This window comes from Anguilla anguilla, chromosome 3 (genome assembly GCF_013347855.1).
Source record: "Anguilla anguilla isolate fAngAng1 chromosome 3, fAngAng1.pri, whole genome shotgun sequence".
NCBI classification, from domain to species: Eukaryota; Metazoa; Chordata; class Actinopteri; order Anguilliformes; family Anguillidae; genus Anguilla; species Anguilla anguilla.
The window spans coordinates 41,137,626-41,197,993 of NC_049203.1; the positions used below are offsets into that span (position 1 = coordinate 41,137,626).

General features: G+C 38.5%; 4 protein-coding genes and 1 long non-coding RNA gene across 5 annotated transcripts; 1 reads left to right on the forward strand and 4 right to left on the reverse strand.

Annotated features, from left to right (window-relative positions):
- The first annotated feature begins 11,291 nt into the window (after positions 1-11,291).
- LOC118222713 (cyclin-dependent kinase 5 activator 1-like) lies at positions 11,292-13,972 on the forward strand. The gene has a single exon (XM_035408493.1). The coding sequence runs from the start codon at positions 11,590-11,592 to the stop codon at positions 12,541-12,543; it is 954 nt and encodes a 317-aa protein (XP_035264384.1). The 5' UTR covers positions 11,292-11,589; the 3' UTR covers positions 12,544-13,972.
- Positions 13,973-25,245: 11,273 nt separating this feature from the next.
- LOC118222859 (protein FEV) lies at positions 25,246-29,771 on the reverse strand. The gene is made up of 3 exons (XM_035408758.1): positions 29,661-29,771; positions 29,071-29,142; positions 25,246-27,682 (listed from the first exon to the last, which is right to left on the reverse strand). Exons 1-3 carry the CDS (start codon positions 29,707-29,709, stop codon positions 27,144-27,146), a joined length of 660 nt encoding a protein of 219 aa, XP_035264649.1. The 5' UTR covers positions 29,710-29,771; the 3' UTR covers positions 25,246-27,143.
- An 8,104-nt stretch (positions 29,772-37,875) lies between these two features.
- Positions 37,876-40,953, reverse strand: LOC118223973 (beta-crystallin A2-like). The gene is made up of 4 exons (XM_035411100.1): positions 40,796-40,953; positions 39,799-39,940; positions 39,217-39,359; positions 37,876-38,480 (listed from the first exon to the last, which is right to left on the reverse strand). Exons 1-4 carry the CDS (start codon positions 40,951-40,953, stop codon positions 38,333-38,335), a joined length of 591 nt encoding a protein of 196 aa, XP_035266991.1. The 3' UTR covers positions 37,876-38,332.
- A 7,081-nt stretch (positions 40,954-48,034) lies between these two features.
- On the reverse strand, positions 48,035-48,745 carry LOC118224051. The gene is made up of 2 exons (XR_004764559.1): positions 48,660-48,745; positions 48,035-48,528 (listed from the first exon to the last, which is right to left on the reverse strand). It is a non-coding gene; the product is annotated as an uncharacterized LOC118224051 (long non-coding RNA).
- A 4,517-nt stretch (positions 48,746-53,262) lies between these two features.
- On the reverse strand, positions 53,263-58,289 carry umps (uridine monophosphate synthetase). The gene is made up of 6 exons (XM_035408019.1): positions 58,039-58,289; positions 57,572-57,725; positions 56,613-57,284; positions 55,115-55,290; positions 54,221-54,335; positions 53,263-53,698 (listed from the first exon to the last, which is right to left on the reverse strand). Exons 1-6 carry the CDS (start codon positions 58,180-58,182, stop codon positions 53,520-53,522), a joined length of 1,440 nt encoding a protein of 479 aa, XP_035263910.1. The 5' UTR covers positions 58,183-58,289; the 3' UTR covers positions 53,263-53,519.
- Between the last annotated feature and the right edge of the window lie 2,079 nt (positions 58,290-60,368).

A 60,368-nucleotide genomic window follows, 5' to 3' on the forward strand; every position in this document is an offset into this window, starting at 1 on the left:
CCTTGGACAGCAGCGTTCTGACGTGCAGACATGCTCATTCTGATCAGCCAGCTCAGAAATTGCTAATTGCCATCATTTAGGCTGTTATAAAGTATAAGAAACCACTCAGATACACAAAACAGTGGCGAAAGTACCTGAGTGGCAAAGGAACGCATGTAATGCTACTGGAACGGGATTCATTTAGTCTTATCTCAGTTATCTGACTCCAAAATAATGTTTTAACTTTTCTTCTTTATATATAAGGAGACTGCAAGTGATCTGCCAGTAGAGTGGTTCTATACGAATTGCTATCAAATTGTGGTAGGTGCGGACGTGCCTCTGGTGTGTGTAGCCTGCATAGATGAAATTTTGCATCTTGCTGTGGCACTAGTATATAGGCGAGTGACTATGGGGTGTAGATATCCTATGTAGTTCTATGTTTATGTTAGTACTCTGAAACTGCTAGGTGTACAGGGGTAACCATCAAAAAGGAATGGCAGGTTAAAGTGAATGCAATTTATTTGACAGTATGCTCAATGATTATAATATGCAGATGCATAGGTGTGTCTATAGTGAGATGGCTATACACAAATGGCACGTAGGTCATACTGACAAGTCTCCCAAAACCATTGCACCTTTTTTCTTATGTACTCAAAGATCAAAGCAAAACACACAATCATAAGAAGACAGTACTTTAATGATCCTGCTTGCGCTTTCTCTGTAAACATACCACACCACACGGTTACAAAGGTTAAGAAGGTTAACCTTTGTAACCGTACCTGGTTGGGCACTGATCAATACTTATCAAGACCTTTAGTCAGCATCCCACCAACAAACATACCAACTTGTTCCAAATGACATTGGCTTTCCAATAATAATAAAAAAGATTATAGAGTATTATGGTCAACCCACTGTTTACATAATGCTGATCCAGAAGGATCCATAGGATAAACAGTCTAGGGCTTTTATATTCCTTTCTGTTTTGGTGTGCTCTTGCTCAATCATTGCCATTCAAGGTGGTTTTATATAACACCGTGTCACCAGTGATCAAACTGGCTCTAGGCAGGATCTCATTCAGCCTACGAAAAGATGCAGCATTATTATAATCTCTCAATAGATCTAGTTGGCAACTGTTGCCTCTCTTGTTTTCTGGAACAAAAACCTTTTCTGTACGTTAATGTCATAAATGATGTTTCCTTAGTTTGTCTATTTTTGAGGAACTGACAGCTATCGATCAAGAAATGTAGTAGAAGGATGCGCAGGGTTTGTAGGAAGTTCAAATCAAGATAGGAATGGTTCTTGCCTTGGCATTAGGCAATGTATCAGTGAGGGAACATAGGAAAGGGACAGAAGTCCACAGATGTTCACCTGGCTTCTGACTACCCAGTTCAACTTAAAGTGCTTTTACTTATATTACTTAATGTATGGATTACTCACATGAGTGGAATAAATGGGTTAGTTTTCATTTTCTTGATGATTCATCAAATTAATTTATTTATTAATGTTTATGTTATAATCAGTGACATGAGTTATGTAGTGGATACCCCTTTTGTCAAAAATACAAAGATAATGCCATATCAAGATGCTTAAGGCGTATTTTCATTGTGATTTCCCAAGACGTTTTTGTAATTTCCCCAGATTTAACTGGTTCATCCGAGGTTGAACACTCAAAACTGCCTCGAGTTTATGTTGGTGTAAATGACCTTGATGTTACTTTAGATAATTTGTCTGATGTTCAGAAAGCTGTTTCACTTCAGTTTTGTGGTTTGTTTGAGGATAAATTGTAACTGACTGGCTGTTCATAATGAAACTATGGGGAAATGCGAACCTTGTCCAGTAATATCCTCCTTATTGATTCAATTTAGAAAAGGTGGATGGTGTCTGGAAAGAGGTCAAATACATGCTGGTTTTATCCTTACACATTTTTAGAGTCATACTTTGAATGTGACCAAAGATCTGAAAATGCACATTACATTGAGCTTGACCATTCTATTCCTCAGCTAATGAACTATACTGATCTTGCTAGCAATGGTAAAGTAAAAACCACTAGTTCAAAAAATGATTATTTAAAAAAAAATGGAGCCTACACTAAACACATTGCTTGATTATATGAAATTGTTCCAAGAGTGAATTGCTTATGCATGTCCACTGGCGTACAAAAGTTTCATATGACTTCGCAAATAGGGTTCAGAGAGTTTGTCATGAACTTCTGATCCTTAGTGGGATTGTTTTTTGTTTTTTTTTGGTGTATCTTATTACATCCTCATGTAATGTGGTTGGATTATTTAACCACTGTTAAAATTAAAGTAATGTGGCTCAGATATAAATTACTGATAATCAATGTTGGAGAGCAACGTGGTTTTGATGTAAATGGTAATCTTGGTTGGAGTGAGGGTAATTTGGTTCTGATACAGATGATAGATAATCTCTGTCAGAGTGGAAGTCATTTTGTTGTGATATGAAAGAAAAATGATTTCAGAGTAAAAGTGATGTGACTTGAGTATAAATGAGCAATTTTATTCTCATATGAATTACATTAATTTCTGTCAGCTTGAAAATAATGTAATGTATAGATGGGCCTAATGTTGGTTTGAAATGAATTACAGATACACAGTTGGAATAAAAGTGATGTAGCTCAGATAAAAAATATTATATATATTTTGCTTAACAACATTGTTTGAAATTACATTAGAAGTAGAAACCACCTGAGCCTGGGAACCACAAGAGCCTGTACTCCATATTTATTTTCAGCAAACAGCAAATGTAATTAATATGTAAATGTTAGAAACAGAAACAACGGTCTAATACTGATGGAAGTGTTCTGGCATTGACTCCCTTTCCCTTGACTGTGTCTCAATCTCAGGCTCTTGGCTTCTCCTGTTGTTATATAGTAACCTTTTGTTCTGGCTGCTTTCCTAGTAGCGCCTCCTCCACCCCAAAGTGGCCCCTGTTCTCGCTGACTGACCCCCGCTTACCCCTGCCGCCTGCTGTTGTCCGCGGTGCCTCTCACTGCCTGTTCTCACACAGGCACTTTCAGAAGACCGTGCTCCTCCACAGCGGTCCATGTTGCACAATCTGTCATCCAACAATTCAGCCTGCATATTATTCTCTCCTGTTACAGGTCCAAATGGGATTGTTCTGGGAGTTGTGAAGTCACTCCAGGAGCATTAATTTTATAATTAACGATGCAGGTGTACCTTTCTGTAATGCAATAGCGTAACTGGCTGTGATCTTGCAGAAATGTCAGTGCCTGTGCTATTGCCAAAAGTCCTTGGACAATTCTAGGACAAGTCATATTTAACTGTCTGAATGAAACAAGTAATGCTGTGAAGGTCTATTTCACTCTTTAACTCTGAGCCTCAGATATATGATGGTGTACTTTCAGCTGGTAAAATTTGTACAATCAGTTATAAAGGCAGCCTCAGAAGGTGAGTAATCCTTGTCTCTGCTAAGGTGTGTACACTTTTTGCGAAACTGTACTTCAACTATATTTGTTTTCACATGAGCGCGTCCACAGATGGAAGTTGATTGCCACCGGCTGAGGCCAGGTGTGGTTGCTAAGACATCATACTATCCTCTGTCATCGCCTGATTACTCCACCCCCTGCCACCCACACTATTTGGAACTTTTTTGTTTTTTTTTGGAAACGTTTTGTCACAGATTATGTGAATTTACTCATGGTATGAGGTGAATGTGTAACCGGCACTGTGAAAACAGGGGATGTCTGGGGCAGATCATTTCCTTCATTAATTGCTAGAAATAGTTTTTAGATGATCCTTTCTGGCTGATCACCTTTGGACCGAGCTCTCATCATGTCTTTTAAAAAGCATGTCAAGGACATGAATCACTATTTCGATATTACTGGAACTGCAGCGATGGGTGTGGGGTCTATTGTTGAATAAAGAGATACTATACAGAGAAAAACAGATCCTTCAACAACCGCATATTTTGGGTTTGCAATGTGCATATGTTTCTGTGAGAATTTCAAACTAGGAGTTTATGTATATTAACCTTGGGTAGGGCTATTTATGTGACAATTTGTGTTTCCAACTGAACATTCCTTGTGTTTCCAACTAAACATTGCTTGGTGCTTTCAAATACTTTTATTACATATCAAATGACTATTCACCAAAACATTGTGTTTAACGTGCTGCATTCTGTTATCACTGTGGAAAAAAAGATGGATTCATCTTTGTTTGTTTGTTTTATGTTTTATTCAATAACGATATTATTGTGGCTTGTTTGCGCTCCAGAAGCAGCTTGCATGTTTCGTTAAGTGCAGACACTGATGGTTCCTGGTGATTGAATGACTGTAAGTGGTGCATTTAAAGTTGACATTCAGTCAGGTACTGCCCTCTGCTGGACAACAGCATAAGGGCACCAACACACTATACACTGGGTATTGCAGCCAATGTCTGATAAATAAATGCACATATCTATAAATCTATATATGTGAAATCTATATTTCACATTATATACTGAAATATGAAACAAAAAGCCCATTTTATATAATTTATTAAATATATTTTACTATTATTTTACTTTATTTTAATATGCTGATGAAATGCAGCTGAAAGTTGGAAGGCTGTCCAAAACAAGTAGTCTCAATGAAAAATTCCTTTGTTGAATTGACCAAAGTGATGATATTCTTGAATTGCTTTAAATAGGTGGTTGAGTCTGTGTCCAAATAAAAAAAGACTACATTACATTTATTTGGCAGATGCTTTGATCCAATACAATGTACAATATGCGTATACCGAATGTTATTGGAATAAATACAAAACCCAGTTCCGATAAGGTACAACACTCATTTTGTACAGTTATTCATAGCCGTGAACACATTAAGTCCAGTTCACACAGTGAACATTACTCTGACCTAACCTATGCTGTCAAAGTAGGAGGCATGATAAACTACAACATAACAATAATGATACAAGGTACAATAAGTGCTGGATGGAGGTAAATGTAACATGATACTGGCACAGGGGGTACATGGGTAGCATGAAAGAGGGGAATTTAAATGATATAAATGATCCCAGATTGGTAGTGCCCCGCAGAGTGGTGATAGTTAGTCCAGGCATAGTCTGAAGGGAGTCTAACATGAAAGAGGGGAATTTAAGTGATGAAATGATCCCAGATTGGGAGTGCCCCGCAGAGTGGTGGTAGTTAGTTAGTCCAGGTATAGTGATGAGTCTTCAGACCACGGTGGTAGATGGGCAATGAGGGAGTGGTTCATAGAGGGACAGGGAGTTTGTTCCACCACTGGGGAGCTGGGGTGAAGAAGCTTCATGTTAGGGACGAGCAAGAACCCTTTACCCGGATGGCAGAGGCCTCAGAGTGGTGTGGTCGAGCTGGCTTATAGGATTGAATCATGTCCTGTAAATTGGCAGGACTAGATTAATTATAGGAATTATTTGTCCCAGGCGATCAATGTACTCACTGCTACTGACGCAACAAACAAGAGTGCTGTATGCACAGGCATGTCTTTTGATGTGGGCCTGTTTAAAATAAATTTGATCACTGTGCATATGTGAAAACCAGTCAACCCCTGACACAAAATTACAGGACACCAAGTTTAAATTAAGTAGGAATATAGTTTAGCCAGTCAGAAGGTCAGAGAGGCCTGTGTAGAGTTAAGCATCTAGCAAATGTACTGAAATGGTTTGCTTTCTCTACAGAATCAGTTGAAAGTTCTGTTTATGGAAGTCATTCTAATACCAGGGTGTATAACACTTTTTCTCCTTCCATTCTCATCTTTATACAAGGTTATATTTTTCATATTTCAGCTTGTTTACAAAATGTGTTGTCTTTATGTTTAATGTTTCAGGCTTCAAGATAATTGAAAAATCTAATCATCTCTCTCTCTCTCTCTATCACACACTCACACGCACATACTCACACACACACATGCATGCACACATACACACACACACACACACACACAGACACACACAGGAACACAGCATAAAATGGGGTTGGTTTTTGCACACTCAGATCTGGGGCTGACAGAGCTTTCTGTAACCCATACAAACCGATCTGGTTTTTTAACACAGTGGCATGTGAACACTTCCTGAGCAGCCCTCAAATGCAAAGGAAGAGAAATGTGAGAGAGTGTGGGGAAAGTGTGGGAAATACTGTGGTCACATGACACATGGTGTGAAACATAGCTGTTCACACCTGTAGTAGCTTTTTCCACACTCACCCATTCATTTTGTTTCTGGCACAATGGATAACTTGTGTGCAAAAGGTTGTGTGCATTACAGAAACTTACAAGCTAATTACAGGCAGCAAGTTACTGTAAATTTTACAGTATTCATATTATAGTGTGCCTTAAAAACCTCTACTCAGTTTTTATTCATTTAAATTGTTTTTTTTTAATACTGCCTTGGTTCTTACAGTATCTACTGCAGGTCTCCTCTACAATGTATCACATTCCACAGGCTGAATTAACAGCACTTTACACCGAACACTGAGTTACAACTCCAGTAAATCTCTTTATTCTGCCATAATAAAACTATATGCATATATATATGCATCATTCATGTGCTGTCTGGAGTGAACTTGAAACCATTCAAGCAGAAATATATAGTCCACACTTAGGGCATGAAGGTCATCTAAATGTGCCTACATATAGCCTTGTGACAAGACCTTGGACTTATGACCTTGCTTGTTAGTCACAGATGACCATTAAAGTCTGTATTTTATGATAAGCTAAGTTAGATAATATTGCTATTGAAAATGGCCACACCCCTTCACCTGCCTGGCCCAATGAGGAGCGAAGGGAGGTGATGAGGGCCAGAAACATGGGGTGTAATGTTATGGACTGACCTGCAGGTGGTGCAGCAGTATTAGTGTAGAAATGCACTGTAAACACCTGTATGACAATGAAAATGGTGATAATACAGGCACAGCTTATTAAAATGGGGCTTAAAAAAAAAAAACAAGACAAAATGACAGTTCTCCCATTAACATGTGTAAACAGAACCAAATGTTTCTTTTTTTCAAGTGCAACAAAGGCTCAAACACATTTATGAGCCCTGATAATGGACCAGGAAATCAGGAAAACACAGATTCTGAACCGTGACCATGTTTATTAGATACACTATTGTATATTGAGACAGTTCTGAAGAAACTGTGTTTGTGTGTCATCAGGCTTTGATATTTTGTTTGTGCTTTAGTGAACCATAAAATGATTTTTAAAAATTAAAAAATTTTTGCTGGCTTTTGTCAATAATTATTGCAGCTAATCTTAAAATATCAACAGTGAAAGTGTTCAATGGAATGGGTATACAAAAATCTATTTAATATATCAGATAAGCATTGTTTCATTACATCATTAATGTAATGCATTAAAAATGCATTACATTAATTTGAACATATTGTATAATGTTAAGTGTAAAGTTTGCTGCCTTGAGTATGTGCATAGGTATTTAACAGACAAATGTTTTAATTTTAATCATTATCAATATCAACTGGTCTGTGACCACAATATGCTAATATGCTTATATAATAATAATTCACAGTCCATGTTACAGTAAGTTATAATATACAGTATAGTCAACACTGCAAAATGAACATATTTGCTGTGACACACATGTTGTGATATACATTAGAATATATTCTGATGTATATCAAAATTTATATCTTACTGCAACATGCAGTAAATAATGTGTTTTATTAAACTCTAGAAATCAATTCTGTGTAAGTTTGTCGAGTTATTCTTTCAGAACATTGCACCTCAGTAAGAATAGAAACTCCCAGAAGCTTGAAGCGCAGGTGTGGTGTGAAATCCCTTTCTGCCGTTTTATCCATGAAGCTGTCATCTCGTGTGCAGGCGAGACTTCGCACCAATTATCAGCTCCAGATCATCGTGTTGGGCACAGTCTGGTCCTGCTGAAATTAAAGAAGTTTAATAAAATGTGATTTTTACATTAATTATTGTGTGCAATGCATGCAGCACTTGTATACCCTGCCAAACATGTGTGCATGTTCAAAGAGCAGAAGGACGCTCCAATATTTCACTGCAAATGTGCATGTTGCTTCTTACTATTCTGAAGTGTTAGCAATAAGCTCTTCCATGAAGCTGTGCGCAATGCTTCCATACAGTTGAGATAATGGCGAGCTCCTCCTGTTGGCAGTAAGCACGATGGCGAGCATAGTGGTAAACCTGGCAGCAGTCCCAGTGGCAGGCTTACTGGCAACAGTGTCTTGTGAGGGTTGGCGAGTGCGACAGATGGGGATGCTGCAGAAATTTGGACTCAGGTATGTCTGGAAATTATGACAAAACATACAAAATTAATTAATATTATATGTGTTTGTTTGTTTGTTTGTTTGTTCTCTAATTTATTCTCTAGGAAGTAGGCCTACTGGCAAATTCTTAGCCTTTCACAGCATATCAACTTTCCCTGGGTCAGGTATTTATTGCACTTAGAGGCACAGACTTTTATTGTCTAGAGACCAGGTTTGCTAATATTCCCTGAGACCGAATGGGAATAAGGAAACATTTCACTCTCACCTGGTCACATCACATTATTACATCATTATTGAATAGATGTGAATAGATTTACTCCTGCCTCTAGTTTCTGGGCACAGTACAATATTCTCTCCCCTTTCTCTCCACTAAGGTCCATTATGAATTGGCCAACTTTAATGGTGAAATAAAAATAATTACGATCACTTACTGAGGTTGAGTCTGCATTCAGAAAATAAATTTATATATTTCTGTTTTTTAGGGTGGGCCCAAAATCATAATAAATATATTAATCTGCTGTATTTTTCATATAAGTTTCATTGTTGTCAACCCTCAGAGTCATGTAGTCTTCTGGAATTCCTGTTACGGCTTTTTGCTGAGAAAATATTGACTAGAATGACGAGAATCTCAGGTGAAACCTGACTTTGTCAGTGACAGATGCCTTGTTTTTGCTTTATTTATTTTGATTATTTCAGAATAAAAGCTCCTCCTAGAGGATTTCACTGCATGGCAGTGCAATTCAAAGCAAAGAATTCACTATGGGCAGAAAGATGCTGTCAAAAGAACTCCAAGATAAACCTGTTGAAAGGCACAATTCAGGAGACGAGTACAAAAATATTTCAAAGACTTTAATTATCCCATACAGTATAGGCACCGTAAAATGTATCTATGGTTGTAACAATATGAAAAAACACTGCATGCATTTCTTCACCCCCCTCATGAGATCACCACTGCCACATTATCCCCCCCCCAGATCACCACTGCCACATTATCCCCCCCTAGATCACCACTGTCACATTACCCCCCCCAGATCACCACTCCCACATTATCCCCCCCTAGATCACCACTGTCACATTACCCCCCCCCCCCCCAGATCACCACTGCCCCATAATCCCCCCCTAGATCACCACTGCCACATAATCCCCCCCTAGATCACCACTGCCACATTATCCCCCCCTAGATCACCACTGTCACATTACCCCCCCCCCCCCCCCAGATCACCACTGCCCCATAATCCCCCCCTAGATCACCACTGCCACATTATCCCCCCCCAGATCACCACTGTCACATTACCCCCCCCCCCCCCCCCCCCCCCCAGATCACCACTGCCCCATAATCCCCCCCTAGATCACCACTGCCACATTATCCCCCCCCAGATCACCACTGCCACATTATCCCCCCTAGGTCACCACTGCCACATAATCCCCCCCTGGATCACCACTGCCCTATCAGGCCCCCTAGATTACCACTGCCCTATCAGACACCCTAGATCACCACTGCCCCATTATACCCCCTAGATCACCACTGCCCCATTATACCCCCTAGATCACCACTGCCCCATTATACCCCCTAGATCACCACTTCCCTGTCAGACCCCCTAGATCACCACTTCCCTGCCACATAATCCCCCCCGGATCACCACTGCCCTATCAGACCCCCTAGATCACCACTGCCCCATTATACCCCCTAGATCACCACTTCCCTGTCAGACCCCCTAGATCACCACTGTCCCATCATACCCCCTAGATCACCACTGCCACATTATACCCCCTAGATCACCACTGTCCTATCATACCCCCTAGATTAACTCTGCCCTATCATACCCCCTAGATCACCACTGCCACATTACCCCCTAGATCACCACTGCCCCATTATATAGTGCTTTTATCCAAATATTACTTTTTTGATTTTTTTTTTGATATATAATTATATATCAACAATATTAACAATATCATGATTAAATGGTCCAGGTTCTATGTCATAATGTGGAGAGTGTCCATTTTAAACTTAGCAATGAAAATATTTAGTGCAAGTCATGTAACTGAGAGGATTGCTCCAGAGGTGAACAGGCCATGTCCACTGATTGGATTATTCTGTTATGGAAGAACAGGGCCACCTTGCTAAGTTGTACTGTAAGATAATGGATCCATTTGAGACTCACACCGTTCTGCAATGTCAGAGGGTACACATTATTCTATTACAGTTGGATTTCTTTCCTAAACATTTGGTGCATTGGAGAGTCAGAGGCAATTAATCCTAAAGATACATTTACGATACTGTTGTTTGTTCATATCAGATAGTTTACATTGAAATGTAGGCCTATACTGTTTGGCAATGTTTTTAACAGCCATAGTTGTCGTTGAAGATTGGGTCTTAGTTTGGAGAGTAGCATAATTTCATAAATAACAATGGTTTTATTTTTCATCACTTTTGCTTTTGGCACTGAGACAAAATTAAGATATGTATTCTATAATTTATGAAAACAGGGATGTCTGTCTGTGCTTTATACACAAACACACGTTCAGATGCATGTAGCCTAGCATTATTCGTGTTCATAGGCCTTAACATCACTATGACAAAGAAACCTGCTACTGCACTCTGCACTTTGGTTGGTGTAATGTTTACGATTTTTGATTCATTATGATTACATAGTTTCAATGCAACTAACACTCTGTTTATGCCTATTAGAAACGAATCAGGGATAAAAGGCAAACTTATTTGCTGCCCTGGGCACATATCAAGGCGACTGATATATTTGCACGCGTCTTTTTGATCTTAGAGGGCTGGAAAATCGGTCGTTTTAAACGTCCAAGTCTATAAAAAATCTGTTCCCGATTATTGACAATGGCTTGCCTTTGGAGGTAGGCTATCCTCTGTAAATATCCCCTGTCTATATTGGGATACAAAATAGGCCTACTTAAAATTGACTATCTGGTAAATGAAAACGGTCACTGTAGTCATCTACGATTGGTTCAGCCAGCTGTCAGTTCTAGCGTTTAGCCTTTGCGTTGGCTGACTCGAACGGCTAATCCTGCCTTTGCAGGTTTATCCTTTTTTTGTCTCGCTTCGAATCCGTCTGCCCTGCCCATTGCTCTCACTGTCTGAAGCAGTGGGAGGACGGGGCTGCTGCAGGGAGCAGCAGTGCAAGGGCTTCATACCCTTTACTGGAATTTTAAACAGGCGACTTCTGTCCGATTCCACGCAGCTTCTCCCCACTGCCAGCCCAGTGGTATGCTCACATCATCAATGGAACTGAATCTGCGGCTCTGATTGAAACCTCCATTTCAGCGCAGTCTTCGGGGGCAGGGAAAGAGACAGCATTCCTCAAGGCCACTGGGTGTTGGTCGTGCGCGGCAGAGATGGGTACAGCACTGTCTATATCTCCAACATCAAGAAAGACGGCCATCCTCGATGATAAAACCGAGGGAGGACACGCGGCTAATGGCAAGCCAGAGAAAAGCCTTAAACGAAATTCAGTAATATTATCAGCCCTCACATGGAAGCGACTGGTTGCCGCCTCGGCCAAGAAAAAGAGTACCAAGAAGATTAACCCGAACCCCCCGCCGCCGCATACGAACAAGAACCAGGTAGAACGGCTAAATAATGAAAATATAAAGAAATCACAGCAATCGAATTCCGACTGGAAAGGATCACACCGGGATCCGAAGCAAGGACCGCTCGCTGTACCAGTGCCGACCGTTCCAAACCAGAACCTCAATTCAAATCAAAGCCAGAGGGTCCCAGCTTGTAAACAGCTTGTAACAGTAAAAAAACAACCTAGCAACCGATCTCTCATCTCTCCAAGACGGGTTATCGTTCAAGCATCAACTGGGGAGCTGTTGCGTTGTTTGAGTGAATTTATGTGCCGGCGGTGCTTTAAACTCAAAGAGCTTAGCCCCAGCGAGATCATCCTGTGGTTCCGAAACGTGGACCGGTCCCTCCTTATCCAGGGCTGGCAAGACCAAGGATTCATTACACCCGCTAACCTGGTGTTTGTCTACTTGCTGTGCAGAGAGGCGGTGACCGATGATATCGAAAGCGAATATGAACTTCAGGCCACCTTCCTGACCTGTCTCTATCTGGCTTATTCGTATATGGGTAATGAGATTTCTTACCCTCTCAAACCCTTTCTTGTGGAAACCAACAAGGAACTCTTTTGGGAGCGATCCCTGAAAGTCATTGATAAAATGAGTGCCAAAATGCTGCAGATAAATTCGGATCCGCATTTCTTCACCGAGGTGTTCCAGGACCTCAAAAACGAGGGAGAATCAAAGGAGACGAACGGAAAATGGACAAATAATATAGACCGCTAGGCAAAATAATGTAGACGGATATCTCTCCTTACCTATTGTTTAAGGGTGGTTGAATGTAGGCTCTAAGTATGAATTTACGATGCTAACATGCACTATAGTCGGTGAATCAAACCAGACCTGTCCCTTTTTCGATAAAAGATGTCTCGTGTTGTTACAGTGTAAAAAAATACCTCGTGCTACTGTGAATCACAGTACATTAGGATTCCAGTCATGGGCAGTCGGTTAGCCTAAATGCATGCCTAAAGTATTATAATTGTTCTTTCATGGTAGCGTTAAAAAAGGGTTGGGCGATGCAGAATTACAGTGATTACAGCTGATTTGCCAATTTTTGGATCATTTGTGTCGATATCTATTTTAATTTTGAGGAACAAGAGCCCGAGAACAACATTATTATGTAACTGACGGGAGCTATCCAAGGTCCTGGCCTTCAACAAAATTTGCACATACTTGTTGAACCTCATGCTATCTCTTTGATCATTGAATGTAGAAATTCACTGCGACATAAAAAGTAGATATTGTCATATGTGCCAATTGTTTTATTATAAAACATATTGTTTTATATCATGTATTTAAAACGGAATATGTCAACAGAAATGTTATCTGAATCCCTGAAATTACATTTGAATATTTTTCAAAACAAAACAAAAGCAATGTAACTCGTATTTGTGAAGCTGCTTCCATCCCCACATCGGAGTAAATGTTATAGTGTTCTGGTATTCCTGAAATGCCAGAACAATATAACCTTCAACTTAGTTGACGTGTGTTTATTCTAGATCTGTGTTACTATGTATTCCTTTTTGTTACACACCAGTATTGGGAGGACATTTTATCACTTGCTTTACTTCTCAATTAAGGCAGTCCACACAGTGGACTTTATGTGTAACGTAAGCTATTTTATGGAATCTTCCATATGTTGGTAATATGTTTAAGATGTAAAATAACAAATGTAAACACTCATGATGTTCAGCTAAGTTAATATGATGTGTTTCTGTTCTTTTAAGAAACAATCAGGCAGAGGGTTATGTCAGTCAATAAGCAATTGCTTAAAATGACAAAGGTCATGGTCTTTTAACTCTAATCCTAATTAGCAGATTTCATATGTGTTTCCTTTTACTTTTGTTGAATCGCCAAATGTACAGCAGAAACTATCTATTTTTTATCGTGACACTTTTTCTTCAGACTCCATTTTCACCTGGGTCTTTTTAATTGTATGTGTCTTAGATGAGCTTTGAAGAACAACCATTTCCATCTGGGGAAAAACATGTAGCCTTTAGATCATTTCTGATAAAAATTTGAAAATTCTGTTTTATTTATTTATTTAAAAAAATACAGGTACATTGGTGTACTGTCAATGATTGTGAACAATGTAAAATAAAAAAGTTCAACGTAAAACTAACTGGTGAATCAATAAAATTTAACACAACTGGAATTCATCTATTTGTGCTTCTTGTCATAGCTGCCCTTCAAAACTGCATTTCTTCTCCGATCACAGTAGCTGGCCCTGGTGCTGAAAAAGCCCAGAGCTTGGAACTCTGCTTCACTCTTTGCTCTGAGTGAACCATAACTATTTCATTTACAACTTGTTATCAATAGTAAAGTTAAATTATGAATATGATTAATAGCAACCATATAGCTCTCAGGTGTTCATTGATTTATATTGTTGCATGTATGTAGACTAAATTTTAAACAATGCATCACGTATATTGTTATAGTTTTCATAATACATGCATGTTATATCATCAAGGAAATATATGTCTGAAAATTTAGAAAAAGCAAAAGAAAGATGTCCATGTACCACACATAGAAATTAGTATGAAGACGCACTATGAAAGCCAGTTCTGTGGTTTATATTTATTCAAATTTAGATTCTACAAAAATGCTTTTTATTTGAATTTTCATTGTACCGACAAGTACGGATAAATAATTATTTATGTTGAATTCAGTGTGCTGTGTGACTCACACAGTGTACAGCTTATGCCACTACCTACGCAGCAAGCGCTTGGCTTGAATTAAGAAATCCCCCAGAATTTGTGAATCAAGCACGTGGGCTGAGTGTTCCTATAGTTGATTGGCTAGAATTTGGTGCAGTCTGTTAGAACTGTCACTCTGACAGAAGGCTGCAGAGCCCGACTGCTGGGTCATAGGAATTTCTAATCCAAGACTGCAGGCGCATTCCTCTCGTCTCCATAGAAACTGGTCCGTTGTTGAATGTGTCTCATTCACATCCAGCGTGGGCTAGGTGTACAACATTATACTGCAGTTGTACACCGTGAGACATTTAAATAAACCTGTACATAGCAGTGAAGGATATCTGTCAAACAATATTTAAACTAGAACATTTGATTCTATACGAGTCAGTTCATCCTTTGCATGTTCCTTGCAAAAGAAGAGAGAATGACCTATGAAACAGTTTTATTCTGTAGAGTCTGTTGTGATTATACAGTATTGGTGAAACGTGTAACACTTCAGCAAAGAATTAATACAAGACTGATTTAGATTTAAACATATTTTTCAAACAGCCAAAAAGAAAGGCATGAACATTTATATAGAACAATTGTTTGCATTTCCATCCTTAATAGGCCTATGAGTCATGATAAGCACACCAGCTCTTCTTCATCCATCATATAACAAATAAGGCCTTCTACTGCTCAGGAGGGAAGGGGTGTGATTTTCTACAAATTCTGCCTGCACAGAAACGATGACCGTGCATAACAATGTCTTTTGTTATTACATCCTTTGGTATATACAGCCCCCAAATAAAGTGTACATATTTGTCATAAACATTTCAGCTTCAATAAGGTAAACTGGTTTTAAAAAATTCCAGCCATATGCATCAGGTGAATCAGAAATCCAGGCCAGTCACTGAGTATCATATAACATGTTGTCATGGAGACAGCAGCAGCAGCAGGAGGCCTCGGGTGGTGAAGAGACATTGTGCTTACAGGGAGTTGGTTAATTTATCAAAGGGAAGGAGACATATTTGTTGAATTGTATTGCGGTGTGCTGAATTTCACATACATACAGAACACTTATGGTTCATTTTTCTTTCTTTTATTTATCTTTCAGTTGCACTGCCCACACACAGATGCATCACCGACCTGCACCTACTGACATACACATTCTGACACGCATTACACAGTTCACCTTTTACAGATTGTATAAATGTTCTGTCATTATAGATTTGCTTTCACTGCATAAAATTCTGGGTTCATACAGACAAAACTGAGCCCAGGGGGATAAGATTTCTTGGGATCTAGGACATCTCCTCTCTAATCTGTTCCTTTTAGCTTTTTATGATGTGAAGTAACAAATGGCAGCTTATCAATGCAACAAGATGATCTAGAGAAGTCTCGTCTGATTCTGGGGATTGAGCATCAGGGAAGCTGCTATTTTGGTCACCGGGATCTGCCCAAGGTCTCTCTGTCCATAACGGGCTGTTTTTCCCACCTCTGAGCAACACATTACACTACTGGGATGAACACATTATCAGGAGGCTACAGCGGTCTTGTGTACCCAGGAACTTGAGTGTCGATAATTAATAACAACTCTTGCCTTCAGGGAGGGTATGAGTGAGAGGGGGTCTCCTGTGGGGCTCCCGAATAAGGACATTGTTGGAATTGCTGCTTCAGAGCTCTAACTGATTGTCTTTGAGCTGCTTTCCATTTATCCGCACACATCGGTTAATAAGTAAAATTGTTTGGACTTGCTGTTTGCTGCTTAAATGTTGGAATTTCCTGCAGGTTTGACTTGGGGTCTCAGCAAAACCTTCAATTTGACGTAATGAACAGGATGCTGCAAGACACAGTCTGGAGGGTGAGTTGAGGCCTACAGCAAGGCCAGGGCTCTATACTTATGACATTACTCAGGAGCCAGCAACACACAGTTCAATTTGATCACTTTAGTTAGGGAATACCATGGTGTTTGAGAACACTTGCCTGCTACACACAGAGTTGACTAACCAGTTTATTTTGAAGATAGTATAAAACAAGTATGAAAAAGTATATTGACTTCACATTGCGAAAATATAATGGCCTCCAAATTTATTCATGTTCTCGATAAATTGTCCCTAAAATATTATTTTACAGGAGAAACATACAGTTACAATATTTTCTTTGCTCAAATAAATGAAGACGTCATTTTCTATATTACCAAAACTATACAATTACAATATACTTTATAAATGACTAAATTTTAAAAATAATGAACAACATAAAATGTATGTTATGAAAACATGAAGTTATAAAAAAGAAGCTGAATCTTCACATTTCCACACTTGGTCATCCTGTTTTTGCATCTAACTAGTGGATTGCATCTTGCAATGTGGCCTTTGTAGTTCTGTTTGTGAAGTCTTCTGTATCATCGACAAATCCATGCCTGCCTTATGAAGAGTGTTTCTGATCGGTCAGGCAGGTGTATGGGGGGTTTTCTACATTATGGCAGGAATTCTTAGGTCATGAAATGTAGAGGTCTTCCTTAGCAACACCCTACGCCTATGATAATTCTGGAAGGTATACACTGGCACATGCATCATCTGAAACATGCTCTATATCCATATATGAACCCAACCTGTGTTCTATATCGATATATGAGTCCATACCTGTTATAGAGCCTGTTCTATATCCATATGTGAACCCAAACCTCTGTTTCAGAGCATGTTCTATATCTAAATATGAGCACAAACCTCTGTTTTGGAGCCTGTTCTGTATCTATATATGTGCCAAAACCTCTGTTATACAGCCTGCTCTAAATCCATATACAGTATGAACCAAAGCCTCTGTTATAGAGCCTGTTCTATGAGTTTTGCACATTAAAATTCACATACGTTTATTCATTTAATTTTGGAATTGATAAAAGATAGTTCCAAGGAGTCAGACTTGGTCATTCATAATACTCATATTAATTATTATTAAATATATACTTATTGTATATTTTCCATAAGTTTTAAGTATTTTGCATGCTCCACTATAGCTATAGTTTTTTTCTTCTTTTTTTTTCCTGTTCTTCAGAAGCTACTCCAACCTGAAGTGGAGGGACAGGGAATGGGTACACGGTTGAGGAGTGTGGGCCAGTCTGTCACTGGTCTGGTCTATTTTAACAGCAGGTATCAATCCGGAAACCTCAGTGAAACTGGAACAGACAGGTGAGGGTTAAACCAATTTGTTTCTCACTTAAAATACACATTGTCTAATCTGTCCTACAAGATTATGTCCTGCAGTTGCCACCATCTTGGTTATAAGACACTCGGCACTAGTTGTATGTGAAGCTTGTAATCATCTTATCGCCGGTTGCCATGAATGGGCTATTCTAGGTGGGAGATCAGCAAGTTAGCGATCAGTGGCGCTAGCTTGCTATGACCTGGTGCTATAAATGGAAGCAGCGGGCTTCCATTTTTAATCGTGGGAATCCCAGTGGGAGAGCATGAGGAACAGAATTCTCCAAGGCATGGGTAATTTGTCTGTGGGGAGGAAGAAGCAATACTGCTTTTGTGCTAAAAATAACATTTTCCTTCGTATTACGTTTAATTCTCTACAATTCTGTTCACAAACACTGTAATATTTTCAGCACAGCAGTCAGAAAATATAACAAGCAGTGTAATGCAAAACATTAATGGTGAGGTGCGACCATTTACCAAACCTGTAAAGAAAAATCATTAAGTTCTCATGAATTTAACTCTATGTAATCCTCCTGCTTTACCAATTATCTGTTACTTACTAATTCAAGTAGATTCTCATACTATAAAAGTACTGCTCACTAATGTTGTGATCACTTCTGAGAATAGCACAGTATACATTAGAGAATAAAATGTATCTATTTCCAGAGGAGAAATTAATCTTAGCACCTGCTGCAGACATAAAGTACAATCCAACAAACACAGTTAGCAGACAGCAATGTAATATTAAAGCCCCCCAGATCCTGTCAAGTTGTAGTACCGTAAAAAAAAAAAAAAAGTTCAGCAGTCACGTTTCTTGTCAAATTTATGAAAGAGTAGAACTGAGCCATGAAATTAAGGACAACCCCAAAGGTTGGTGATACCGTAGCTTCTAAAAGAGATAGAACTATTTATGATTTTTCTAAAACAAAAGAGAAAGTCCTAAGATAAGAGCATATGGAAACTGGGTTGAAAATGATGAATGGCTGTTTTGTTTCAGGTCTTCATAGCCGTACATGTTTATTTTGGGAAGCAAATTTGATGTGCTGAGAATTAACCTATAGGAAACCCTTCTTTGTGCAGCTCATTGACTGGGAGTGGGTCAGTCCATCATTCAGACGCAATCAGAACACTGAACTCCCTCGAGAACAGACATCCAAATGTGAATGCTTTACTACTTGTGAACATGATTAAAGGTTAGCTCAATTCATCATTATGTATATTATTTACTGTCTGAATATGTAGCAAAGTTATTTATGTCATGGACCTTACTCAAGCCCAGCTCCCTGATAAATGTCCCTCTTGCAAAAAGGGTTGAATTTAACAAGAATTTATTTATTACATTTTTTACATTTGTAGATTTTCTTGTTATTGGTCTCTTATATCCATGCGATATAGCAAACTAAATACATAGGATGGTCTTACGTTTAAATGCAATGTCAAAACATAAATATTACAAAAAAATCATATATAGTAAGTAATAAATCTGTTTGCTTGTTTATAAAATAGAGACCCAAGAGCACAATCAATTGAAAGCATTCCTGCACATAAGGCATCTTTTTTGACACTTCTTCTTACTATATTTACTTTAAATTTACTGTAATTTATGTAATGGAAATGAGTTCCTGTTAGAATGTATCAAGCTTTAGACACTGTACTGCATGCTTTGGAAGTGGAAATGACCCTCTGCTCCTTGAAGTAAAATGTGTAGGATAATCTTTTCTAGATAACTCACAATGGACTAATGACCATAATTTATATATAATATAGAAATGTAGCTTTCCCCATGAAGCATTTTAAATTTAACTTGATAGATACATAGTGCTGAAAAATACAGTATTAAACAATTCAATGCTGTAGTACAGTACAGTAGATTGATTTTCAAAATTTTAATTACAAATCATTATAGTCTAAACATACTGCTTACTCAGCAATATGAGTAATGTGGTGTCTTTAAGCACAGTGTGTGTTGTACATTGAAATGACTGTAATGAGAAACAGAATGTCTAAATAGGATGAACCATTTTTTCCTGTGCATTTGCATATCTTAGTTAAAAATTACATAACTCTCTTTGCCTGACAGCTTGGATTCACTAACCACTACACAGACTGTGAGCTTTTAATAAAAACAGATAGCATAATGTTTGAAAACCCAAAATGGAATTTCATGTGGTTTGATTTATTATTCCTGGAGGTCCTCATCTTTGGAGGCAGTTCTTCTAGAGAGATGTTCTAGGGAGCACTGGTACTTCTGGATCAACATGTAATTACAAATATTAATTGTCAGGGGGCCAAGCACCAAGAGTGCAAGGGTTCCATATTGTCTTTACTCTGATAATTGTTATTTTCTTCCAACTCCTGCTAAATTTGAACCCTTTTCTGATGCTCAAACTCTCACAAAATGTCTGGTATGGCTGCCAATTCATTATGCATGATACCTATGGCACTGTAGGTGGCACAACAGCACCCTCGCCAAAATTGCAACACTGAAAAAATTATTACAGCCATCCTGTTTCACTTACAGTACATGCACCAAATTTTGTCCACATGTACCTCTTCATCATGAACAAAGTTACTCATAGAACATATTAAGACTGTCATACAGGATTTTCCACCATTTAGAATTTTTTTTTAAACAAACTTTTTCATACCTCTCCTACAATGCTTGTCTGCTTCTCACCAAATTCAGCATGCATGATCTGTAGTACATACCTGTGTTTAATTGTAAAGTAAATTTTGATAAGTCCAAAGATGGCCACAATACAACAGTTGCAATTTAACCAAAATAGCTAACCACGCCCAAATTAGCGTATGGCCCCAAGTTTAGGCTGATTGCAACAATACTTATGGGGATTACAGAAACCCACATTGTGGATGGGTATGCACAGGCATGCAGTGTTATAACGCAATATGACATATAGCAGATGCTTTTTGGGCTCCATAGGCCCTAACTGTAAAACATTTGACAAAACCCCTCAGACAGCTTCCCTGCAACAGTCCTGAAAAATATGTCCCTCAGTTCGCAAAAGGGATTATGTAATATATTCCGGATTGCACAGTTTCCAGTATTGTCACCAATGGCCTATTTCCCTTGAAACCTGAAATGTTAGATGGATTTTGCCTAGGTTTTTGTTAGTATTCTTTTTTAAGAAGGAGCATATTTGTGTTGATGGGACCGTTTTTGCTATTTTAAAACTGGAAGAGCAGATACACTGCATTTGTCTACTTCTGTGCATGTCAGAATTGCAAGAAATAAAGTAAGAATTATGAGAAATCAACTTTCAATTCCGAGAAATAAAGCTACAATTGCAGGGAAAAAAGTCAGAATTAAGAAAACATTTTTCTGTATTAGCCAAAGTACAATCCTTGAGGTAATATCTTGTGAATGTAACTGGCTCAAGAGAGGAACTAGCAACATAAGGAAAGGGGAAGTAGGGTTTTTACCAATGTTCTCAGTCATATTTCGAATAATTTTGGCTTGTATAATTTATGATTGTCATGCATAAATGTTACAAGTTACAAATTTTTTTATATTTGAGTGAACCAAAAAATAAATCTGATCTGAGGGGACTTGAATGGACATGACTCCACTGATTGTGTTCTTTACTGTTGTATGTGCCTTAGGAAATAGTTCCAAGTTAAAATATTAAATGTATTTTACTGAGCCCTAAACAGGACACAGGGGAAAAGAAAACATAAAAATACTCAAAACAAATCTTACAAAACATTTAACCTGATGAATTGACTTCATGGCTGTCTCTTGGACAGAAGCTAGGAAGTTAGTTTTAACTAGCGACTGGCAAATGAAAGTGTTGTTATTTTGACTCAAGTGATTGCTTAAATTTTTATCTATTATTCAGCTGATGATTGTGACATTAGCTACAGTACTTAGCATGCTAATACTGTAAGATAATGTTAATAACACCACTGATCAAAAACCTATTGCTTGCTTACTAGCTAGCTTGATATCTAGCGGGGATAAGCCTGCAGTTCTTGGCTAACAGGGTTGATGAACTGTCTTCATGGCTATCTCCTGAAGCTAAGAAGCTAGTTTCAATTAGCTACCGATACGTTCCCTTGCTTCTGTCAGTGTTCCAGGAGACAATCATGTAGACAATAGGTAGCAAACTAGTTGTAACTAACAATATGATAGATTTGCTAGTCTCTAGTTAAAACTAGCTTCCTAGCTTCTGTAGGCCTAAGTGTTCCCAAAGATAGCCATGAAGACAGTTCATTGACCCTGCTAGCCAGGAACTGCAGGTGGAAGGTCTCGTAGCGTTATCCCTGCAAAGAAGAAAACTAGCAAGCAATAGGCTTTTAATCTGAGGTTGCTATTTTTAAAGGCATATTTCAAGGATTTTTACCTTGAAAATATTATAAAATAACCATACAACCATCCCTTTAGGGCCTCTGTACACACCTGTATTTGCGTTCAATTCTTTTTTCTTCCAAATGAATCTCACTATTTTTCTCATGAAAACCAAAAGCTTTTATACAAACAGTTCCATTTGTGCAAGTGTAAGCCCTCCATGCCAGTAGTGCTTCAGAAGATTGTAATCGATCAATAAATGCAGCTCATCCCACCTCTCTTAATCACTCCAACAATGCAGCAGTATCACACACACACATACACACACAAATACGTACACGCACACCATCTCTGTTCTGAATTAGACATAAAAATATCAAGAGCACCTTCAATGGACTTGACTTCCAGAGCTTGAAGCCTCATTGGAGTAAATCAATAACTGTTGAACGTTTGATGTTGGTCAATTATATAATCACTTAAAAGCAGCTGATGATTAATTCTACTGTGAAATCTTTCACACCTTGTGTCATCTTATGTGACATTTGCAGTTTGAAATTCATGATATTATTAGCATTATTCTTTGTAAACGACTCCATGTTAGCAAGAGTGACAGACATAGTTGTCAATAATCCTGTACTGAGGAGTGTGGCACATTTCTGCTAATCTCTCCCGGTCTCCTCTGGGAAAAGGTCAGAAGACTGTTGCCATAGTAGCAGTGTATAAAAACTAGATCCCTGATATGGTAGGCGGGGGGAGAGCACCACCTTTAGTGCTGCTTGTCACTGCAATATAAACAAATGAGTGCAAATGAGAACAGAGAGGAAGCCCAAAGAACATGCCATTCTATATAATTCTATTTTACGATCATGAAGACATGATACTTGCTAATGGATGAGATTAAATGTCATGGTGTTAAGAATAAATTTGCAGTTGAATAGTCATAAATGTGCTGCTTTGTTTAACAGAGTCTCTATTTGTCAACCAAATCCACATTTTTTGCTTTAAAAAAATCCACCCCAAGCACTTGTGGTTGCAGCAGTGGTTGAGTGTGTTGATGTGGTGGTAATTGTAATTTTAGTTGAGATTGTAGTAGCAGTCGTGGTTCTTGCTGGACCAAGTAATTTGAATGAGAACAATTTTGTCAAGAGTGCATTATAAATGAAGTTATGATGATGATGATGATTCTTGTTATTCTTTGTGCTGTTGTTCCTAAATATAGTCCTTGCGTTAGTGGTGGTGGTTGAGGCTCCATTGTCATGGTTGTGTTTGTTAGCATGGCTATGGTAGTTGTAGTTGTTTTATCTGTTTATTGTTTTGGAAGTGCTGTTTGTGGTCATGGTAGTGGTCATTAATGTGGTGCTGGTTGCAGTGGTAGACACATTTGTAGCTGTGGTGCTGTATATATGGGGGATGGTCACAGGATTTGAAATGCAGCTCAGGGTCTAAAAGCAGAGGAAAGCATTGCTATTGATAGAGGAGCCAGGTCTCTGGAGGCTTTATTGAGATTCAAGTCACACACTGTGTCCCTTTATCTACCCCTCAATGCAGACCCATACTAGAGGCATTAGTTACATCTCATACATAGATAGTGTGCACCTTCACCATTCATGAATGCCTCTCCACACACTACCCAGATGTAGCTGTTAGGATGTTTCATGAAAAGCCAAGCCCAGAAATCTTTGTTTGGGTCATTCCATCAAATGAATGGAACCTTTTTCACGTGTGCTCATTGCCTGATACCACTTTTTTATTTCTAGATTGTTTTAAGTAAAAACAATAAATGTACGAGTTATATCTTCCTAGGTATAACATATGACCATCTGTGTCATATCACTGTTCACGTATACTATGTATCAAGGAAGAATATATAGGGGAATTAGATTCAATGCTATGTTGAATATGTTGTAGTCACACACTGATGTTCCCACTGATGATGAAGGGGATTGAAAGGTAAAACCACAGCCTGTACTGACTTAGCGCTTGTAGCAACAGTAGCAGGTAAGAAGGCTGGCCAGAGAAGGTTTACACAGGACTAAGTACTCAATCATTGTATGTTCTAACGGAGGAAATGTAACACTTGAAAGGAAAGAGCTCCCTCATGTGGTTTATCTAAGATCACATCTGCAGAATGACACACAAACACAAAACAGTTGGTAACACTATATATTTACTGTAAAAATTCAACTCGATCTACAAAATTACAATCTATCTTCACATGTTCAGTTCTCCAAGAAAGTAAAATGTTAGTAAGGGCTGTCTTCACATTGAATGATTCAAATTCAAGTCTATTTCATGAAAAGTAAAGAAATAAGTGTTCTTACTCTGGAGTCAATCAATTGATGCAATTTACCAATGTATTTTATTCAAACTGTGGATGAAATTGATTCAACAATGGAATCCAATGCAATATGCAATTACAGAGATTGCAGAATATTGTATTTTTTTTTTTTTACAACAGACCTCAATATTTTACAATAATTACCCACCCTCTTAAAAGGTAAATAATACAGACCTGCTGTGTAAAATTATTTAACAGTGGTTACAAATGGTTAAACATTGAACAGAGGCGTGAAATGCTTTCTAAATATTAATGGAGATGAATAACAAATATTTTTTGCAATAGTGTTTTCCTCATACACTGAAATGGTAAAACACATTCAGGTGAACCACAGGCTATTTTTCAATTAAAGAAACAAATACAACAGCCATCACAATAAAAATTAAAATTTCTTGTTAAAGGTAACATGGAAAACTTTGAAAGTGAAATTAATAGCAGAATGTTTCACAATATGCCAGTTCATGTCATTTATATTACAATAGAATATTCTATGTCCAGTATTTATGTGTTGTGATATCTGATGTTACATATGTTTTTTCAGTCATTGTGACCATCAGGCATGCACAGAGATTCAGATGTGATGCAGAGATCAGATGTGCCATTGGCATGCATACTACAAGCTGACTTAATTTCCTACATGTAAGTAGTAAACCTGGAAGGCTTTATCTCACCTAACGGAACACCTGGGGTTACACATGATAATGGAAATTGTACTATGCAGCCAAATCCCACAATATTACAACCATAAAGCAGAGGTCAGATGATCATAATCCATACAATTAACAGATAGAGTTTATTATTATTTTAATTTTTTTACTAAAAACCTCAATATATTTATATAACCTTTTGCGTAAATTACAGTACTGTGTGTGTGCGTGAGAGTGAGAGAGAGAAAGAGCGGGGAGAGAAAGAGGGGTACAACTATAATAATAATAATAATAATAATAATAACTCCAGGGGCAGATTAACGACTACTATAAACTTACCAGAATTTAAAAAGATTCACGACTGTAAAATATTTTCGTTGGCGTTTCTAATATTTCCCATCTGCCGTACTCATACTCTAATCACCAGAGGGTGCTGTAAACACAAATTAACTAGAGCTCTTGTCTCGGGAATATTGGCTTGCTTAAAAAAATAGAAATTCAAGCTGGCATAAACACTATGATTGCAATGGTAATAGATTCGGTATTTCTTAGAATGCGTGATAATATTGTACAGTACAGGCAGTAGAACATTGAAAATGTCTAATGAAATGTTCCACTAAGTGACAGGCGGCAGTACAATGTTGAGATATCAACCTTTCGCTGCTCATTGCATTTCAGCAGCCTACGTTGAATCTTCATTTAAATAAGAGAAAAATCTAAGTAAAGCCAATTTTAGGTCTAATATCTTTTCATCAATGTCCTTTTTGAAAAAGCTATGATAAAAAGGATGAATAGGGCACAGTTGCTACGAATGTAACGCATCGTAAATGTAAGAAGAACAAAAACTTTTTGTACAATGCTGCTACAGTAGCCATTTCAACTTTGTGAACACGCGCAATTCAGACCTCTATGGCGTGCCAAAAGAATGGAGCGATTAGACAATTTCGTGGGAAATACATCTTTTTGAGCGAGGTAAGTAAAAAGCTGTCGAAGTAACTTTCGGATAAGAGGAATTATTTAGGCCAACAAGTATTCGAATCATACATCATTTTAAGCAGTCATCCGTCCTTGAAAGGTTGGTATGTTAGATGTTATCTGAAAAGTTAGAATGTTCCCGTTTGCGTAAATGTAACCGGTGTTACAATTATGTCGCCTTTGAGATGCTATAACAAACAATGTGCCTTTTTGCTGTTATATCTTTACAGAATGGCATCTAAAGAGAAAACGAGAGGGTTGGTACCCAAGGTCATGCAGAGGGCTTCATATCTGGAGATTAGGGACAATAGATAGTGTTGAAAACCAGCTACATGTAGTGTCCTTTTGGGGAGACTTCAGCCATTTTAAATGGTGTTTCATATTTATTAACATTATTTTACTTAGCATCATCTTTTGGATGCTCCAAGTAGAAACAGCTGCCGAGTCACAGGTATTTATAATAAGCACACACCAGGTTGGACTGTATGGTAGGCTATTTGATTTGTGAAAGCTTACATGGGTGTTAAGAAACAAATAACAGGCGATTTCCTCGTGGATTTGGATGGTAAGTTATGAAGATTCTTGTGTGTCAATGTTTACGCACAGTCATTTTTCATAAATAAAGCTAGCCTGATATCAGACAGAATTGTCAACTCGTTACACTCCATTTCCATCTTCAGTCTGACATTGCAGGCTGCAGTGGGCGGATTCAAAGGTCTGGACCCAGGCAAGAATAAAGCCCCATAATCTGTGGATGTGGCTTATCTCACGTCACCGTTAGAAATGTGTTTCCTTGAATAAAATTAGTATGTGCAAAAAAAAAAAAAAAAAAAAAAAAAAACCTCCATACGCACATTATAGGTCGTTTGCATTTACTGTTACAATTATTTCGCCCGTGTCCACTAGGTGGTATGAATGTAACATCGGACTGCTTGTAGCCAGCTTTGGTTGAAATTGTATTCGACTCGATTAAGTTACGAACATAAATGAAACGTGTAATGACTACTGTCAAAGCTGTTAAAGTAAAAATGTCATCGTGCTGGGCTAAACATTTTATGAGTAAATAAGAAAACTGTTACATTCATAGCGACTCTCCCCTAAAACAGAAGTTTACCCATTTGTGCGAGAGAGAGAGAGAGAGAGAGAGAGAGAGAGAGAGAGATTATACACACACATCAACGTTCAGTTGTAGTGGTTATTTATATTATTCAAATTGTTTATATTGTTGACACAGCTGATATGTGACGCAGACACAGCACCAAACGGTCCTGTAGGCTGCAGGTTGTGGCTATGGTAAAGAGTCGGTGGAGAGCCCGGCCAGTACGAGAACCCAGATGGCCCAACGCCTGGAGCGACGAGGTTGAGCTTTGAAATCCCTGAAAACGGGATGGGAGCGAAATTGCTCTGGAATTTATAGAGAGCGTGTTCAGTAGAGGAGGGTTGGCACACCTGGGCCAGGCCGTGGAAATCGAACTTGTACGCATAACGTTTTCCGTGGACCTTAGTCATGATATTTTTGTCGTAGTAGTAACGGAGCGCGCGACTCAGCTTGTCGTAGTTCATGTTGGGTTTACTCTTCCGCTCGCCCCAGCGTCTGGCCACTTCGTCTGGGTCTATGAGCTTGAATTCCCCATTAGTTCCTTCCCAGGCAATACAGGTTATGTTGGAGCTGTCAGACAGGAGTTCGAGTAGAAACTGCCATAGCTGAATTTGTCCACTCCCTTGTATCCAAAACAGGAAAACAGGAGATTCATGACGTTTAAGTTTCAATTTTTTTTAAAAACAATCAATATGACTCTTCATTTAGCAATATAAAGTTAAGCGCGCTGTATGATTTATCATTATATCCAATAGCCTATTTTGTCCTATTTCGTGGTCATTATGTTAGATCGTCATTACGCAAAGTAATCTGATCCACAGCATAATCGTGGTCTGTGTTATAACAATGACTTTCGCTGAACGCGAAAACCAGTAAATACGGATATAGGCTATGCTCGATAAATATTTACTCACGGCGAAAAACAAATAGCCTACCACGTCAACGTCAACTACAGTAATACCAAAATATATTTGACTGAGATTATCGAGCTGTCTGAGTATGTTGCAGGTGTTAGAGCGATGCCTTATTTGCATAATAATAATAATAATAATAATAATAATAATATCTCTAACTTCTCGAATTGTATCCTATGTTTACGGCGCTTCGGTGAAAGTTGCATTGTATTACATTGACAGTGCTGTCTCTAATGACAGTTTATGAAACGTGACCTTTTTGTAAAAATGAATTGGACGAAACTCCCGATTTCCTTCAGTTAAAAGAATTAGGTTCGTGATACCTAGTGTAAAATGGCAATTAATCTTTAATTTCAAATCTTCCTTCTGAAAGACGTAAAGGTTTTCTAGAGTCTACATAGTAGAATTATACCTAATGATGTTAACTAAACTACGGAGTGTCTTGCTCTTAGCAAAAAAGTAGCCTACTAATTAATCAGTCACCGGTTCATGACACAGAGACGTGCTTGGACCTATGGACATTACAGTATAATTTCCAGGTGTTGAACGGTTAATTCATCAGGGCGATTTCTTTGCATGTAGCTTGAACATTATAAGTGATAATCTTTCAGTTGGCTTTTTTATTCGCACATGTACATCCAGTTCTGACACAATCCACGAATAAATAAACAGCCTACTAAATGAATTTCATGTGATGTTTTGGAAAAATCTTGATAAACAATCACAATAAACAAGGCGACATAGGATATTTTTCACGACTGTAGATCTGCTAGGCCCACATAACGGTTTTTTAAATATATATATTTGACTTATTTATAATAAACGTGCAAACTTGACTTTAGTTTACAATTTTTCAGGTGTTTAATGATAAGATTTCCACAAGTGAAATGTTATTAGGAATTTTGAAAACGTTTTCCCAAATAAACAGTTTTTCAAAAATGAAGTAGCCTAACTGAATGTACAATTGGGCTACAATAAAATTTAAATTATTACCGCCATCTTATTGTAATATATTGTATATACCCTGGTAAAAACGTACTAGCATTTAAATGTATTATATAGACTACAATATAAAATGTTCAAGCATTCAGCTTACCTTTCTGTACCCCGGTATTAATTGGATTCCAGGACGAACTTTTCCCTTCTTTTAATAAATTTTCTGTTGGATCTGAAATGAAAAAATATATATTTTTAAAGTTAAATTGAATACAGTTTTCTGTTACAGCATCTCATTTCATAAATGATCTGTCTTACAGAAGTAATTTAATATAGGTCCTCTATACAAGTAAAGATTATTCTGTAATGGCGTCACAGTAGCCTAATCCTACTCTATTTCAGAATTACAGTTCATGACAGTTATTAATGCCGAAGTGCACTATTAGGATACGCAGAGTATTTTAGAAACAGCGTCTTAGCACTATACAGTTTGTGTCCCGTTTCGGTGTTAGCCTAATGCATTTTCAGTTTTTGTCCCGCGCTTCACTGGTGAAGCCAGGAAACGCGTTCAGGAAAAGGGAAATCCGATTTCCGACAAAAGATGAGAGGTGTTCCTGTCGCAGTCTGAAACAGCAAAGCTACCGTCCGTGAACGGTCAGTGTAGCATCTGAAGCCTGAAGCCTTTTCTTTGTTTATAGAATTGTTTTGGTAATCGTATACCCAAATTTGAGAGAAAAACGTCTCGTATACCTGAGAAATACATGTTAAACATGAGGTTTCCTCCACAGTTCGCCTTCATTGTGGCTGTTTGATCAGAAAGGGCCGATTTTCATTCTGGGGCGCGATTTTTATTAAACTTTATCTCAGCCCTATCATCTGGAATAAATGTGAAACAGATTGAAGTTTCCAGGCAACAGTCACTATAGCCCCATCTCTGAGACAATATTCAGACAGCAATTTCCTTTGGTGCATTGCTTTAATTAAAAGAGCAATTTACCTCTGTCATCCCTCCCTGTCCTCACAATAATAAGGTTCCGATAGAAATTCTGCCTTATCAATCCACCATCGGGGTTTAATAAAGTTTACGCGTTAAGATCGGAGTTTCTATGGAGAATTGGAGTGTTTGACATGGAAACCCGCATAGATCCGCTCAGTTTTCCGCCTTTTTAACTCTTTGCAAACAAAACCTTCCGGCTCGTATTCAGGTAAAATATTTACCACTGAAATCACGCTTCAGTGCTTCTTACAAAACGATGAAAGCGCTTTTAGAGGCCTAGCACTTTATCAACCCCGATCGAAGCAAAATTACCGTACTGACTTGAAGCCATATGTTTAAGAAACGCTAAGTAATTGGTATTTGAGAGAAATGTATCTATAACAACATGAAATCCCCGATTATCTATATTTAATTCGCTTATATATCCCGGAAGTGCGACGATTTCTTATCGGAAAATTGCACAAATTTCACGTGTGATTTTTATGTGAGGAAATTTAATTATACGCCATACAACACTAATTAATTATTTGCCGATCGTTTTCGCCTCATAACAATTGACCCTTATGAAGCGAATCGTGATCTTGGCTAAATGTAGTAGCCTATATTGGTTTTATTCAACACGTTGTTAAACAAAATAGTTTATTTTTGTATTTATGACACTTTTGGTGTCACACTAATGGTATTTTAGTGCTCTTTCTTAACACTCTAGCTGTAGGCCTGTTTCCTGTTTATTGATAAATCAATCACCAGACTAGGACCTGTTAACAATCAATGAACTTTTAGTTCATGGTTATAGTTTAAATGCTGTCATAAATTGTCTGTTTAGACTAAAGCCATATCTTCAGTGTTTCAGCTCTGTTAAATAAATGCATTTGCAATTCTGTCATATTACTACCAATATCGTCCTACTGCGTCTGTTTTGTTTTTTGTTTTTGGTTGCTGTTTGTGCACCCTATGTATTTGTGCATGCTCTGATACCTGTATTGTAGATAAGGTGGTCCATTGAAGGTAGACCTACTGTATATTTTTATATAGCAGGCTGCAGTATTTGGTATGAACCACCATGAAAATTCAATATCCAGAGAATCAGTTGTGACGTCTATGCTTTAGAGTTCATTCAAGTCATCCCAAAGGAATTTTGGGGGAAATCAATTATATTTATAAAATCAATCATTCCAGGCAGCAGATTTACATAATGCATTCTAGATCAGGGGGTTTCAACTTTTTCTGATCCAGAGATCCTCACACAGGCCCAAATGCATCCTGGGGACCCTCATCATATGTTAATAAAAGGGTTTATACTAAGACATCCAGGGGAATTCTGAATCTGAATTGTGTAAGACAGGAAGGTGTGTGCCTAAAATTAACCTTATTTCTAAATCATTCCTGATCATGTTATATTTTGAAAGTTTGAATTTGCAAAGTAAATATTTACATGCAGTGTTTGACATGTGTGTTACTAATGCTACAGCTATCTGCTCAAGTCTACATTACCGGACAAACCACATAGTTCCATCTTTAACAGTCATTCTAAACTGACTCAAATATTCATTTAGCTGCAATATGATGATCCAATTTTCATCTTGTTCTTATGTCTTTTTCTTTGCTGATTATAACGATAATAAAGAAAAGCAGTCAGATCTCTGTTTTTGGGGTTAGTTTTTGGGGTCCACTATAATGCAATTACACCATGCCCACATGCAGAATATATTTTTTCTCTCAGCTGAAAACTGTCACCGCAAGTGCTTCTTGCCATGGTAAGAATCGGTTGACCACTTTAAACATAGCTGCAGGCATTGAAATGAAATGTTGTATTTCATTTGGCCAATTTTTTCTTAAAGATTAGTAAGAATGAACTTATATGAGACTGTGTAGGTTGTTCTGGCTTGCAGCGACCAGAGCATGGCAGGGTGTGGCAGCCAGCTGACACAAGGATTCAGCAGTGAATGTAGACTCTTGATCTGACTATATAGCTTGGTGGTTTCACACCAACATACAGTACTACTTATAGCAGTGGCTACCAAGCCTGTTCCTGGAGATGTACTGTCCTGTAAGTTTTTGTCTCAGCCCTAATTTGACACACCCGATTCTACTAATTACAGCTCAACAAGTCCTTTAACTGAATGAGCTGTGCTTTGTTAGGGTTGGAGTGAAAACCTACTGCACAGTATATCTCCAGTAAGAGTTGGGAATCACTAGCTTGCAGCTACTGCTCACAACTCGCTTTAAGCCTAGCTAATAGATAGAATAACCTGTTCCCACTACTTATACACCCAAGCATAGCCTCTTCTCCTCTACTCTGCTCCACTTCCTTATTTCAGAGTCACTCTTTGTACATGCAGCTTCTACAGTACTACTGCTCTTAAATACAATAGTTACAATACTTCAATATTATGTTTCTCAATAGTGTACTTGTATGATGCAAGGTGATGATACTATTATAGTTTTAGTAAGCCCTATTTGCATGTTGTGATTTATGCATATCTGTACCGAGGTATTCTGTCCCACTGGTAACATGTGTTCCATATCTTCTGAGTTTAGAAATAGAACTATTAAAGGAAGACTAGACGAAAAGGTGCATTTACATTATGCAACAGCTCAAATGAATCAAAGTAATGGATTAGCGCGAACGGGATGGTCTAATCGTCAAGTTTTCAGCAATAATTTTAACGTTTATGTTTTATCGTATATAATTTAAAAGATGCCATAAAGCACATCATACACTATTAAGCCAGCTGAACGAGGCAGGTCCTGAAATTCGTTTGAGTGTAGTCTGTCCGGTAGAGTAGCTACAGTGCAGTGCCCGGTGAGCATACAGCCCCCAGCATTTTTCTGTAGCCTACCATCAGCGTGACTTACCTGTTTGTTCACGGAAGGTTACGGAAGAGGTGGCGAAGTTTTGACCGAAAATTGTTTAGGTTTTTCACGCAACATATTGATTTGTTAATTATTGCAATTCCTTGAATACGTGTATTGCTTGGGGGTACAAGCAGTTCAGAGCTATTGTATATCACAAAATAAATTGTGATTATTTGAATCAATACTCGATTAGATTTGAATGCAGTCCGTAATTGTTGCAAAACACAAATCAACAAAATGAAAACAGCTCTTGATCGTGTGATTGATAATATTTTGATCAACTGAATGCACTCAGCCAGAGACAACCCGTTCAAAGAAGTCAGGTTGGCCTGTTAATTATCATTTTTCTGCATTATTCCAACGTACATTTTCCACCATATGATTTGTCGCAAAAATCTCCAAAAGCATGGGCCCACGTTTTGCTGGTCAGGGACGGTCTTCGGATGAATTGCTGTAGATGTTCATTAGGTACACACTGTAGGATTATAACGTCTGTTTTTATTTTAGGTGGATTAAGCCAAAGATTTGTTAGAAAAGATGAATAGACTATTTAATACAAACATAGAAAGATCACATATTCAGAAAAGAAATCACGACACTTATCACGGACATGCTTTATTTATTTATTTTTGCCAAATTTGGTCTATTGTGTACTGCATGTTCTAAAAATCCAGTATAGTCTATCGTTGTATATAGAAGTCTACAGTCTATATGGTATTATATCACTTTTCAGGTCTTAATTTTCTTATGATATTAAACGATCTCTCTAGCCTTCTACTGTTGTAGTTACAATTAAGACTTATCAATCAAGTGATTAGAATTCTAATCAACATCCCCGAAAAAATTCCAAAGTAATATTTTGTGCACTCATACCCAAGTGATATTAAAATAAAAGCAGCTGTTGCAATATTTCTTCTTGTAATATTTCTTCATCGGTCGTGTTCTCGGAATGGCGAGAGTAAGATAAAGGCAGAACAGAAGATAAGGCGAAACAGTGATATGATTTCTCCTTAAATATTATGAAATTCATTCTTATCGGTTGTACTCAGCACAAGAGAATAAATGAACATTATTATTCTGGCTGATCTTGCTCTGTGCACTCAGTCCTGTCTAAAATTTAAAATTAAAATAAATTTTGCACTGCGTATGACTAGGCTATATATATATATACTGTGTGTGTGTGTGTGTGTGTGCCATACACATGCTAGTTTATTTCAAATTTTACACAGGACTGAGTGCACAGTGCAAGATTATGTATACCTGATCCTCGGACAATAGGACAAGAAAGGAGGAACATGCGTTTTTAAGATCCTCCCACACGTCGCAGTGCCCGTTGTCCTGTCGTTGTCTCCAGCGTCCCGGACTTGCTTTAGCTGCCTGTGTATTTTAACCTATCGCAGGCAACTTAAAACAAGCCAGGAATGCAAGATAATTCCGAATTGTATTTGACGATTAGACATTAGATGTATTTGCTGTAATGTACATACAGTAAGGTCGACGGACTGATTTATATCCCGTTAACAGTATGTTCTCACAATTAACTTATTTCTGTGTTTCTAACATGCTGACCTCCTTGTTCACGTTCACAGAAGAGACGTCTAGTGACACACTTGCAGATTTAACAATTGCGGTATTGGTTATACAGTTTGCGAATTACCATATATTTCACTCTTAATAGCCAAAACAGTTTTATTCCGATAGCAATTTACAGTGATCTAGAGCCCGTAAATGAGCTACAGAATTAGCTACACGCTTTGTTTTTTGTTAAGTTAACCCTGAAATAATGTATGTCCAACAGTCCAAAAGTGATAAAGTGTACTCTATCACAGTCAAGTATATTCTGTCAGAGGGCATTTAACACTGATCATTTTACAGTGTATCCACGTGAACCACAGAAACTGTCTATCAAGCCACCTGCTGCATAGAAAAAAATAATTTTTCACCAAAAACATTTTAATAACAAATCACATAGGCTATGCCATTATATACGTTACTGAAGCATCGCCTCAGGCATACAATTATATGGTGTACTCAAATCTGTATCCATTAACGCTACCACACTTACCTCTATATGCTTTCAAATAAAATAAATAAAAATAATAATACAAATTCCTCCCCCTGCCCAACGAACAGCGCGGCTTCAGTAGAGCCTGTTAAACGGCTTCTGTTCTGCGCTCCTGTTTTAATCTGTCGTGGTAGACGAGTCTATTTGTGAAAGGTGTGTATAGTTGAACATTTATCAGGAGATCCTGGTCAGGGTGTGGAAACGTATTTTTGCAAATTCATACAGTTGTTACTCAAGTCGGTATGTGGGTGTGTGGAGTTCAGAGTGGACGGACAGAACCGTTCCCCGAAAAGGACACGGATCCCAAGCAGGATGTTAGCGCGTGACTCTAAACGAATACGTTGTGAATCCGGTAGGCTAACTGCTGTTACTGTAACAAACAATACACACCCGCGGGCGCTTGAAAATTGCGGTCAAGCTATCTCCAAAATTTTTGTGCGCAAACATATACGCAACTACATGCGAGATTACGGTACCAGAGTCACGTGTTGCGTTTGCTTTGAACGAAATGGTTCATATAGAGTAACAGGCGAGGCTTGTACAAAGATATTTCTCTTTATCTCTGAATCTTTAACCTTTCGCCGTCCACAATTGTACGGATATTTTGTTTTAATTTTTTAAAGAACGTTTAATATTATGTATTAGGCTCACTTCTTAAACCTGGTTATTTCCTTTTCAAAAAAAAAAAGTGAAATGAATATTTGAAAAAAATTTTAAATGTATTTTTTTAAAATTCAATTTTAAATGAAAAAATAATAGAATTTTCTTATTGATTGCCTAAAATATATCCTCAGTTGCTGGGATACTACTAATTATTATTTATTTATTTATTTATTTATTTATTTATTTATTTATTTATTTATTTATTTATTTATTTATTTATTTTAAATGGGGCATTTATTCACTATGTATATAGTTAATGTTACTAACTATTTTAAATTGAGACTTGGTAAAGCCAGGAAATTAAAGAAGTGTCTGCAATACAGCACTTAAGTTGAATCATATAATATATGTCAAAAGTAGGTAAACTGAAGAGCAGGGGATTTGAAAGAAATAATTTGATGATGGAACATTAAATTTTCTATAGGAAAAAACATTTACAATCCAACCGCAATATTTGACCCATGTAAATAATTCAAATGAAAATATTTGTGCTAAACATCATTTGGACCGTACAATAGTCCTGGCCAGGTGTTAGTAACCTCAAGATGATATAGTTTTACCATGGACGTTTTGAATAGCAGAACATCAAATAGATGAGCAGTTGTCACACTATTGCAGTTTACAGGTGAACACTGCAAGGGTATCATATTGGAAATAGACACCAAATCAAAAAGTTTGTTCAAACCAGTTATGAATCGGATAATAGGTCTGTCTTTGTGTAACGAAACTGAACACAATATGATTTTTCTCTGAGGTTTTTAAAAAATAATTGAGCATCAATTTTGGTAACTATTGAAGTTTACTGGTGAACATTGCTAAAGGTTGGAGATGTTGGAGATATTATAACTTCGCCTATCAAAATGTTTGTCACAACCAACACTATTGTAAGGAAACTGAATATCATATGATTTTACTCATATGAGGCTTTTAAATAAATGAGCATCAGCTTGGTATCTTTTGCAGTTTACAGTGGAAAATTGTGGGTACCACACTGGAGATCATGACTTCACCAAATCAAAAGGTTTGTCCAGATCAATTCTTTAAATCATATTTTAGTAGTCGAGTGTAATGAAACTGAGTATAAGATAATTTTACTGTAGACATTTTTAATAAATGAGCATCAAATGTGGAACCTTCTGTTGTGTGAAAGGGGAAACTTGCTTAGGGTATCATATTGGAGATCAGATAGTTTTTTTAGTTTTTTTATTTGGTGGCTATCTGATGTCTGATAGGGTACCATAAGCAATGTCCCCCCCTTTACACAGGAAAAGCTCATTTTTATAATTTTCTGCTCAGTTATTAAATATGTTCACATTAAAATAATCTAATATTCTGTTTCCTAGGATACACCTATTATGTTATTATGGCATTGGTTTGGACAAGACATTTGGTTTGGTGAAGTTAATGGGCCTCCAAATGACCCTTGGCAATTTCCACCTGTAAACTGGAGAAGGTACCAACTTTGATGCTCAGACATGAAAACTTCCTTCAGTGAAATGACCTTATATTGAGTTTCCTTATTCTAGGGCAGTATAAGGAAGTGTATTAAAATAATCCACAGTAAAATAATCTGATATTGAGTTTCCTTACATTAGGCCACACCTATAATAGGATTTAAGTTTTTATTGGAGAAAACGTTTTTCATTTGCTGGAGTTATAAGATTTCCAATATGGTAAGCCGACTTGTTTCTGTGTCCACGACCCATTTCATTGACCACAAAATCAACACGAGACTTCCGTACCGTAATCTTTCATGTACGTACAAACTAAGTGGCGATGGCTGGACCGTCGTTTTAATGGCTTGACCATAGTCTTGAACTTATCCTAAACTACGAAATGTTTGCTTAATATTCAAAAACCGTATTCGATACCCACTACATCCTCATTTACGCAAGTGTTGCTTAAAGTTATTCAAATTATTTTCTCTTTTGTCTATTAAAAGGTAGCGGTATTCCGAACGACCCTGGCCATCAATGACAGCATCATGTTGGAGTTTAAGTGACCACACTAGATTTCCGGCAGGCTGAAAGATGTATGACAATTCACTTCTTAAAGTTCGTCACGATACGGAAGTGAAACCTTAGGGAGTTTCAGGACCGCGGACAGTTCATTGTTGAGAAAAGGTTATTTGTGTGATTTTGCCAAATATAAGAATCAACAGAATTTCGATGAATTTGTGGTTTCAGCAACCACAAGTATTTCGTGGTTGATGGTTGTTTGTTTCTTGAGTCTAATATTTATGGAAAATAATGATGTTGTAATGCAGTCTTTGCAGAAACCTTTGGCTTGGCATATATATAGCATAGGATACACAGCATCTATAACATCGTGAAGACAAATAGTAGAAACACTAACAGTGGTGATCTCGAGCTCTTGTTTATTTGGTAATAAAGTACAATCTGACAGCAACAATGTACATCCTATTTCTAACATGAACAAAAGGCTGCATCAAGTTTAAATCCTCTCATGGTACGTTTTACCAACAACGCAACCTTTCTTCATCAGTTTATACAAAGAATAGACTATATATGCTTACTACAAACTAAAAATATTCCAAATAACTCATATATGTATTCATTTTGATTTAAAAAATGCTTAAACATGGTTTATTCATTTATAAATAAATGAGGACTGCTTATTTTACGGTTCTACCACAGGCTATCGGTGTAAAGTTTATCTGGCAGGTCCGTATCTTGGGCATCGGAGGGAATTTTCAAAAGCAAGGAATGGCCACAAGCACTCTGTTCCATATTTTGAATCAAGCCTTTATTGCCTAGTTTAATACAAGTCATACCATGATAGGTACATGATTGCCCTGATGGAAAATATGAGGTGGACTTAGTGTTGAATCCTGCGAATAGACTGGACCTGATTGGTGTGAGCCTGCGTGCTGTACTCCATGTAGTTTCTGTACTCCCCTTGGTGTCTGTCTCTTTCCAGGATATACTGGTATCCACGGTAACCGGGGAACTGATAGGCCACCCAGCTGCAAAGAGAGAGAGGACATATTCTCTCAGAAATCCACAGATAAACAGGAGTTGTGTGGCTCTGACATTCTTCTATCAGGAGGCTTTGTGTAAATCAGAAATCCATCAATGAGCAGGGCTTCTGTCACCCAAAAATCAACCAGTCAATAGGATTTGTGTGATGACGTCGCTCCTTAGAAGGAGACTACATACATTCTAGAACTGCTTCCTTATCCTGAAATCCCAGCCAAAAAAGACTAACAGAGTAAAGACAAGACAAGCCATGCCATCGCGTTCTACTAATTCTGCAATATGATAAACCTGACTGGTAGATCACAAGGGCCCTGGACAAATCAAATGTTTTTCTTTGATACATTGACCTAAATGCAGTACATTTTTATGTAAGATTGCAAGATTTCAGAGCCCAATATGTTAACACAAATGAAGAAAATATTGAGTGAATTGCTATGTTCCTCATGTGAGTTCAAACCTCAGGTTTAAACCCCTAGAACACAGAACTGCATTACAACTGGAACAGAATCTGTGCAATAAAGATTAGCTTTTCCAGTTGTAATATAGTTCTGTTGGATGGGGGTTTAAACACCAGCTAAGTGTGCTACAGTTGACCCAGTGATGTTATACAGCCAATATATTATTTAATAATAGAATGCCTGTACTTGGCACCCATTGATGTTTAAAATATGAAACAACCAAAAGAAGTCCTCAGCAGGCCTTCAAGATGGATGTTAAACTTACGCTCCTGAATTGATTTTTATTGAAGGAACTTCTTTGTTACACCAGCCCATAGCCTGCAAGGAGGGGTAGTCATCGCACATTTCAAACTTTCGTCCCTGGAAGTCTTGGCACTCATATAAAGTCACCTTACTGTCACTGTGTTTCTGTGGGGAAAGAAGTTCTTGGGTCAGAAGACATAGTCACACATTGTCACTGCAGCAATGTTTGAGTATGCGCAAATTTTGCATGTCAATCAAAGCCTTAAACAGACGTGTATATTCATATTTGTGAAAGTACTATGTAACTTGGAAATAACCCATATCTTTTTTGAAGGTAATCTACAAACATATTTTTTTATTGAAAAGAAGAGTATGTGGACATATAAAAAGCCATGGGAATTTTGGGATTATTAGTACCATAAATAGGCAGAACATAGACATAGCATTGTGTTGCATCTTTTTAAATAAGAACATCAGTAAAGTAAACTTCTTAGTAACAGGGTTGACCGACTGTCAGCATCTCCCTCGCCTGTCCTTGCCAGTTAATATGCATTTGGTCATGGTTTGTCACAATAACAAGGTTTTGTTTTTCATGGCCACTTACAGCACATTTGACGGGTCTGAAGGAGAGTAAGTGCTCAGTTCTGTAGCCGCTGTTCCCACTCCAGGCCTCAAAGCAAGGATAGTCTCCCTTCTCCAACATAAACTGTTGTCCCTGGAATTCAGGATACTCATACCCCACCCAACTGAAAGTGAGTGTGTGTGTGAGAGATAGAGAGAGAGAGAGAGAGAGAGAGGTTCTTAGCATGACCATTATGAATGAGGACAGGCATGGAACTCCTTATAATTTTTGACCCGGTCTGTAGCATTATGCAGCGAGAGAGACAGATTGAGCGAGTTGGAGTAAAAGAGGGAGACATGTCGAGAGAAGGTAGACAATAGAATGAAAATCCCTCCAGTGAGGAATACAATGGCACAAGCAAGCGCAGTGCACACTGCCTTTCACTTCTCTGTACTATTCAACTATCCAAATTATCTATGTCTCACTGTGGGCCTTTTCAGACTACTGGGGCCCATTAAACTTCCATGGGATTCTATTTACACCTCCAGGGGCTTCTGTGTCTGTTCCTAGTTCTCAGTGGGAGAAAAAAAAATCTAACGAAAGAATGGCACAATCACCAGCCCTTAACTTAACAGCATTGTTCCCATTAAAACAGTAGTTGACTTTAACACTACAGTAGCACATGTCTTCATTAATAACAATTAATAGCAATGAATAGCATCTGTAACTATCAATACTATTCGATTAGAGCTGTACAATAAGAATTATGTGTGTTTCCTGCATGTAATCTTTCTCAGAAATTGTATGAAAATGACTTGAGGAGTTACCCAAAGACACTGATCAACGATGACAAACAAAACATTGTAAATTGTATTAAGATATGCATTTGAGAAAAGCATGCTGGTACAGCAAAAATTTTCTGCTGTACTCAAAATAGGGCACTGCATATAATTTGCTTCCACAGGCTCCTGGTCACTAGTCTGCAATCAAAACCCCAGACAGCTACCCCACCACCTTAAAATGGATAGAATGGACTTACGGGCCGTTCTCCACCTTGATGGAGCGTATCTTTCGGAAGCCCCTCTCCATGATGTTCTGACACTCCAGTATGAACTCGCAGCGCTTGCCCTGGAAGTTCTCCTCCTCCCAGACAGTTATCCTGAACTGCCCCATCTGCTCCATCTGCTGTGGGTTCATGGTTGCGGCTGCCACCGTTCTGGCTCCTGAGTGTGTGTGTGTGTGTGTGTGTATGAAGGGGGGGTGGAGGATGAGTGGGATGGAAAAAACGCTGAGGATCATTCACTCAAACATGTTTGATGGGCATGCATAGTAAAGATTGATTCCTGGGCACGGGGAGCGCCCAATTGCATTACTGGACCAGGCGTCCACGTCCAATTATCTGCAAGAAATGAGTGGTTTCCTGGCTTTGATGTGATGTCTTGCTTTCATACTCAGTGCTCAGAAATTAGCTGTTGACATTTTACTGCGGCAGTGCGATACTTACGTACTGAAGTGGGACAGATCCAGTGAAATCAATGTCAGGGACCGGCAACTTGCCAGAACCTTTATAGCGCCGGGCCCCCCATTTAGTGCAGAACTTGCACAACCTCTGCAAACTCAGCAGCGACCTGCTGAAAGGGTGCATTAGGCTGCCCCATTGTGGGCTGGATTAGTTACACTGACTCATCAAAACAGCGCGCGGAGCCCTGCACTTGACTGACAGCAGCCCACAATGCCAGGCGGACTGACACAACAGTTTGATTGGCGCGCGTGGACAAAGGTGGCATTCCATCAGATTAACCTCAGAGGCAGCCTTGAGGGTGGCCGCTTGGTGGGGCAGCCACAGCAAAACATTTCCCAGTCCTCACCTATGGGAGGTGTCACCTTAAATGTGATCAGGGAATCTGCCAAAAATGGCCCAAATTTGTCTGTGGCCACCAAGGAATTGATGGACACGTATACAAAAGTGGACGTACTCCTATCGGCTATTTCTGGACAAGGCTTGATTAAAAACAGAAAAACGCTAGCATAAAATATTAAACATTTAAGTTTAAACTGCATTTTAAAATCGGTTCTCTTGTTGACCCACAGAAGTCCTTGTGTTCTCTCTTGATGTCGTTTTCATATGTTGCTCTGTATGCTTATTTACACCCCCCTGAAATTCTGCACCCCCAGATTGATTGGCTGTTTACATGCACATGCACGTTCTTAGAGACAAGTCTAGAACTGCTGGGGTCTCAGTCTTCAATTCAGATCTTTCTATGGCTCCCGCCTTTGCTTGCTGTTGAAACCACCAGTGGATCCCTTTGTCTCTTTGTGCTGTGTTTGTATTTATGTTGTATTGTTATGTGTTTTAGCTATCCATGGAAAATTTGAGCCTTTCACCTTTTGTGTGGGAGTGTGAACATGCGTGTTGGAGCAGGGTGGTGTTGTAGATTTTTCATTTTCCTAAAAATATACATTGTCCTCTTAGACTGTAGTGGATGGAAATTCGACATGGTTGCCGGTTCACATCATGGATGGGCCAACAGTAAACATCCAGCAGTATAAGTGGGTGTGAAATCTAAGCTGGATATGCATATCTGATAATCAAATGAATAATATATCATATATCAATTGCCTGCATTGTGAGATGTTACAATGCTGCAGACTCAATACAACATGTAAGGAGTTTTGTTGCTTTAGTAGTAGTATAACAAATTATGTTATATTAGTGGTGTGAGACTTTATTCATTTAGCCATTTTTGACAACAAAAATGATTTTCTTTCGTTCATGGCAAAATCTGTTGACTCTTAGCATGAAATCACAATATTAATCGTAATACCTGTCTCAAGCACCATCTTGTGGTGTGAGAGTTTACTGCAATGGCTGTTGAAAATGGATCAAGCATTGGGCAATGTTTTGTATTTAACTTAATTTCTGACTGTTCAGGCAAATTTTTTTATCAGCTTTTTTTTTCATTTGATATTTCTGTTTAGTTTAGTTTTTTCCTTTTCTTGTTTACTCAGATTGCACGAATAAAGCATGAGGCTTGGTTTGGGCCTTCAAAAACGATCCACAGCCAAGCAGAAACTGTCACATTTTCAGGCAAAGCAACTGGAAAAGCGAGCAGGCTGCCTTCAGGCCTCCAGCAGGGTGCCGGCGTGTTTGCCCTGGGTTGGGGTGATTAAGTTTGTGTTTTTGTTTGCCTGGCCTGTCAGCTGTGCTGTTGTGTGCTATTGAAGTTTTGAGGAACACCACCCTCTTCAGACTTCACACAATGCATTGTGTGAAAGGGTGACGTGTAGCTTGGCGATGCTCGTTTCTCCAGCGACATGTTATTTATGTCCGTCACACAGAGGGGCTGGGAGAAAAGAATATCAGAAACTAGGCACAGGGGGGGTTGACGTGCTGAGTAGTGTGGGTGGGTATGAGAGTCAGACTAAAGTGACTTGACTCCATCTGTAGTAAGAAACTGTTGACACTTATTATGCTCCCTGTGTTATTAATTTAATGCATGAATACATATTTTCAACCGTTTCTTCTTTGACCATCTCTGGCCACTCGCTGTTTGAACAGTTGTCTGTCTGTGCTTAGAGGAAGCTGCCTGTGTGGGTTCTCTCTGTACCGTATGTCTGTGCCAGTGTGGGTTGACCTATATGACGAGATGGCAGGGTGCGGCTTTATCGTGTTCACCTGGTGTTCTCGGTTATCCCATTCAAATGATTGGATTTCTCAACAACGTGTGAACTTCTCATTTCACTTGGAAATTCTGCTATCCTCATTTACATCCTACATTAACAGAACCTTCGGAAAGCTCACAGCTCTACTTTGAATTCTTATCGTTGCTTCACAGACATTACAACAGGTTCTAATTCTTCATTTCCGTGTTCACTAGTTTTTGTACGTCCAAATGAATGTTCTCTCATTTACCTCACTTTAATATTATTGTTCAAATTCCACAATAATATAAATTTTTAATGTGCAAGAGTACCATCAACCATTCCATCTGCAGTTGTGTCTATTCAGGGCTGAGTTGAACAACTGACTGTGCCATTAAGGTGTGCTGTTTTCATGTTGGTTGTGGGAACAGCTGGTTGGGGTTGTCCCTGCTGAAAGCAGTGTAAACAGCAGCTGTCAGCAGCCAGAGCAAACATATCAGCCTGCTCACTTTACTAACACTCTAACAAGCCTCTATCTCTCTGTTCATCACACAAATTATTGTCCTATGGATTTAAACCATGAAGTCTGCGTGTGTACGTGTGTATTTGTGCTTGTAGGTGTGTCTGTGTGTTTCTGTGAGAGTGAGAGTGTGTATGTATTTGTGGGTGTGTCAGAGAGTGTGTGTATATGCTTGTTCGTGTGTGTGTGTGTGTGTGTGTGTGTGTTGTCCCACTGCTTTCAGCAGGGACAACCCCAACCAGCTGTTCCCATAACCAACATAAAAACAGCACACTTTAATGCCACAGTCAGTTGTTTAACTCAGCCTTGAATGTTCTTGAGGGTGAAAGAGAGAGAATGTGTTTGTGGGTGTGTGTGAGTATATTTTACGTGTGAGAGAGACAGAGAGAGTGTGTGCTTCTGTGTTTGTGTGTCTGCGTTTATTTGTGCATTAGGCATGCTTGCTGTCAAACGCCAAAGCCTCCATGGTAACGGGGGTCACTGCCTTCTGCACTGAAATACTTTCTCTGAAATGTTAGTACAGTATATCATCAGGGAGCTATCCACACGACTTCTATGATCAGTTTTTCCACATTTACCTAATTACATGACCATTAGAAACCCAAAAAAGACTACACGAAGACAGCTTTTTATTTTCTTATTTTCACTATGGCATTTTCTACTATTTTTTATTTGATACTTCAAATGGCTGTAGCATGTTTGATCAGGACACTCAGAGACAGTACTGAGTTACAGACTCCTGCATAGATAACAAACAGCTACCTCTGTTTTACTTGTAAATTTCCTATCTAGCTCTGGGTCTGACTTCTTATCTTGTCAAATACAAATGTACTGTATTACTGTATGGATCTGCCAACAGTTTCAGGCAAAACACTACACACGCCACTGTTTCTCTGATAAGAAAACAACAGTGTATTTTCTCTGGTTTAATGCAGTCCTACCATGTTTGTAGGGTGCTAAGTGTATTTGTTGTGGAACGGAATTACTTTATTTGGGTCATTGTATTTGAACAAGCACGTGTTTCTCCAACAGGCCACATTTGGAGGCTGCGTTGCCGTTTTCCGGTAGGGGAGGTGATGTTTGAATAGCCAGTGAATAGACGGCAAAACGACTCGTTCCACATGTTTGCTGCTGCCATGGAAACTAAGCCCATGAAGGACAAATTTGAATGAGTGATGACGGCTTAGGCAGGTAACATCTGCTCCCTGGAACATTCACGTCGTTGCGCGACGCAAAGGTGAGGATTCACCTGAGGACAAAACGAGTGCTCCAGGTGCCCCTCTTTTTCCTGCCACAGTAGCAGATACTGCACAATAAGCAACATGCGCTCAACCCTGAGGCATTTGCATATTTCATTAAGGACCCTTTTTACAATTGTCTGAAACAGAGCCCAGCCAGAGGGTAGCGATTATCGCATTATTGTCTTTATTTAATTGAACCAGCAGTCTGCTGTTACCACAGCCAAGAGAACCTGGACTGTAGCAGACATGTAGGAGGGAAACACGTCAAAGAACCAACTCCCACCGTACTCACATCATATCGGATGGCCATTTAAAATCAAAGAGCTGTCAGAATAATAGCTTTTCTTTCCCATGAACAGATAGTAGAAACAATAACATTCAGAAATGGCACAAATCATATTTGGCATAAATAAATATTTTGTTATGTTTGCTAAGCATGTTAGTTATATGTATGTGTCATCCTTCAGTAAGACTGTTCATTTAACAAGGCCACACTCACTACACTCACATAACATATAAAATGTATTAGTTACACCATTCATTACAAGGTAAAGAAAACAATATGAAAGAAAACGAAGAATGAGTTATGAGGCATGAAACAAAATGTTACAGCAATTCGACCAAGTGGTTTAAGCTGGGGAAACAGTAAAAACAGGGGTTTTGCCATTCATAAAAAAATATCTGCATGGTAGAATTTAGTGGAAGGCTTTCACCAGTAATTCATAAAATTTATATCTGGAAAAATCATATATAGCATTATTTTTTTTTTGTTTCACATAAGTTTTAATGCAGCTGGACAATGCTGTGCAGAAAGACCTTCAAATGTCATAGAGGATACAGCGCAATAGAACATGGTCTTCTGTTTTTACAAAACATCTTTACCAAGAGCACAAAACTGTTGATCAGTAGTTGCATTGTTTGAACACAACACTTTTTGCTTTAATATTAGTTAATCTACCATTTCCTTGTTTGGCCACTAATATTGTAAGTCAGTATCCTTCAGTTTACATTTCGGAAGAATAATAAAGAAGAATGGTTTCTGAGGCATGGGAGAATATTGTGCTGGCAGTTAGAAATGTGACCAGGATACAGGCTGTGTATCTTTGTTTTCTCTAATTCCTGTGTGAAAATCAAATATATAGGGGCATAGTCAAACAGACAGGTGGGACTCAAATCATTAAACAAAGACCCTGTCCATTACATTTTCCATGCATTGTATGGAAACGTGAATCAAACAATTCAAATGGAAAAATTACAGTTGCGCTTGTAATAATATACTCAGTTCTTAATACTACTTCCCAGCATCTGTGGATTCATACTGGAAAAACTAGTCTTTTGTGTATGCAAATGTGGGCTAACTGATGTCACCTATTTAAATAATGCAGTCACACGACAGAAGGCCAGTCACACTCTTTCCCATTCAACATTAAATGATTTATTTCTATTTGTTCGATGACCAAGTGTTATCAACTAATTTTGTTGGACAGGACATGAAAAAGCTCATTTTGACTAAACAATGATGTGTGTTGTTACACAATAAAAAACAAAAGACAGACATCATACATGTTTGTCATGGGAGTGTTTTGTTCATTTGCAGAGTTAGGGTTTTTCCCTGATACATTGGGAAATAAATATGCATATGAAAATGTATCATTTGAAACCAATAAGAAATAGGGCCCTGAAAGGATTATAGCAAAGCATTTTTAATACACATAGACACAAAAATAAAAAAATCCAAAAAAGGGGGGGGGGGGGGGGTTAAATGTGATCTGCTTTATTTGATGGGAAAGGAGCTGCCATGTGCTGCTGTAGGCTTTTATTCAATTCATAGTGTGAGTAAGGTCACCTTTAGCCCTGACAGAGCAGAACAGTTGTAAAGCTAATGGACAAGGACAGCAGATGTCATTGTCAGTCCATGAACGCTAAAGTGTGATTAATTAATTAATCAAGCATATCTTATCTGCTTGCATCCTTCAAACACTGTGGCAAGATTCAAAAAGATAATAAGCTCACAGTTAATAGTCAATATTTAATGTATAATAGCATAAATAGATAACATTAATTCGCAAATTATATATTATATTCTGCTTTCTATTGATTAATTTAAAGGATCCATGGACCGTGGAACGGCACAGTCTAAAGATGGCTTGCTCTGAGTAGGAGACATTACTTTTCAAACACCCCACCTTGTTATCTGTGTTTAATGTGTCGCTTTACAACAGTAATGCCCTATTGTGTGCAGGTGCTGATCTTTGTTCATGACCAAGCATGTCATATTTAAGGATCTATGTTCTCATAGCAACGCAGGTCCACCATTTTAGCACATGAAAGCAAATTCAGTGTATGCCTTTACAAATAAAGGAAAGCCTTTGTCTTAGCACCAGAGTATTAATTAAGAGAACAATGGCTGTTTTCCTCCTGACACAAGCATATGCTTAAATGCCATACAGTACTGAACACCTTCCATGATTTTCAAGTGATACCATTGCTGAAATTGGATGCACAAGCTTGGAAGAAAAGGCTAGAAAGAATGATGAACTTTAAAAAAAAGTTTAAATTGAAATTACTTGAGATCACTGTGCTAGTGTTACCATTAGCACACTATATTGGTTTTTTACATCAGGTGTGTGCTAAATGGCAGCTGTAATGAGGTGTACTCCTCATGTGAATGAGAGGGTTCCAGGCAAAGGAGTGTAATGTCATTTTTATCTCATATAAAAGTCTGTCCTGCTTATATTTTTCATACTAATCCCCACACGATAGACTTACTATGTCTGGGTCGCTGTTATGGAATATAATAAAAGAAAGAAGGAAATATATAAATAACTTCTGAAATACCCACTTAAATTTAGAAAACTCGTGCAACTGTTTGAAATTGATTTTACATAACAGGGTTTTATTAGAATATTATAACAAAATCAAGTAAAGTAACTACACAAATAGCAACATATGCTATGAATTCTTTTTCCAACAGCTTCCAACAAATGAATTGCCTCATAGGTACGTTAACATATAGGCTAATGCACACAATATAAACTGACTTTATCTTAATTGAGGATTTTTGTATTGTTTATTTTGTTTTTAGAACTTTCCATTATTTCCGTTTTCAGATATGAAGCAAATCTGTACCTGCTTAACGCGAGCCGAACGAACAAAACTTCATCTTCAGGTATTGTACGTGAGGCTCAACGTGAGGCAAGCACAGAAAAAAAACGGAAGTTTCAGAGTTCCAAATAGGCTATCATGTTGTACTCTTCTTGTATCACTGTACTGCGGCGCCAGGAAAGCTTGTTGCAGTAGGCTGTAGCCCATTCGAAATAATGTATCGCTGTCTATATTGGATCCTTGATGCGCTCCATCCAGACTTACCTAAAACAGAATGAAAAGGAAGTTCAGTTCACAGCCTATGTCATGTCACAGTGTGGTCGTAATAATCAACACTAATTGTTTAATAGTATAAGCAATAGAAGGGAAGATTAGTACCGTCCGAGAAAACGTACCTGTGGTGGCTTTTTGGTAAGTGTTAAATAAGACGATGAAGAAGATGTCCACAGGTTAGGAGACACTTCGCCTTTCCGTCCACGTTTATCTTTAGATGAAATGAACCTGCGCGGCCAATGGTGTGTTTTTATACCTGGGGTATAAATAGCTGCCGTTCCATTTATCTTTTTTTTAAGATAGGCTTTAAAGATAGAGGATCCTCTAGCGTACACCTGTCGCCCGGTGCATTTTCTCTGAACCAATATTGACACAGGATCCGGGGGGGTGGGCGGTCGTGTTTCAGCCTTGCGTCTACGTACAAACTATTAGCGTCTTCAGAATTGGTGGAAGTGACCGTTCATGGGATTGGCTCACTAACCGCTTCAGAAAGTAAAGTGGAGAATATGAGAGTTGAGAGGTAGATTAGATAACCATACGTCTAACAGCGAAAGAAAAAACGTGTTCAGTCTTTCCACTACACCCTCTACCTCATTTACACAAAGATTTCCATATGGCTTGCAAATGAGACGCTTTCCTGGTAGATGACCGTAAGTCAACCAAAAAGGTTACATTACGGTTCGGGTTAGCCATGCTTCTTATATCATTATGTATTGCAGGCAACAAAGTGGAAACTTTACATGATAGAATACCGCTGTATTTTGGTCCAGATATTTTCTCTGTGAATGATCTTGGAAATACACTGAAGCTCGGATGAACCAACACAATTAGGTCGATATGACGCAGCAAAATCCCTTTCTAGCTAAACATCCCCATCACTTCTGTTCCTGTAGTAAATTACAGGCATATCTGACCTACGCTCCCCCATGTGGTGTAATTGTTACATTGCATTAGGCCGGCAAATATAAATGAGATCCCTACAAAAATATTGCTGGATTCCGGTTTGTCTATGAGCACACTGGTTAAAATACGTTCAAATGTTTATTGGTGCGATCGGAGAGATGAGAGAAATAGCAAACAGTTTCTCTATTTGGTTCAATTCTGAAAATATTAATAGAGCTATATTAATCTTTTTTTATACAAACAACCTGCATCCCTTGACTATGATTAGATAAAATAATAAAATTTCAAGGATATAGACCATTCACTCGAAATTTTCCAGAGTGTGTAGTAGCAGAGTGTGCTACTACTTGTATGCCACCAATGACAGAATATAGTTTTAGGCTAAGGTAGAGTGTTTTTAATAGACTCCACCATGACACCTACATGCAATACAATGCACATGATAGTCTACACTGACAAAATACAAAGACATACAAACACGCAGCTACACAATGCAGAATAGATAGCTAAAACAATCAACAGTCATCTGTAATGATTAATAGAAAGAGAACCACTGACAGGTGTCCACAGAGAGGTCTTTGATATGTTGGAAAAAAGAAAACTGAAATAAACAGCTTGTTGTCAGTAGGCTACTGATTAACCAATTGATTGGATTTGTTCAACTCAGACCGGATTTTCATAAATATATTTAGGCTAACAGAATTTAACATAAGTGAAAACTAGCTTAGCATATCTTTACATGGAGACATTTGACATCGACTGATACAGCTGTTTGGATCAAAAAGCAATGATATTTGACGGGAACCTGAGAATAATGGACAGTCTTGTGATGGATTGTCACCAATATAGGTAGGCCATGAAAAACATAAATGTAGTCAATAAATAAATTAGACTGTTTGTATACTGCAAAATACAATTGTATTGAATTATCTTATGTATGAACTCTTAAGGCTATAGAGACTGGTGTAGGGGAGCGTCGTTATAAATGTAATGGTATCATATATGTAACGTTCAATAACCTTTTGTAAACTGCTGCTACAGTAGCCATTTCAGGTTTGTAGACACACAAATTCACTCTACTGTTTGCCAAAAGAACTGAGCAACTGAATAGCATTTGTGGGAAATATGTTTTTAACTGTATTTGAGTAAGTGAAAAAAAGAAAGTAAAGTAGTTTGAGTCAATTTTAGCTGGTATTGTTTGCTAACTGACCGATCAAACAATGTTCCTATCTGTATAAATGTTACAGCTTGTTACGGCTGGCTCAAAGGGCCGCAACAAACAAAGTCCAGATGCACTAAAAACAGACAGAACCTGATCTAAAAACAAACCCAGACATTTATTAATCTAGATACCAAACTAAGGCACAAACTAAAACAAACAAAAACACACAAAGTTTACAAAACCAAAGATCTACACACAAACCACAAGCCCCAAAAGAAAATCTCCCCTGCCTCATACTACTGGGCTTATATTGGGCCACAGGCAGGTGGAGGCAATCAGGCAATTAGGTAATTAAGCAACTAGCTCCATCTGCACTACCCAGGCAAGCTGAGGCAGGGGACGTAACACAGCTGTTACAATTATGCTGCCTCTCAGTTGCTTTAACAAACAATATGCTTTTTTGCTGTTATATGTTTACAGAATGCCATCCTAAGAGAAAATGAGCAGGTTGGTTCCTCAGGAGGTCAAAGAGAGAGCTTCAGATTTGGAGATTTGGGACACTAGATGGTGTTGAAAACCATCTACACATAGTGTCCTTTTGGGGAGACCTTTAATATTTGTTAAAGAAATGAAGTGTACTCATCATCATGTTTGAGTTTTTAATTTAGATACGTGTTTAATGTTAAATGTGTTCAGCTAATTTGCTTGCTGCGTTGACATAGCATCATTGTCTGGATGCTCCAAAGTGATTAATGGAAAAGAACCTGGTCACAGGCATTTACAATAAGCATACACTAGATTGGTCAGTGTGGTTGGCTACTTTCTTTGTAAAAGCTTACCTGGGTGTTATGAAACAAACAGAAGCAGCTTTCCTCATCAATTTGGACATTACAACAACTTACTTCATGGTAAGTCACGAGGTTGCTTGTGTGTTAATGTTTGCTCAGACCTTTTTCAAGAATAAACCCCTGTGCTTTGTAATCTGGCTGGTCTGATGTTAGTGTTGGAAATCTGTTTCCTTGATTAACATTAGTATGTTGATGGGTTCTGCGTTTTTCTCCTCTGGAAGTAGTTAGGCCCCTGTGTATTGATCTCTGATCTGGTGTAATGGGTGAAGGCTGGTCATTGGGGCCTGGGCTGTAAATTGTATTGTCCAGAGATCAGGGGCAGGGAGGGGACAGACCTCTGCCCTCTCTGAGTGGACATTGAGGCACCACACGGTATCAGGAAACACAAATGGCATAGGTTGTTTATGTACAAAACAGATATCATTATGGAACAAAGAGATAGGCCCTCGCAGATAGGATGGACCTCGCAGATAGGATGGACATGCGTACCAAGTCAAGGCCCCAGATATTATTTAAACCAGGCTAGAAGACCAGTACGTGGAAGGTTGCTGTACCGTGAACTTGTGTTGTGTTTTAGTGACCTTCTCGTTGACCATTGTGATTACAATAAACTTTTACTTTCTTCAGTGAAGTGTTTGTTGTCTTGGTGAGTTCCTGCATTGTCCTGACTTTGACCTCACGGAAAGAAGCTTCTAACAAGGTGCAGAACCTCCATATGTGGATTATAGGGCATGTTCATTCAAGGTTACAATTATTCTGCACCTCTATTACAATAATACCAATTGCAAGAATCATTTTATACAATATTTTGTGGCCATTTGTGAATTTAAATGTATTGCAACAGCACATCAGCAAAAAATAAATAAAAATAAAAATCAGATTTCAGTTTCCTGGATCTCTAAGGAAATTGCCCATGAGAACAGCAATAAAGATATTTGCAGTGATGCACTATATGACCAAATGTATCGGGACACCCCTTGGTCTGGGGCTGTTTTTCATGGTTTGGGGTAGGCCCCCTAGTTGTGGAAGAATTTGACTGGCCTGCACAGAGCCCTGACCTCAACCACATCCAACACCTGTGACATCATTAAACATTTTGAAAAAATGTCACAAAATGCCACATTGATTCATTTTTGTTGAATACCTAAGCAAAAATATTTAAATGGCAAATTATTCTATTAGCAGACAAAATAGCCTTTCATCTTTTATCTAAACATCCATTTCTACAATGTTCGTAATTTTCTACATACAAGTGTCATGTGCCCCACATATTAGACTAATTATTTAATCGCTATATTCCTATTTTACATAAAGCATGATAGTGGATTTAAGTCTAGATTTTAATTTTAACTATTTACTTTATTAATTCTACTAAAACAATGGGGATGGTACATTAAGACAGGCAGATTACTTTGCAATGATTAAATTCAAAGAAGTCTTGCCTTCAGTTTAGGTGTCCCTATTTTCAGGCCACACCTTTTCCTGTTTCTTGGATTTTTTAAGCCTTATTTGACATTAAGGCTCGATTGACTGAAGTCTACGGAAGAGGATTAGGGTCACATGTGAAAATTTTTTTTGAGTTTATTCTCAGAATTCTGACTTTTATTCTCAGAATTCTGACTTCATTCTCAGAATTCTGACTTTAAAGTCAGAACTCAAAAAAAAATTGCACGTGGCCCTAATCCTCTTCCGTAGAAGTCAGTTGTAATTGGATTGCATATTTCGGGCTAAGAGCGTTTGAGTGAATCTAAGGAATTGCATGATTTTTTTACAGTGCAAGAACTGCTTGTACACAGTAACAAAGTCAAAGTCTTTTTTGTATAGTGCTTAGATTTATTTGGACAGTATAAAATAAACGAACAATGAAAATTTCCAATTAGTAATTTGACAACGTTATGGTCTCATAGCCACTTAAAAAAAAGAAGAAATATTTACTTAGAGGGAAGCGTAAGATTTTGTGGCTGTTTCTAGAAAAGATTCAGTGCAATCAAAACCAAAGCCTTAAACACATTAAGCCATTGTGTGGAGGGAAGCTTTAAGCCATAGTAATTGTTTCATTACATTGGTTTTCATTGACAGGGTGATGACAGCCTGTTCTGGTAGGCTTCCCAGGCAGCTTTTCTGTAGTCCCCTGCAGCCTTCACCCTGTCTGGGGCTGTAAGAATTCCTCGTCCCACAATAATGACATCAGAACCCTTTTTACCAATTACCTCACTGGGAGTGGAATACTGCTGGCCCAGGCCGTCTCCTAAAGGACACATAACAGTGTACAAATGGAACCAGTCTGTTTTAAGAATTACAGGCACCTCTATCAACAACAAACTGATTGTCTTCAAAATGGCACCATCCAGTGGCTTTTTATAATATTACAAGTGTGGCAGAAAACCCACCAACTGCTACAGCACTGTTAGTGTCATTATGACTCCCACTGGCAATACTATCACTACTACCACTACTGTGTCTGTACTGCTGTTATTACTAATGATACTACTGATATTCGCACTAGCAAAGTGAACCCAGTGATGTTAAGATTTGAGCTCTACTCTCCCTTTAGTGCTGCCTACTAAGCAGAGCAGCAGGAAAGTGTATGCACATTGTATCCAAAGCACTTGCTGGGTTTAGGTACAGTGTGTGTGTGTGTAGGGAACAGTGTTTATGTTGGTTTACTTATTTGGGATGTTAAGAGCCATTTGTACCACACCAGTGGTATGCGCCAAATAATGTTTGTTTCTAAAAGGACAGTCTTAACGGTGTAGCACACAGTACGTACCTCGAGAATGCATCTGCACCCCTGGAGTCATGTGTACAAACTGTGGTTTGCTGCTAACCTTCCCTCCACAGATGAACCCAAAGACAAAGTCAGAGTGCTCTTCCGCCATCCTCACCTACAAAAGAGGATTCCATTCAAGCACTTCCTTCACAAGCAGCCAACTCAAATGAATATTATATGATCCCTAAAAAACTACTAAAACTTGAACCAGTGTGAAATCACAAATACTGGCATGGCTATAGAGTGTTGTTAGGCATGGGGTTAGCCAGCAACCCCTAAATGTGCCAACAGTTATGATTCAACGCAAGTTTAAGTTAAATATCACTTTTATAAAATGTAACCATCCACAGATATCTTTTTACGAAAGAGAAAACTTAAATGAACCATAAAGGTGCATTCTATTGCAAACAAAAGTTATTCAATCATCAACCAATGAAAAATGTACAGCTAGCATTCAAACAGTCATTTCGCACTAAATAGTTGTTTGCCATTAATGGTCATTTTCTTTGCCAAGCGCCAATAAGTGAAACGCTGGGTGGCCCATTTTGAAGAAGTAAACACTGAGCCATCAAGGTATGTTTTTATTACTGTAGAGTGTTAAACAATGTTTAATATTCATAATGTTTATTAGTAAAAAAAAGTGCAAATGATATTAAAATGATGCATGACCATTCACTTTAGCCACGCAATATCATGAAAGCAGGGATGACTGGAATGCTGGTTGACCAATCAGCATCCAAGGCCGGAACTTGGTATAAGTGGTACAAATCACAATACTGCTAGCAGGGGCTAATTCCACCACTGAAGAAGACTAGAGGAAGACATGTCCCTGTCACTGGGAAGTAAACCAGTTGTTCAGCTTTTATCACATCATTCTGAGTGCAGAACACTCACCACAGATTCAGTGTAGTCCCCCTTTGCTAAGGACCCTGCGGAGCTCATCTGTGCGATGAGCAGACACCCTCGGTCCAGGGGGCGTCCAACGGCACTGAGCCCCTTCACCACACCCGGCCCGGGCACCGCGTGGGCATTGATGATGTGAGACCAAGAGGAAATCCTGTAAAGCCCACCTGTGAAACACAAACCGTGACGTCAACAAGGAGTCAGCCTGTCCGGCACAAAACAAAGCACATCACACTGCCCACACGTGCAAGACAAGCTACAAAGTCCACAAGAACCATACAAGGACCATACTTCACAGTAACAGTGACACGCTGGCTTGTACATTAAGCACAATGGCATAATGTACAACCCAGACCTAGGGCTTCCCACAGGTTAATTCAATTCAGGTGGCCTGCCTGGACAAGCAATTAGGTGCATGTCTCAAAAATGTAAACATTTAAACACAAATAATCCATGGTTGATTCTTGTGCAAAACAAGATTTAAAACAACAATTACAGTACCAATGTAGCTATTTTTGGAATTGCACCCAAAATATGTCAATTTTGGCATTTAGTTCATAATAAGTCAGTTTTAAGTTGTGCTGGAGACCTGGGGCCACTTTTACAAAATGTTCATATGCATGCATTTGATCCCAAATTCAATAGATTTGATTGTGATTAATGCACAAATTAGCATTTATGACACTGACATGAAAACATCCTCATACATTCGCAAACTCCAGAGGATGTGTACAAAGCTACTGCAGCCATACAGTACCCAGGTTTCGGGGGAGACAAGGAGACATCTCATGCAAAATATTTTAATATAAATTCATCCCTAAATTAGCTAGTAAGCTTGTGACACTTTTGACTAAACAAGACTGCCTTCCAAAGTTGAAAAATCTAACAGCCTAATAATAATAATGATGGATACATTTATGGTTTTAAAACTTAAAATACGTGATTAAATATTTGATCGATATATAGAAACGCTATACAGTCTAGTTGAGAGCTATATTGACAGCAAGCAACAGAAGGCTTGTATTGACAGCTGTCAATGACAACTCGATTGAAATACAATAATTGTAATGAATATATATGCAGATATGCAATACTGATACATATAACAATTACTTTACTGTAAACTATTAAAACAAAAAAAAAAGAAAGATGGCTATATATCAATTTTTTATCATGTGACAATGGTTTCGCAAGCAGCATATAGCTGAAAACGCAACCATATAAGGATATAAGAGGGTGTTCCCTGGACGGAGTTGATGAGCTTGTTCACATTCCCATAAATGGATCATGAGTCAGAACAATTATTCTTGCCTTTGGACATTTCATAAATCATTCACAGTAACATTTTAGGAAACGACCGTATGCTCACAGGATGCATTCCAAAACGATTTTATAAATGAGGCCCCTGGTCTTAAATCTGAACATCACTTAGAGCCACTCCCTCCCTGGAGCCCTATGAACCAGCCACAGGGCCTACCCCTGCACTCACCCTCATACTGCAGCTTGACCGTGTTCCCGATGTCAGCGAACTTGCGGTCCTCAAAGATGAGGAACCGGTGCCTGTGGGCCAGCTGGCCGAGCGCGTCGGCGACGTCCTGCGTGAAGTCCTGCAAAATGTCCACGTGAGTCTTCAGCACACAGATCAGGGGCCCCAGCTCCTCAGCCAGCCGCAGCAGCTCCGCACTCTCCGTCACGTCGGCCGACACGCACAGGTTGCTGTTCTTCTCCTCCATCATACGCAGGAGGCAGGAGGCCATGGGAGAAGTTTCCGGAAGTTCTGCCCGCGCCTTGTAACTCAGCTCCAGTTGGGCTTTTTTGGCGGCCGGCGACCCATTCGGCCCTGGGGATGGGACGACGCTGTTCTCCCGGATGAACGTGCGAACGCTCTGCGCCGTGTCGGTGTCGATCCGTTCGGCAGCCTGCAGAACATCCAGCAGCCTGGAGAGGGAGATGACGGAGTGTAGACTGATTCCTTCCTTTGCCAGTCGGGCTCTGCTGCCTTGTTCCCGATCCATGAGCACGACGGCATCGACCACCTTCAGCCCCTCCTTCTGAAGAATCTCTGCCGTTTCCAGGACACTGCTACCAGTGGTTACCACATCCTCGATGATCAGGCACGTGTCCCCTGGGTTTATGGTACCTTCCACAAGTCGTTTGGTTCCTTTATTCATGTGGAGACAAAACAACACAAAACAACCCTCTTGACATTATTTAAGATGCAAGGCTACAAATCCAAGCTTTCCATGACCTTTGCAAAATGCCACCTGCATATTTGTGATTAGCTGCTTTGGTTGTTACAGTAAACTTATCACTGCTGCCATCTCTGTCAGCTTATAAAACACTGGGTTTGTGAGTAAATAATGTTTTACAATGCCAGGCCAGCCATAACTGAGCTGGATACCATGTATGTTTTAAAGAAATATTTTATTAGGATAACTGTTTTCACACCGTAATCCTTGGCTTCTTTTCTTCGAATGAGCATTGGTAAATCATTCTTGGAGCAGATGATAGTAGCCAACGGGAGCGCCGTGTAAGGAACGCCACACACATTTTTAAACTTCAATCCCGCATTCGTGGCACACTGGAATAGCAAATTTGATACCTAAAAGCCACAAGAGAGTTAGAAACATGCACAGAATGACGTATAACCACTCCTAACGTTTCCACTATATCTCTGCAACGAGTACATGGCGCTGACTGACGGGTTTACAACTCACACCACAGAGCTCCAAGTTCATGCTAACTATTGTACAAGCGATCGCTGGTACAGCACACAAGACTACATAAACCTACATATCGCAAATTTCATTTGAAAAGAAAGAAAAGGTCTACGCTGCTGCCTCACAATAAAACATCAAGCAGTGCTTATTGACAAACCATGTAAGTAACGCGCATAATTCACAACACGTGTTTACCTGATTCATAAGCGAAGGGTGAGAAACAATTACTCTGAGATCAAAGTAAATTGGCGAAGTTATGCCACTCTTCAACTTGAAAGTTCCAAATTTCACAGCTTTAACTTCGTAAAGTTTTATTATTAAATCATCCAAGTTGTCCATTTCGTATCTTGTTCAATTCAACCACTGAAAATAGCTACAGATCAGTTCCCTAGATTTCCAATGCTTTGCTGAGAAGGCGGTTGTCTTTCACGTGCAGACTTCTGGGAAACTGAGTTCTTTACCACTATTTCCGGCTTTCTTCTTCAGTTACACGCAGACATATGAGTTATACTGCCGAAATGAGTGCTGCTGCCACAAAAAATGTTCCAGTCTAAATTGTGCTAGTACAGTGCTGTGCTAATCAGTTTATTCGTGTCTAAGATACATTCTGTTCACAGATCTAACCTACATTTTACGGTGCCCCATATGTCTCAAGTGAGAATTTTTTAAAAATCATTATATCATACGTTTCCTCACATTACTAATTGGTGTCCTGAAATTACCAATCTATTCCCTTGAATTAGTCATTCATGCCCTCAAATTACATAGCCTAATTTGTTCTCTTGCATGAGTAGCCTAACTAAAGCCCCCAGATGACTTTACTCATTCCCTCACATCCTTCCCTCAAATCCATCCTTCAAATTACTCATTGGCGCCCTCAGATTACTCATTTACTCTTACCATTGGGCCACGCAGTTTTCAAACATTAAACATTTCTTACCTACTCTGCTTGCAAAATCGACATAACTTCAACCCTTTGTCACATATATGGTTTTTACTGTACATTAAAAAATGTTCACTAAAAATTAAACTCTACTGTCTTTTATAACGGGAAAATATAAGAATACTCTTTTATATGTTTTGATAATACTGATAATACTCTCAAGGATAAGGATGTCTGCAGAGCACATAAAATAGCCTACATCGAACCTGGTAAGATGGAAAATACCCATGAAAGGAGAAATGACATTATGCCCACTCCTGACCCCATTGATACACAAGCAGGTTCGAAATTTACCATGAAGTGCACTGTGGTAATGTTCAAATCGATGAGGAACCTGTGTTGTTTGTTTATTAACACCCAAGTAAGCTGTTTCAAAAGAAACAGCCTACTCCACAGAACCAGATCGTGGGTGCCTGTGACCAAGTGGCTGTTTATTTTCCATTAATCACTTTGGAGCATCCAGAAGATGCATACAGAAGTAAATTAGTTGAACACATTTAACATTAAACACTGATCTAAATTAAGAAGTCAAACATGATGATGAGTAAAATTAATTTCTTTAAAAAATATTAAACACCATTTAAAATGGATAAGGTCTCCCCAAAAGGGCACTATATGCAGAGGGTTTCCAACACTGTCTAGTGTCCCAAATCTCCAAAGCTCTCTGCATGACCTCCCAGGAAACCAACCTGCTCATGGTCTCTTTAGATGGCATTCTGTAAACATATAACAGCAAAAAAGCATGTTGTCTGTTACAGCAACTGAGAGGCAATACAATTGTAACAGCTGTTGCATTTATACAGATGGGCCCAGGACATGATTTTCTTGGTCACCTGGCAACAATTCCCACTAAAACTGGCTCAGGAAACCAAACTAATTTTTCAAGGACAAATGACTGCTTAAATGATGTATGATTTGATTTATTTGAAATAAAATAATGCCTTATGTTCGAAAATTACTTCCAGAAGAGATTTTTGCTGTTACTTTTTATTTTTTTATTTTTTCTAATCAAACCAATTATGTTTAAGATTAAATCTAAGAACATTTTTTTTATAAATGAGCCCCTGGTCCACAATTGTGCAATATAAATTGAGGTATGGGAACACAGCAGAATACCACATGCCCCATCTTCTTTTGCGTAGCCCAGGTGAGAATTTTATTGGTAGGTCAGAACCTTGCTCCATCATTGTGTTCCTTAAAAGCACAACTTTCTGCTTGGACCATGCTGAAAACATTTTTAACTACTTTCAGTAGTTTGTCAACAAATAAATAAAAACATAATTGTATGCATATTCTGCATGACCACAAATATGCTGTCTGCTGAATTGAACAGTTATTTTATATATTCTTTATGTGCATTAGCAGCCTGTGTATGTATGGTATGCAATTCTGCCTTAGCCGTTTGCAGAGGGGACTGCCTGGCATTGATTACATGTTGGAGAATTGCATGTAAGTTGAAGTTATCCAGTTTTTCTAGTGTTATGCTTCCATTAAAAATCCATCTGTTAAATTTTTGATGACAGCTGTCCCCATCTTGTACTCTGCTAAAAGATGATTCTCCCTTTCTGGTCTCCATACAACA

Bases quoted from the DNA above. Each gene is read 5' to 3' on its own strand.
- LOC118222713 (XM_035408493.1), top strand. From the start codon at position 11,590: ATGGGTACAGCACTGTCTATATCTCCAACATCAAGAAAGACGGCCATC.
- LOC118222859 (XM_035408758.1), bottom strand. From the start codon at position 29,709: ATGAAGGCGAACTGTGGAGGAAACCTCATGTTTAACATGTATTTCTCA. The intron at 29,143-29,660 runs GTATACGAGACG...TTTTCATTTCAG, and splicing joins GTTTAACATGTATTTCTCAG to ATCCAACAGAAAATTTATTA. The intron at 27,683-29,070 runs GTAAGCTGAATG...TTTGGATACAAG, and splicing joins TAATACCGGGGTACAGAAAG to GGAGTGGACAAATTCAGCTA.
- LOC118223973 (XM_035411100.1), bottom strand. From the start codon at position 40,953: ATGAACCCACAGCAGATGGAGCAGATGGGGCAGTTCAGGATAACTGTC. The intron at 39,941-40,795 runs GTAAGTCCATTC...ACTCACTTTCAG, and splicing joins ATCAAGGTGGAGAACGGCCC to TTGGGTGGGGTATGAGTATC. The intron at 39,360-39,798 runs GTAAGTGGCCAT...CTTTCCCCACAG, and splicing joins TCAGACCCGTCAAATGTGCT to AAACACAGTGACAGTAAGGT.
- umps (XM_035408019.1), bottom strand. From the start codon at position 58,182: ATGGACAACTTGGATGATTTAATAATAAAACTTTACGAAGTTAAAGCT. The intron at 57,285-57,571 runs GTGTGAAAACAG...ACATGAATAAAG, and splicing joins AAAAGAAGCCAAGGATTACG to GAACCAAACGACTTGTGGAA. The intron at 53,699-54,220 runs GTACGTACTGTG...TGTGTCCTTTAG, and splicing joins GGTGCAGATGCATTCTCGAG to GAGACGGCCTGGGCCAGCAG.